This window comes from Hyla sarda, unplaced genomic scaffold (genome assembly GCF_029499605.1).
Source record: "Hyla sarda isolate aHylSar1 unplaced genomic scaffold, aHylSar1.hap1 scaffold_1943, whole genome shotgun sequence".
NCBI lineage: Eukaryota > Metazoa > Chordata > Amphibia > Anura > Hylidae > Hyla > Hyla sarda.
In genome coordinates, this window is record NW_026608599.1 from 1 (window position 1) to 61,417 (window position 61,417).

General features: G+C 47.1%; 1 protein-coding gene across 1 annotated transcript; it reads right to left on the reverse strand.

Annotated features, from left to right (window-relative positions):
• Positions 1-24,579: 24,579 nt before the first annotated feature.
• LOC130316630 (zinc finger protein ZFP2-like) lies at positions 24,580-54,467 on the reverse strand. Its single transcript, XM_056552800.1, has 9 exons — positions 54,365-54,467; positions 47,716-47,861; positions 47,295-47,474; positions 37,453-37,579; positions 37,267-37,358; positions 30,897-31,004; positions 30,476-30,655; positions 28,701-28,809; positions 24,580-26,965 (listed from the first exon to the last, which is right to left on the reverse strand). Exons 2-9 carry the CDS (start codon positions 47,791-47,793, stop codon positions 25,236-25,238), a joined length of 2,604 nt encoding a protein of 867 aa, XP_056408775.1. The 5' UTR covers positions 47,794-47,861; positions 54,365-54,467; the 3' UTR covers positions 24,580-25,235.
• Between the last annotated feature and the right edge of the window lie 6,950 nt (positions 54,468-61,417).

The following is a 61,417-nucleotide window of genomic DNA, read 5'->3' on the forward strand; positions in this document are numbered from 1 at the left end:
CCCAGTAGTGTCACCTCTCCAGTCATCACCAGACCCCTCCATTACTGTATAATGTCCCAGCAGTGTCACCTCTCCAGTCATCACCAGACCCCTCCATTACTGTATAATGTCCCAGCAGTGTCACCCTCTCCAGTCATCACCAGACCCCTCCATTACTGTATAATGTACCAGCAGTGTCACCTCTCCAGTCATCACCAGACCCCTCCATTACTGTATAATGTCCCAGCATCCCAGCAGTGTCACCTCTCCAGTCATCACCAGACCCCTCCATTACTGTATAATGTCCAGCTTCCCAGCAGTGTCACCTCTCCAGTCATCACCAGACCCCTCCATTACTGTATAATGTCCCAGCAGTGTCACCTCTCCAGTCATCACCAGACCCCTCCATTACTGTATAATGTCCAGCAGTGTCACCTCTCCAGTCATCACCAGACCCCTCCATTACTGTATAATGTCCCCCAGCAGTGTCACCTCTCCAGTCATCACCAGACCCCTCCATTACTGTATAATGTCCCAGCAGTGTCACCTCTCCAGTCATCACCAGACCCCTCCATTACTGTATAATGTCCCAGTCAGCAGTGTCACCTCTCCAGTCATCACCAGACCCCTCCATTACTGTATAATGTCCCAGCAGTGTCACCTCTCCAGTCATCACCAGACCCCTCCATTACTGTATAATGTCCTCAGCAGTGTCACCTCTCCAGTCATCACCAGACCCCTCCATTACTGTATAATGTCCCAGCAGTGTCACCTCTCCAGTCATCACCAGACCCCCTCCATTACTGTATAATGTCCCAGTATTCCAGCAGTGTCACCTCTCCAGTCATCACCAGACCCCCTCCATTACTGTATAATGTCCCAGCAGTGTCACCTCTCCAGACATCACCAGATCCCCTCCATTACTGTATAATGTCCCAGTATTCCCAGCAGTGTCACCTCTCCAGTCATCACCAGACCCCTCCATTACTGTATAATGTCCCAGCAGTGTCACCTCTCCAGTCATCACCAGACCCCTCCATTACTGTATAATGTCCCAGTATTCCCAGCAGTGTCACCTCTCCAGTCATCACCAGACCCCCTCCATTACTGTATAATGTCCCAGCAGTGTCACCTCTCCAGTCATCACCAGACCCCTCCACTACTGTATAATGTCCCAGCATTCCCAGCAGTGTCACCTCTCCAGTCATCACCAGACCCCTCCATTACTGTATAATATCCCAGTAGTGTCACCTCTCCAGTCATCACCAGACCCCTCCATTACTGTATAATGTCCCAGCAGTGTCACCTCTCCAGTCATCACCAGACCCCTCCATTACTGTATAATGTCCCAGCAGTGTCACCTCTCCAGTCATCACCAGACCCCTCCATTACTGTATAATGTCCCAGCATTTCCAGCAGTGTCACCTCTCCAGTCATCACCAGACCCCTCCATTATTGTATAATGTCCCAGCAGTGTCACCTCTCCAGTCATCACCAGACCCCCTCCATTACTGTATAATGTCCCAGCAGTGTCACCTCTCCAGTCATCACCAGACCCCTCCATTACTGTATAATGTCCCAGCAGTGTCACCTCTCCAGTCATCACCAGACCCCTCCATTACTGTATAATGTCCCAGTATTCCCAGCAGTGTCACCTCTCCAGTCATCACCAGACCCATCCATTACTGTATAATGTCCCAGTATTCCCAGCAGTGTCACCTCTCCAGTCATCACCAGACCCCTCCATTACTGTATAATGTCCCAGCAGTGTCACCTCTCCAGTCATCACCAGACCCCTCCACTACTGTATAATGTCCCAGCATTCCCAGCAGTGTCACCTCTCCAGTCATCACCAGACCCCTCCATTACTGTATAATATCCCAGTAGTGTCACCTCTCCAGTCATCACCAGACCCCTCCATTACTGTATAATGTCCCAGCAGTGTCACCCTCTCCAGTCATCACCAGACCCCTCCATTACTGTATAATGTCCCAGCAGTGTCACCTCTCCAGTCATCACCAGACCCCTCCATTACTGTATAATGTCCCAGCAGTGTCACCTCTCCAGTCATCACCAGACCCCCTCCATTACTGTATAATGTCCCAGCATTCCCAGCAGTGTCACCTCTCCAGTCATCACCAGACCCCTCCATTACTGTATAATGTCCCAGCATTCCCAGCAGTGTCACCTCTCCAGTCATCACCAGACCCCTCCATTACTGTATAATGTCCAAGCAGAGTCACCTCTCCAGTCATCACCAGACCCCTCCATTACTGTATAATGTCCCAGCAGTGTCACCTCTCCAGTCATCACCAGACCCCTCCATTACTGTATAATGTCCCAGCAGTGTCACCTCTCCAGTCATCACCAGACCCCTCCATTACTGTATAATGTCCCAGCAGTGTCACCTCTCCAGTCATCACCAGACCCCTCCATTACTGTATAATGTCCCAGCAGTGTCACCTCTCCAGTCATCACCAGACCCCTCCATTACTGTATAATGTCCCAGCATTTCCAGCAGTGTCACCTCTCCAGTCATCACCAGACCCCTCCATTACTGTATAATGTCCCAGCAGTGTCACCTCTCCAGTCATCACCAGACCCCTCCATTACTGTATAATGTCCCAGCAGTGTCACCTCTCCAGTCATCACCAGACCCCTCCATTACTGTATAATGTCCCAGCAGTGTCACCTCTCCAGTCATCACCAGACCCCTCCATTACTGTATAATGTCCCAGTATTCCCAGCAGTGTCACCTCTCCAGTCATCACCAGACCCCTCCATTACTGTATAATGTCCCAGTATTCCCAGCAGTGTCACCTCTCCAGTCATCACCAGACCCCTCCATTACTGTATAATGTCCCAGCAGTGTCACCTCTCCAGTCATCACCAGACCCCTCCACTACTGTATAATGTCCCAGCATTCCCAGCAGTGTCACCTCTCCAGTCATCACCAGACCCCTCCATTACTGTATAATATCCCAGTAGTGTCACCTCTCCAGTCATCACCAGACCCCTCCACTACTGTATAATGTCCAGCATTCCCAGCAGTGTCACCTCTCCAGTCATCACCAGACCCCCTCCATTACTGTATAATGTCCCAGCAGTGTCACCTCTCCAGTCATCACCAGACCCCTCCATTACTGTATAATGTCCCAGCAGTGTCACCTCTCCAGTCATCACCAGACCCCTCCATTACTGTATAATGTCCCAGCATTTCCAGCAGTGTCACCTCTCCAGTCATCACCAGACCCCTCCATTACTGTATAATGTCCCAGCAGTGTCACCTCTCCAGTCATCACCAGACCCCTCCATTACTGTATAATATCCCAGTAGTGTCACCTCTCCAGTCATCACCAGACCCCTCCATTACTGTATAATGTCCCAGCAGTGTCACCTCTCCAGTCATCACCAGACCCCTCCATTACTGTATAATGTCCCAGCAGTGTCACCTCTCCAGTCATCACCAGACCCCTCCATTACTGTATAATGTCCCAGCATTTCCAGCAGTGTCACCTCTCCAGTCATCACCAGACCCCTCCATTACTGTATAATGTCCCAGCAGTGTCACCTCTCCAGTCATCACCAGACCCCTCCATTACTGTATAATGTCCCAGCAGTGTCACCTCTCCAGTCATCACCAGACCCCTCCATTACTGTATAATGTCCCAGCAGTGTCACCTCTCCAGTCATCACCAGACCCCTCCATTACTGTATAATGTACCAGCAGTGTCACCTCTCCAGTCATCACCAGACCCCTCCATTACTGTATAATGTCCCAGCAGTGTCACCTCTCCAGTCATCACCAGACCCCTCCATTACTGTATAATGTCCCAGCATTTCCAGCAGTGTCACCTCTCCAGTCATCACCAGACCCCTCCACTACTGTATAATGTCCCAGCATTCCCAGCAGTGTCACCTCTCCACTCATCACCAGACCCCTCCATTACTGTATAATGTCCCAGCAGGGTCACCTCTCCAGTCATCACCAGACCCCTCCATTACTGTATAATGTCCCAGCATTCCCAGCAGTGTCACCTCTCCAGTCATCACCAGACCCCTCCAATACTGTATAATGTCCCAGCATTCCCAGCAGTGTCACCTCTCCAGTCATCACCAGACCCCTCCATTACTGTATAATGTCCCAGCAGTGTCACCTCTCCAGTCATCACCAGACCCCTCCATTACTGTATAATGTCCAGCAGTGTCACCTCTCCAGTCATCACCAGACCCCTCCATTACTGTATAATGTCCCAGCAGTGTCACCTCTCCAGTCATCACCAGACCCCTCCATTTCTGTATAATGTCCCAGCAGTGTCACCTCTCCAGTCATCACCAGACCCCTCCATTACTGTATAATGTCCCAGCAGTGTCACCTCTCCAGTCATCACAGACCCCTCCATTACTGTATAATGTCCCAGCAGAGTCACCTCTCCAGTCATCACCAGACCCCTCCATTACTGTATAATGTCCCAGCAGTGTCACCTCTCCAGTCATCACCAGACCCCTCCATTACTGTATAATGTCCCAGCAGTGTCACCTCTCCAGTCATCACCAGACCCCTCCATTACTGTATAATGTCCCAGCATTTCCAGCAGTGTCACCTCTCCAGTCATCACCAGACCCCTCCATGACTGTATAATGTCCCAGCAGTGTCACCTCTCCAGTCATCACCAGACCCCTCCATTACTGTATAATGTCCCAGCAGTGTCACCTCTCCAGTCATCACCAGACCCCTCCATTACTGTATAATCTCCCAGCAGTGTCACCTCTCCAGTCATCACCAGACCCCTCCATTACTGTATAATGTCCCAGCAGTGTCACCTCTCCAGTCATCACCAGACCCCTCCATTACTGTATAATGTCCCAGCATTCCCAGCAGTGTCACCTCTCCAGTCATCACCAGACCCCTCCATTACTGTATAATGTCCCAGTATTCCCAGCAGTGTCACCTCTCCAGTCATCACCAGACCCCTCCATTACTGTATAATGTCCCTGCAGTGTCACCTCTCCAGTCATCACCAGACCCCTCCATTACTGTATAATGTCCCAGCAGTGTCACCTCTCCAGTCATCACCAGACCCCTCCATTACTGTATAATGTCCCAGCAGTGTCACCTCTCCAGTCATCACCAGACCCCTCCATTACTGTATAATGTCCCAGCAGTGTCACCTCTCCAGTCATCACCAGACCCCTCCATTACTGTATAATGTCCCAGCAGTGTCACCTCTCCAGTCATCACCAGACCCCTCCATTACTGTATAATGTCCCAGCAGTGTCACCTCTCCAGTCATCACCAGACCCCTCCATTACTGTATAATGTCCCAGCAGTGTCACCTCTCCAGTCATCACCAGACCCCTCCATTACTGTATAATGTCCCAGCAGTGTCACCTCTCCAGTCATCACCAGACCCCTCCATTACTGTATAATGTCCCAGCAGTGTCACCTCTCCAGTCATCACCAGACCCCTCCATTACTGTATAATGTCCCAGCAGTGTCACCTCTCCAGTCATCACCAGACCCCTCCATTACTGTATAATGTCCCAGTATTCCCAGCAGTGTCACCTCTCCAGTCATCACCAGACCCCTCCATTACTGTATAATGTCCCAGCAGTGTCACCTCTCCAGTCATCACCAGACCCCTCCATTACTGTATAATGTCCCAGCAGTGTCACCTCTCCAGTCATCACCAGACCCCTCCATTACTGTATAATGTCCCAGCAGTGTCACCTCTCTCCAGTCATCACCAGATCCCTCCATTACTGTATATATGTCCCAGCAGTGTCACCTCTCCAGTCATCACCAGACCCCTCCATTACTGTATAATGTCCTAGCAGTGTCACCTCTCCAGTCATCACCAGACCCCTCCATTACTGTATAATGTCTCAGCAGTGTCACCTCTCCAGTCATCACCAGACCCCTCCATTACTGTATAATGTCCCAGCAGTGTCACCTCTCCAGTCATCACCAGACCCCTCCATTACTGTATAATGTCCCAGCATTCCCAGCAGTGTCAACCTCTCCAGTCATCACCAGACCCCTCCATTACTGTATAATGTCCCAGCAGTGTCACCTCTCCAGTCATCACCAGACCCCCTCCATTACTGTATAATGTCCCAGCAGTGTCACCTCTCCAGTCATCACCAGACCCCTCCATTACTGTATAATGTCCCAGCAGTGTCACCTCTCCAGTCATCACCAGACCCCTCCACTACTGTATAATGTCCCAGCATTCCCAGCAGTGTCACCTCTCCAGTCATCACCAGACCCCTCCATTACTGTATAATATCCCAGTAGTGTCACCTCTCCAGTCATCACCAGACCCCTCCACTACTGTATAATGTCCCAGCAGTGTCACCTCTCCAGTCATCACCTGACCCCATCCATTACTGTATAATGTCCCAGCAGTGTCACCTCTCCAGTCATCACCAGACCCCTCCATTACTGTATAATGTCCCAGCAGTGTCACCTCTCCAGTCATCACCAGACCCCCTCCATTACTGTATAATGTCCCAGCATTTCCAGCAGTGTCACCTCTCCAGTCATCACCAGACCCCTCCATTACTGTATAATGTCCCAGCAGTGTCACCTCTCCAGTCATCACCAGACCCCTCCATTACTGTATAATGTCCAGTATTCCCAGCAGTGTCACCTCTCCAGTCATCACCAGACCCCCTCACTACTGTATAATGTCCCAGCATTCCCAGCAGTGTCACCTCTCCAGTCATCACCAGACCCCTCCATTACTGTATAATATCCCAGTAGTGTCACCTCTCCAGTCATCACCAGACCCCTCCATTACTGTATAATGTCCCAGCAGTGTCACCTCTCCAGTCATCACCAGACCCCTCCATTACTGTATAATGTCCCAGCATTTCCAGCAGTGTCACCTCTCCAGTCATCACCAGACCCCTCCATTACTGTATAATGTCCCAGCAGTGTCACCTCTCCAGTCATCACCAGACCCCTCCATTACTGTATAATGTCCCAGCATTCCCAGCAGTGTCACCTCTCCAGTCATCACCAGACCCCTCCATTACTGTATAATGTCCCAGCAGTGTCACCTCTCCAGTCATCACCAGACCCCTCCATTACTGTATAATGTCCCAGCAGTGTCACCTCTCCAGTCATCACCAGACCCCTCCATTACTGTATAATGTCCCAGCAGTGTCACCTCTCCAGTCATCACCAGACCCCTCCATTACTGTATAATGTCCCCAGCATTTCCAGCAGTGTCACCTCTCCAGTCATCACCAGACCCCTCCATTACTGTATAATGTCCCAGCAGTGTCACCTCTCCAGTCATCACCAGACCCCTCCATTACTGTATAATGTCCCAGCAGTGTCACCTCTCCAGTCATCACCAGACCCCTCCATTACTGTATAATGTCCCCAGCAGTGTCACCTCTCCAGTCATCACCAGACCCCTCCATTACTGTATAATGTCCCAGTATTCCCAGCAGTGTCACCTCTCCAGTCATCACCAGACCCCCTCCATTACTGTATAATGTCCCAGCAGTGTCACCTCTCCAGTCATCACCAGACCCCTCCACTACTGTATAATGTCCCAGCATTCCCAGCAGTGTCACCTCTCCAGTCATCACCAGACCCCTCCATTACTGTATAATGTCCCAGCAGTGTCACCTCTCCAGTCATCACCAGACCCCTCCATTACTGTATAATGTCCCAGCAGTGTCACCTCTCCAGTCATCACCAGACCCCTCCATTACTGTATAATGTCCCAGCATTTCCAGCAGTGTCACCTCTCCAGTCACCACCAGACCCCTCCATTACTGTATAATGTCCCAGCAGTGTCACCTCTCCAGTCATCACCAGACCCCTCCATTACTGTATAATGTCCCAGCAGTGTCACCTCTCCAGTCATCACCAGACCCCTCCATTACTGTATAATGTCCCAGTATTCCCAGCAGTGTCACCTCTCCAGTCATCACCAGACCCCTCCATTACTGTATAATGTCCCAGCAGTGTCACCTCTCCAGTCATCACCAGACCCCCTCCATTACTGTATAATGTCCCAGCAGTGTCACCTCTCCAGTCATCACCAGACCCCTCCACTACTGTATAATGTCCCAGCATTCCCAGCAGTGTCACCTCTCCAGTCATCACCAGACCCCTCCATTACTGTATAATATCCCAGTAGTGTCACCTCTCCAGTCATCACCAGACCCCCTCCATTACTGTATAATGTCCCAGCAGTGTCACCTCTCCAGTCATCACCAGACCCCTCCATTACTGTATAATGTCCCAGCAGTGTCACCTCTCCAGTCATCACCAGACCCCTCCATTACTGTATAATGTCCCAGCAGTGTCACCTCTCCAGTCATCACCAGACCCCTCCATTACTGTATAATGTCCCAGCATTTCCAGCAGTGTCACCTCTCCAGTCATCACCAGACCCCTCCATTACTGTATAATGTCCCAGCAGTGTCACCTCTCCAGTCATCACCAGACCCCTCCATTACTGTATAATGTCCCAGCATTCCCAGCAGTGTCACCTCTCCAGTCATCACCAGACCCCTCCATTACTGTATAATGTCCCAGCATTCCCAGCAGTGTCACCTCTCCAGTCATCACCAGACCCCTCCATTACTGTATAATGTCCCAGCAGTGTCACCTCTCCAGTCATCACCAGACCCCTCCATTACTGTATAATGTCCCAGCAGTGTCACCTCTCCAGTCATCACCAGACCCCTCCATTACTGTATAATGTCCCAGCAGAGTCACCTCTCCAGTCATCACCAGACCCCCTCCATTACTGTATAATGTCCCAGCAGTGTCACCTCTCCAGTCATCACCAGACCCCTCCATTACTGTATAATGTCCCAGCAGTGTCACCTCTCCAGTCATCACCAGACCCCTCCATTACTGTATAATGTCCCAGCATTTCCAGCAGTGTCACCTCTCCAGTCATCACCAGACCCCTCCATGACTGTATAATGTCCCCAGCAGTGTCACCTCTCCAGTCATCACCAGACCCCTCCATTACTGTATAATGTCCCAGCAGTGTCACCTCTCCAGTCATCACCAGACCCCTCCATTACTGTATAATCTCCCAGCAGTGTCACCTCTCCAGTCATCACCAGACCCCTCCATTACTGTATAATGTCCCAGCAGTGTCACCTCTCCAGTCATCACCAGACCCCTCCATTACTGTATAATGTCCCAGCATTCCCAGCAGTGTCACCTCTCCAGTCATCACCAGACCCCTCCATTACTGTATAATGTCCCAGTATTCCCAGCAGTGTCACCTCTCCAGTCATCACCAGACCCCTCCATTACTGTATAATGTCCCTGCAGTGTCACCTCTCCAGTCATCACCAGACCCCTCCATTACTGTATAATGTCCCAGCAGTGTCACCTCTCCAGTCATCACCAGACCCCTCCATTACTGTATAATGTCCCAGCAGTGTCACCTCTCCAGTCATCACCAGACCCCTCCATTACTGTATAATGTCCCAGCAGTGTCCACCTCTCCAGTCATCACCAGGACCCCTCCATTACTGTATAATGTCCCAGCAGTGTCACCTCTCCAGTCATCACCAGACCCCCTCCATTACTGTATAATGTCCCAGCAGTGTCACCTCTCCAGTCATCACCAGACCCCTCCATTACTGTATAATGTCCCAGCAGTGTCACCTCTCCAGTCATCACCAGACCCCTCCATTACTGTATAATGTCCCAGCAGTGTCACCTCTCCAGTCATCACCAGACCCCTCCATTACTGTATAATGTCCCAGCAGTGTCACCTCTCCAGTCATCACCAGACCCCTCCATTACTGTATAATGTCCCAGCAGTGTCACCTCTCCAGTCATCACCAGACCCCTCCATTACTGTATAATGTCCAGCATTCCCAGCAGTGTCACCTCTCCAGTCATCACCAGACCCCTCCATTACTGTATAATGTCCCAGTATTCCCAGCAGTGTCACCTCTCCAGTCATCACCAGACCCCTCCATTACTGTATAATGTCCCAGCAGTGTCACCTCTCCAGTCATCACCAGACCCCTCCATTACTGTATAATGTCCCAGCATTCCCAGCAGTGTCACCTCTCCAGTCATCACCAGACCCTTCCATTACTGTATAATGTCCCAGCAGTGTCACCTCTCCAGTCATCACCAGACCCCTCCATTACTGTATAATGTCCCAGCAGTGTCACCTCTCCAGTCATCACCAGATCCCTCCATTACTGTATAATGTCCCAGCAGTGTCACCTCTCCAGTCATCACCAGACCCCTCCATTACTGTATAATGTCCTAGCAGTGTCACCTCTCCAGTCATCACCAGACCCCTCCATTACTGTATAATGTCTCAGCAGTGTCACCTCTCCAGTCATCACCAGACCCCTCCATTACTGTATAATGTCCCAGCAGGGTCACCTCTCCAGTCATCACCAGACCCCTCCATTACTGTATAATGTCCCAGCATTCCCTGCAGTGTCACCTCTCCAGTCATCACCAGACCCCTCCATTACTGTATAATGTCCCAGCATTGTCACCTCTCCAGTCATCACCAGACCCCTCCATTACTGTATTATGTCCCAGCAGTGTCACCTCTCCAGTCATCACCAGACCCCTCCATTACTGTATAATGTCCCAGCAGTGTCACCTCTCCAGTCATCACCAGACCCCTCCATTACTGTATAATGTCCCAGCAGTGTCACCTCTCCAGTCATCACCAGACCCCTCCGTTACTGTATAATGTCCCAGCAGTGTCACCTCTCCAGTCATCACCAGACCCCTCCATTACTGTATAATGTCCCAGCAGTGTCACCTCTCCAGTCATCACCAGACCCCTCCATTACTGTATAATGTCCCAGCAGTGTCACCTCTCCAGTCATCACCAGACCCCTCCATTACTGTATAATGTCCCAGCAGTGTCACCTCTCCAGTCATCACCAGACCCCTCCATTACTGTATAATGTCCCAGCAGTGTCACCTCTCCAGTCATCACCAGACCCCTCCATTACTGTATAATGTCCCAGCAGTGTCACCTCTCCAGTCATCACCAGACCCCTCCATTACTGTATAATGTCCCAGCATTCCCAGCAGTGTCACCTCTCCAGTCATCACCAGACCCCTCCATTACTGTATAATGTCCCAGTATTCCCAGCAGTGTCACCTCTCCAGTCATCACCAGACCCCTCCATTACTGTATAATGTCCCAGCAGTGTCACCTCTCCAGTCATCACCAGACCCCTCCATTACTGTATAATGTCCCAGCATTCCCAGCAGTGTCACCTCTCCAGTCATCACCAGACCCTTCCATTACTGTATAATGTCCCAGCAGTGTCACCTCTCCAGTCATCACCAGACCCCTCCATTACTGTATAATGTCCCAGCAGTGTCACCTCTCCAGTCATCACCAGACCCCTCCATTACTGTATAATGTCCCAGCATTCCCAGCAGTGTCACCTCTCCAGTCATCACCAGACCCCTCCATTACTGTATAATGTCCCAGTATTCCCAGCAGTGTCACCTCTCCAGTCATCACCAGACCCCTCCATTACTGTATAATGTCCCAGCAGTGTCACCTCTCCAGTCATCACCAGACCCCTCCATTACTGTATAATGTCCCAGCATTCCCAGCAGTGTCACCTCTCCAGTCATCACCAGACCCTTCCATTACTGTATAATGTCCCAGCAGTGTCACCTCTCCAGTCATCACCAGACCCCTCCATTACTGTATAATGTCCCAGCAGTGTCACCTCTCCAGTCATCACCAGACCCCTCCATTACTGTATAATGTCCCAGCAGTGTCACCTCTCCAGTCATCACCAGATCCCTCCATTACTGTATAATGTCCCAGCAGTGTCACCTCTCCAGTCATCACCAGACCCCTCCATTACTGTATAATGTCCTAGCAGTGTCACCTCTCCAGTCATCACCAGACCCCTCCATTACTGTATAATGTCTCAGCAGTGTCACCTCTCCAGTCATCACCAGACCCCTCCATTACTGTATAATGTCCCAGCAGGGTCACCTCTCCAGTCATCACCAGACCCCTCCATTACTGTATAATGTCCCAGCATTCCCTGCAGTGTCACCTCTCCAGTCATCACCAGACCCCTCCATTACTGTATAATGTCCCAGCAGTGTCACCTCTCCAGTCATCACCAGACCCCTCCATTACTGTATAATGTCCCAGCATTGTCACCTCTCCAGTCATCACCAGACCCCTCCATTACTGTATTATGTCCCAGCAGTGTCACCTCTCCAGTCATCACCAGACCCCTCCATTACTGTATAATGTCCCAGCAGTGTCACCTCTCCAGTCATCACCAGACCCCTCCATTACTGTATAATGTCCCAGCAGTGTCACCTCTCCTGTCATCACCAGACCCCTCCATTACTGTATAATGTCCCAGCAGTGTCACCTCTCCAGTCATCACCAGACCCCTCCATTACTGTATAATGTCCCAGCAGTGTCACCTCTCCAGTCATCACCAGACCCCTCCATTACTGTATAATGTCCCAGCAGTGTCACCTCTCCAGTCATCACCAGACCCCTCCATTACTGTATAATGTACCAGCAGTGTCACCTCTCCAGTCATCACCAGACCCCTCCATTACTGTATAATGTCCCAGCAGTGTCACCTCTCCAGTCATCACCAGACCCCTCCATTACTGTATAATGTCCCAGCATTCCCAGCAGTGTCACCTCTCCAGTCATCACCAGACCCCTCCATTACTGTATAATGTCCCAGCAGTGTCACCTCTCCAGTAAGTAGCAGAGATCTCCACACAGAAAACAACAGAAATCACTGCCCGACCAGGACCTGCTCTCTATCTGTTAGATGCAGGAGGTGTAGGACCTGTGATGATGTCACAGTCATGTGACCAGTACACGTGGGGGCGGAGATCAGAAGGATAGAACAGATTGTGGTGAAGGACCTGTAAGGATGATCATGTGACGGGAGTGGGCGGGGCTCAGCAGTAGTTGTCTCCTCTTGTCTCCTCCTCATAGATTGTAAGCTCTTGTGATCAGGATCCTCACTCCTCTTGTCTCCTCCTCATAGATTGTAAGCTCTTGTGATCAGGATCCTCACTCCTCTTGTCTCCTCCTCATAGATTGTAAGCTCTTGTGATCAGGATCCTCACTCCTCTTGTCTCCTCCTCCTCATAGATTGTAAGCTCTTGTGATCAGGATCCTCACTCCTCTTGTCTCCTCCTCCTCATAGATTGTAAGCTCTTGTGATCAGGATCCTCACTCCTCTTGTCTCCTCCTCATAGATTGTAAGCTCTTGTGATCAGGATCCTCACTCCTCTTGTCTCCTCCTCATAGATTGTAAGCTCTTGTGATCAGGATCCTCACTCCTCTTGTCTCCTCCTCATAGATTGTAAGCTCTTGTGATCAGGATCCTCACTCCTCTTGTCTCCTCCTCCTCATAGATTGTAAGCTCTTGTGATCAGGATCCTCACTCCTCTTGTCTCCTCCTCCTCATAGATTGTAAGCTCTTGTGATCAGGATCCTCACTCCTCTTGTCTCCTCCTCCTCATAGATTGTAAGCTCTTGTGATCAGGATCCTCACTCCTCTTGTCTCCTCCTCATAGATTGTAAGCTCTTGTGATCAGGATCCTCACTCCTCTTGTCTCCTCCTCCTCATAGATTGTAAGCTCTTGTGATCAGGGTCCTCACTCCTCTTGTCTCCTCATAGATTGTAAGCTCTTGTGATCAGGATCCTCACTCCTCTTGTCTCCTCCTCCTCATAGATTGTAAGCTCTTGGTATCAGGATCCTCACTCCTCTTGTCTCCTCCTCATAGATTGTAAGCTCTTGTGATCAGGATCCTCACTCCTCTTGTCTCCTCATAGATTGTAAGCTCTTGTGATCAGGATCCTCACTCCTCTTGTCTCCTCCTCCTCATAGATTGTAAGCTCTTGTGATCAGGATCCTCACTCCTCTTGTCTCCTCCTCCTCATAGATTGTAAGCTCTTGTGATCAGGATCCTCACTCCTCTTGTCTCTTCCTCCTCATAGATTGTAAGCTCTTGTGATCAGGATCCTCACTCCTCTTGTCTCCTCCTCCTCATAGATTGTAAGCTCTTGTGATCAGGATCCTCACTCCTCTTGTCTCCTCCTCATAGATTGTAAGCTCTTGTGATCAGGATCCTCACTCCTCTTGTCTCCTCCTCATAGATTGTAAGCTCTTGTGATCAGGATCCTCACTCCTCTTGTCTCCTCCTCCTCATAGATTGTAAGCTCTTGTGATCAGGATCCTCACTCCTCTTGTCTCCTCCTCCTCATAGATTGTAAGCTCTTGTGATCAGGATCCTCACTCCTCTTGTCTCCTCCTCCTCATAGATTGTAAGCTCTTGTGATCAGGATCCTCACTCCTCTTGTCTCCTCCTCATAGATTGTAAGCTCTTGTGATCAGGATCCTCACTCCTCTTGTCTCCTCCTCATAGATTGTAAGCTCTTGTGATCAGGATCCTCACTCCTCTTGTCTCCTCCTCATAGATTGTAAGCTCTTGTGATCAGGATCCTCACTCCTCTTGTCTCCTCCTCCTCATAGATTGTAAGCTCTTGTGATCAGGATCCTCACTCCTCTTGTCTCCTCCTCCTCATAGATTGTAAGCTCTTGTGATCAGGATCCTCACTCCTCTTGTCTCCTCCTCCTCATAGATTGTAAGCTCTTGTGATCAGGATCCTCACTCCTCTTGTCTCCTCCTCATAGATTGTAAGCTCTTGTGATCAGGATCCTCACTCCTCTTGTCTCCTCCTCCTCATAGATTGTAAGCTCTTGTGATCAGGGTCCTCACTCCTCTTGTCTCCTCATAGATTGTAAGCTCTTGTGATCAGGATCCTCACTCCTCTTGTCTCCTCCTCCTCATAGATTGTAAGCTCTTGTGATCAGGATCCTCACTCCTCTTGTCTCCTCCTCCTCATAGATTGTAAGCTCTTGTGATCAGGATCCTCACTCCTCTTGTCTCTTCCTCCTCATAGATTGTAAGCTCTTGTGATCAGGATCCTCTCTCCTCTTGTCTCCTCCTCATAGATTGTAAGCTCTTGTGATCAGGATCCTCACTCCTCTTGTCTCCTGTTTTCTCATATATTTTGAGCTCTAGTGAACAGGGTCCTTACAAACAGGGAACTTCTGTCCTGCCCCTGCCTAAAGAAGTTTGTCTGTGCATGAATATTTTCAGCCAGCACTAATCCAAAGTTTTTAGAAAAAAAATATCTGATTAGGAATTGTTGAACAGGATAGAGGAGAGAGCACCCCTGCAATGTCCCCTGGCAGTAAGAATGTTGGTAGCAGCACCAGTACAGGTAGCAGCAGTCAGACGCCTGGTGGTGGTAGTAGAAGCCGTGTCAGCAAGCAAAAGTTCTCCCTTGTAGACTGGTTCACTCATTTGATGTCTTCTCAGTAGGAGGAAAAAAAGAGTCTGACAATATAACGTTGAGCCAGCTTTCAGTGGATTCCTCCTCGTCTACAGTCGCATGGTGTGGTGGAAATGTTCATCTTAGATGGTCTGTTCCATCATCTCTTTCTTTGCTTCCCCTCTAGTGCTAGGTAGAAATATAGAATTAGCCATGGGGAGGAGTTGTGTCACATTCAACCTTTGGAGCGTGTTGCTGAGGTGGTGGAGGGGGAAGCTGTGGCTGATCATAGCACGTAGGACTAGTGATGGTAGATGTGGAAGGATATTGTTACGCCGAGCACTCCGGGTCCCTGCTCCTCCCCGGAGCGCTCGCGGCGTTCCTCTCTCTGCAGCGCCCCGGTAGCGCTGCACTGACATTGCCGGCGGGGATGCGATTCGCATAGCGGGACGCGCCCGCTCGCGAATCGCATCCCAAGTCACTCACCTGTCCCGGTCCCCGGCTGTCACGTCGCACGATACGGTCCGTTGCTCATCCCACCCCCACTCCTGTCCGCTCCCCCGCACGTAATGTATCTTGATGTACTTCTACAATAAAGCTTGAAGAGACTGCTCTACAGATCTGGTGGGTGCTTTGTTTCTGCTCTACATTGCAAGATTATGTGGGTTTATAGTTTGTCAATTCAGGGAATTGACAAATGGGCGGGACCTTAAATTTTATAAAAGTAAGTGAATATCAGGTAATGGGCGGGATTATAGTCAGGGGGTGGCATGTTTTACATCGAGGGGCCTGCATGCCTAATACCCCGAGTTTATAATCCCACCTATTTGCACCTAGACAAATCCACTGTCTCAGTCGGCAGCACGCCGCACCATTTTTGGTGTTTCTACAGACGGATCCACCCGTCTGCACAACAGAAATGTTGACAAATGTTGTCTTTATCTCCAAGTATCTTCTCAATCTCCACAAGGACTCACAGAGACAACGTCTTGGTTATAAGACCAGGTTCACACACCGGTTTTGCCTAAAATACTGACCAATATACACTGTGTGTGAACCCGGCCTAAGGTTTATTTGCAGTATTGCAGAACTTTAGTCTTCATAGGACAGAACTGACTTATGAGTAACAATCACTAATATTAATAACCATACAATAAACTTCACAAGTTAACATAAGGAGAAGCTAAAAACAACATAAAAGGGGTACTCCACTGGTATCAACCGGTGCCAGAAACTTAAACAGATTTTTAAATTACTTCTATTAATTTTTTTTTTATCCTTACAGTACTTATGAGCTGCTGTATGCTACAGAGGAAGTTCTTTTCTTTTTGAATTTCCTTTCTGTCTGACCACAGTGCTCTCTGCTGACACCTCTGTCCATTTTAGGAACTGTCCAGCGCAGGTGAGGTTAGGGCCGGGCGGTATGACTAAATGTGTGTATCACGGTATTTTTGTAACTTTTGGCGGTTCCACGGTATAGAACGGTATTTCCTCCTCCTCGCCTAACCACCCCACCAAATTCATTATCAGCCCAGCGCTGCCCCTATCAGGGTAAATACTCACATGTCACCCGCATGCACTACCCTCCTCATCCTGTTTGTTGCGGCCGCCGGCGCTGGCACTCTATACTGTGCAGTATCCCTATGCCCGGGCTGCAAAAGGTAAACAAAATAAACTAACGCACCTTCCTACGTCGGCCTTACGCTGGGGACGGGAACGTCGGAGAGCTGTGAGCCTATCACCGGCCTCAGCAATGTTCCACCTCGGCTGGTGAGAGGCTCAGCCCACTGTCATGTAAGGAGCTCTGGCCGGCTTCTTACATGACAGTGGGCTAAGCCTATCACCAGCCAAGGCGGAAAATTGCTGAGGCGGTGATAGGCTGACGGCTCTCCGACGTTCTTGTCCCCAAGAAGCAGATGAGGCCGGACCAACGGGAGGTGAGTTAAAGTTTATTTTGTTTATTTTTTGCAGCCTGGGCATAGGTATACCACACAGTATAGAGCAGTGGTCTTCAACCTGCGGACCTCCAGATGTTGCAAAACTACAACTCCCAGCATGCATGCTGAGAGTTGTAGTTTTGCAACATCTGGAGGTCCGCAGGTTGCAGACCACTGGTATAGAGTGTCAGCGCCAGTGGCCGCAACAAACAGGAGGATGAGGAGAGCAGCGCTTGCGGGTGACATATGTGAGTAGTACCCCGACAGGGACAGCGCTGGGCCACATACGATTAGTTCCCCGATGTGGGGACAGCGCAGCGCTGGGCTAATAATTCATTCCCGAGGGGGAGGGGCCAAACCGGTATTGCGGTATGGGTTAAAATTCATATGGTGCAGCACAAAAATTTCGGTATTCGGTATGAACCGGTATACTGTCCAGCCCTAGTTGAGGTTTGCTATAGGGATTTGCTCCTACTCTGGACAATTCCTAAAATGGATAGAGGTATCAGCAGAGAGCACTGTCGTCAGACTGAAAGGAAATTAAAAAAGAAAAAGAACTTCCTGTGGAGCATACAGCAGTTGATAAGTACTGGAAGGATTAAGATTTGTTAATAGAAGTAATTTATAAATCTGTATAACTTTCTGGCACCAGTTGATTTAAAAAAAAAAAAATTAAATTTCAGAGTACCCCTTAAACTCTTGGTCATCACAACCTAGGATCATGGGACCTTTATAGGAAATAATGGTAATAAAAAGTAATATGTCATGCTATGATGTATAATTGAGTACTGACGTAGCTCTATGCTACAGTATGATTGGATAATTTATATGTATTACATATCACAACACAGGAATGATTGACCAAATAATATCTATAACCTTTGTATTAACCCTCCTTAAGGACACACATCGTGAATGTAAGGTGCTGCAGCGAGAAACTTTGCACACAGCACCGTACGTTTATGGCATGTCTATGTTGCAAGTGCATGAGCAGCACTTGCTACATAGTGGGTAAAGCTCCAGCTGCTATCAGCTACATCTATCTATACATCTGATGACCTTATCGGACCCCCGCTGTGATATTGTGGGGGGCTGATGAGCACAAATGGCAGATGGAGGTCTTTTACCTCCCTATGCCGTGCAGGATCGCCGAGCTTCTAGTGCTGCCTGAAGAGCCAGGTTATACAAGAAGATCGCCGATAGCACTGAACTGTACATAGCGATCTTAAAAAGCGTAAAAATATATATATATAAATTGTTTTTTAAATATATATTCATATATATTGTGGTAAGGTGGCAAGGAAAGGGTGTATTTCCTTAGCTCACCCTGGAGAATCTCTCACCTGCTTCTTAATTGATGAGGCAGCAGGGAAGGGAGGTGTATATAAGAGGGATACTCAGTCTAATCTGGGCTCTCCCTTGGAAACAGTACGCTGCTGTTAGGGGGAGACACACGGGCCTTGTTGGAGGCACACAGCCAGAGCTGTGAGTGGCCCAAGTTCGGGTGTTAACTGTGAGTAAAACAGATCGCAGGAGGCACTGGTTTTAACTGGATGAGGGAAGCTCACCAGTTGGTAGACAGGGCATGCTGAGAGTTATAGTCAGCGACCAGACGGTCTAGGACTTTATTTTGTTCCTGTTTATGTTTTTACCTGCAACCTGTGTAAATAAAGCTGGCGAGGTGCTAGACTTATATCCCAAACTGTTGTCTGGCAAGTTATTGTGAGGAACGTGTCCCGTGGCAAGTGACCAAGACGATCCGAGAGCTAATCCCTGAGACGGTTCGTCACCACTTGGTGGAGGATGCCGACACACGTTGATAAGGATATCACGTTGACAAGGGCAACCCATTGCCAAGGGCATCCAACGGGCGAGTTGGAGAGGAGCCGTTGCTAGGAGCAACCCCCTGCAAGATTGCAAGACGGATGAGCCCAGCAGAGGAGTTCAAGCACAGGATGGTGTCTGTGGAGGAGCGTTGCTAGGGGCAACGGATCAAGGTTTTTTTTTTCTGGAAGAAGGACGACATTGGCAGGCCGTTGCTGTGGCAACTAACGTGGGCCACAACCGGTGGTTGCCAGGATGAAGTTGAGGTCCCGTAAGTTGTTGGTGGACGGAATCCCACTGTGGTTGGACTTGGATGGTTGAAAGACTGTGTCTCGGATAAGGCCGGCGGTAGTTGTGTGTGTGAAGTCCCGACCGGAGACTGGTAAGACAGTTCAAATTACATTTGGGACAGTGAACTATGTGTTGGAGGTCTGTGCGGAACTTACGGGGAAAATTGCTTTGGGCAGAGACTTTCCATACTTTTGGGAGTTGTGGGAGGCAGAGAGTGCGCCAGAAATTTTTACACCCAAGGATTCCGGAAGTAGTAAAGACTGAGGTGTTTTTGCGGGACTGTGTTAATAATCTCATATGTGGTGAACCCATGCAGGCTGATAATGTTTTTGTTGAAAAACTTATGCTAATGTGTTCAGATGTAAAGAGTTCTATTCCCACCTCTAGCAGGACAAAAGAAAACCTGTGTGAGCTGGAAATAGAAGGTAAAAATGTGATGGTTTTGTTAGACCCCAGATGTGTGTTAAGTCTGGTAAAGACCAGCTGCAGAAAGCCTGACCCCATTATGGTGTCTATACAGGCTGGTATTTGGGGTTATAAAACGGTTGATGTATGTATTACTTCTCCCTGTGGTACTGTAGTTCACAAGGTTGCAATAGATCCTTCCATGGAGTATGACGTAGTACTGGGGAAGGATTTTCCGTTGTTTAGACAGGAAGATAGTCAGGTGACTAGAGTAGGCACACCTGATAGGCTCACAACACTTAACTTGCACTATACAGCAGGGAAAGTAACTCAGCAGAGGCTGAGGATGGGGAGTGTCAGCAGACCCTAGGTATATCAGGTGGGAGTGTGCCAGACCACTAGGGGAGCTGAAGAGCACTCCACAAGTGAAGCTACGTAGAGGGCTATGGAAAAACCAAAACTCCGGAAGAGAGTACCGGTGGAGCTGGGGGCGGCGCTTACGGTCACAGACAGAGTCCTAAGTGAAGGAGATGTGGCGTCTGGACCAGAGAGAGAGGTTGTAACCAGAAAGGTCGAACCGCTGGACCAGATATTGTTGCAGACTCAGGAGCCCTAGTCGTTTTTGCCAGGCCGTGGAGAGACTGTGACAAGACAAAAGAAAAGTCTGCCAAGGAGCAGAGAGACAGTTCAGAGGAACTGTTCCGGAATCACCCGGATTCGCTGGTGCCAAGAGCCATTGAAGTTGTTGCTAGGGGCAACGAACTTACCGTCAAGGGATTGCCGGTCCGACGGGAGTGTTTAGCGAGAGTCTCCAGAGTTTCCAATGTGGTGGGAGAGGAAGAGTGCCAGGTGTCGGTGGCATCTGTTGTTGATAATGATGAGGCACAAGTGGCCGCAACCCTGGAAAAGGGGGAGCTAGAGATGGAGAAGAGCTGGGTCGAGTGTCTGACAGAGGACCAGAGGATGTCTCAAGGTTTAACAGCGAGAGTGAGGAGACCGCTGTGAGAAAAAAGTCTCGGAAACGACGGGCTGGCTTTAAGAAGAAACTGGAGCAGATCCAGAATCTAGAAGAAACCCTGCAGGTGGTTTCTGTGAACTTGATGGAAAAAGAAGAAGTGGTACAGCGATTGACAGAGGATAGGGACAAGGTGCTGGCGGACTTCCAGAATGAGCAGGAAGAGAAGAGTCAACTGGAGAAAGTCACGGAGCAGTACAAAAGTGACGTGGTAGCTCTCCAAGATGAATTGGCCCGCTCCCAGAATCTGGTGACCTGCCAGAAGAATAAAGTGGAGAGTCTGGCCAAGCAGGTTACCTTTCTGACGGAAGAAGTGGGTCTTCTGCATAGTGCATATCATACTCTATGGTGTGACTATAAGGCTAAGCTGGTTGCCATAGAGGATCTGAAAGTGCTGCTAGCGCACAACGTGCAGAGCCTGGAAGCGCAGAGCGAAACGCGCAGAAAGTCCCACGTAGCCTCCTTGGTTTTTCTGGGAGCGCAACTCTATGAGCAGGAGGCTCTGATGGCGGAAAATTAGCAGTTGAGGAAACAAATGCTGTCTTCGGAAGATACTGTCAGGGACTTGACAGAGTTACTTGACAGTGAGAGGATAAAGTCCGCTAAGCTCCAGTGTAAGCAGCGAAAATATGAAAAAAAAGGAAGGAGGAACGGGAAGTCCTAAAATAGAGCAGAGACCAAGCTATGGTGGAATTGGCTCAAGAAAGGCTTCTGGGGCAGAAGTTATGGGATACAGGGATGCTTTCTCTGAATGCCAAAAAGTCCTCTGAAGCTAAGGTTGAGGTGAAGCCCGGTAAAAAGTCCTTTAAAGCTAAGATTGAAGTGAAGCCCTGTAAGAAGTCCCCTGAAGCTAGGAATGAGTTGAAACCTGGTGGGAAATCCTCTGAAGTGGAGACTAAGGAGAAGTCAGGTAGAAAATCCTCTGAACCTGAGCAGACCAAAAATTCTGAAGGTAATGCTGAGACAGAGAAATCCACAGAAGCAGAAGCTAAACCAGTGTCAACCTCAGAAGCTATGAGTAAAGAGAATGGCACTACTGAAGCTGCAGGTGAAGAGAAGAGTAAGACTGTAAGCAGAAGCTGGTTCAACACAAGAGCCTGAAGGAGCCAAAGACTCTGAGGCCAAACCTGAGGAAGATGGTGCCCCTGAAGAGAAAGTTGGAAGGGATGAGGTGAAACCCGGTGGGGAATCCTCGGAAGCCGAGACATGTGCGTGGTGGCTAGTAAGAGTGAGAAAGGAAAATGTCATAGTCTTTGGTGTCTGTGGGACAAAAATTATCCAACAGGAAGGAAAGGCAGGTGATCTCTGCCTTTCAAACACATGTGCTCCTTCCTGGTGGTCTGAACAAAGGGGGAGGGGGGGGATATGTGGTAAGGTGGCAAGGAAAGGGTGTATTTCCTTAGCTCATCCTGGATAATCTCTCACCTGCTGCTTAATTAATAAAGTTGCAGGGAAGGGAGGTGTATATAAGAGGGAGACTCAGTATAATCTGGGCTCTCCCTTAGAAACAGTATGCTGCTGTTAGGGGGAGACACACAGCCAAAGCTGTGAGTGGCCCAAGTTCGGGTGTGAACTGTGAGTAAAACAGGTTGCAGGAGGCACGGGTTTTAACTGGATGAGGGAAGCTCACCAGTTGGAGACAGGGCATGCTGAGAGTTATAGTCAGCGACCAGACGTTCTAGGACTTTATTTTGTTCCTGTTTATGTTTTTACCTGCAACCTGTGTAAATAAAGCTGGCGAGGTGCCAGACTTATATCCTGAACTGTTGTCTGGCAAGTTATTGAGAGGACTGGTCCCGTGGCAAGTGACCAGGACGATCCGAGAGCTAATCCCTTAGACGGTTCGTCACAATATTTTATATATATATATATATATATATATATATATATATATATATATATATATATACAAAAATATAGAAGCAGCACACCACAGGTAGAGTTCAAAAGAACGGTGAATTTATTCCATGATGTGAGAGACTACGTTTCTCCAGCCTCACGCTGGCTTTCTCAAGTGCACTTGAGAAAGCCAGCGTGAGGCTGGAGAAACGTAGTCTCTCACATCATGGAATAAATTCACCGTTCTTTTGAACTCTACCTGTGGTGTGCTGCTTCTATATTTTTGTATGCATTGAGGAACCAGTGGACCGAGGTTCAGAATATGCGAGCACCCCAATTTCTTTCTTTTTTTCTTGACATTTCCGGAGGTGCTGTTCTTATTGGATATTTATATATATATATATATATATATACAACCCTTCCCCACTCTAATAAAAATATAAATTATCCCATTTTTCCATTAAAAAAAAAATGTAGTAAAAATATAAAGCACTACATATCTGGTAGTGTCGCATGCGTAAATGTCCGATAAGCAGTATAATAGAAAAATATATAATTATGGGTATCATTTTAATTGTACTGACCCGCAGAATAAAGAAAACATGTCATTTTTACTGTAAAGTGTACAGCGTGAAAACGAAACCCTCCAAAATTTGCAATATTTCAGTGTTCTTTTTAATTTCCTCAGACAAATTATGCTAAAATGAGTGATGTCATTACAAAGTACAATTGGTCATGCAAAAAAACAAACACATGGTTCTGTGGATGGAAATATAAAATAGTTATGGCTCTCAGAAGGAGAGGAGAAAAAAAAGAAAAATGCAAAAATCTACTTGACCTGGTTTATTAAGGCCCAAATGGGCTGTGTCCTTAACCCCCTTCACTTTCGTTTTTTTTAATCCTCACCTTCTAAAATTCATAACACTTTCAGTTTTCCACATACAGACCCATATTAGGGCTTGTTTTTTGTTTAAAAAAAAATAAAATAATAAATTATCCCATTTTCCCATGAAAAATAAAAATTTTGTGTCGCATGCGTAAATGTCCTTCCTATTAAAACACGGCGAACGGCATAAAAGGTCAAAATTAGTGATTTTTAGCTACATAACATTGTAATGGATGTATATATGTGTGTATATATATTAATGTATGTGTATACATAAAATGGCCACTTTAGGATGGGGCCTCCATTCTCTTCATGCTAATCTGCTCCTTGCTCACCCCCTCCCATCGAGTAGAGTTCCTGGGCAAAGACTTCATAGCCCACCAAACATTTGAGGAAAAGCATACCTTATATGGTATGCCACAGCTATACTTATCCCCCTTGTGAGGGTGGGAAGTTATGCTAAATACAGAGGTTTTATAACCAGGTGGACAGCCTAATAAAGCTAGAAGTATTTTATCACTGACCATGTGTGTGTCTGTGTGATTTACTTAAATGGGTACTCCGGTGCTTAGACATCTTATCCACTATCCAAAGGATAGTGGATAAGATGCCTGATCGCGGGAGTCCCACCGCTGGGGACCCCCAGGATCATGCATGCGGCACCCCATTTGTTATCAGTCCCCGGAGCGTGTTCGCTCCGGGACTGATTACCGGCGACTACAGGACGGGCGGCGTGTGACGTCACGCCCCCGTGTGATGTCACGCTCTGCCCCTCAATGCAAGCCTACGGGAGGGGGCGTGATAGCTGTCACACCCCCTCCCGTAGGCTAGCATTGAGGGGTGGAGCGTGACATCACACGGGGGCGGAGGCGTGACGTCACACGCCGCCTGCCCTGTAGTCGCCGGTAATCAGTCCCGGAGTGAACACGCTCTGGGGACTGATTACAAACGGGGTGCCGTGTGCATGATCCCGGGGGTCCTCAGCGGTGGGACTCCCGCGATCAGGCATCTTATCCCCTATCCTTTGGATAGGGGATAAGATGTCTAAGCACCGGAGTACCCCTTTAAGGTGCATGCACTTGATCTGATCAAAGAATATAAATGGATTCGGACGGGAGTAGGATATTTACTAGGCTATCTGATAAAATCCATATCAACATGTAAGATAAAAATGATAAAAAAAAAACAATCAAAAAGATCCATTAAAACAAAAATGGCATCGGTAAAAACTACAGATCACGGCGCAAAAATGATCTTCATACAGCTGCGTATATGGAAAAATTTGCTCTAGAAGGTCAGAGTAGGGCAATCTTAAACTGATTTTTTTTAAAGTTTGTTTTTTAGAAAGTAATAAAATAATAAAAAAGCGTGTAAATATGGGTAACATTTTAATCATATATACCCTAGTGACCATAAAGTGCATACAAAAACAAGCTTCATATGGGTCTGTATGTGGAAAAAAAAGTTGTCTGTGTCCTTAAGGGGTTAATCAAAACAGAACATTAACATTTGCTATGTTACCCGAGTTGTCCATATTATATTTTCGATTTATTATTTTGCCTGTCATTCTCCTGTGTGAATTCTCTCCTGTCCAGAAATGTGTGGTTTATTTATAGAACATTTCCCACATTCTAAACATGAAAAAGGCTTTTCTCCTGTGTGACTTCACTAATATGTAACGATTTGATTTATGCGTAAAGCTTTTTCCACATTCTGAACATTAATATGGCTTCTCTCTTATGTGAATCCGCTCGTGTCTATTAAGATGTGAACTAGTTGTAAAACATTTCCCACATTCTGAACATGAATACTGCTTCTCCCCTCTGTGAGTTCTCACATGTATAACAAGTTGCGGTCGCTTTATAAAACATTCCCCACATTCTAAACATGAATATGGCTTCTCTCCTGTGTGAATTTGCTCATGTCTATTAAAATTGGATTTAGTTTTAAAACATTTTCCACATTCTGAACATGAATATGGCTTCTCTCCTGTGTGACTTCTCACATGTATAACAAGACTTGACTTACATGGAAAGCATTTCCCACATTCTGAACATGAATACGCCTTCTCTCCTGTGTGAATTCTCTCATGTGCAATAAGATTTGCTTTACTTGTTAAACATTTCCCACATTCAATACATGAATATGACTTCTTTCCTATGTGAATTTTTACATGCATAACAAGATGATTCTTATTTATAAAGCATTTCCCGCATTCTGTACACGAATATGGCTTCTCTCCTGTGTGAATTCTCTCATGAATAACAAGATCTCTCTTATTTATAAAGCCTTTCCCACATTCTGGACATGAATATGGCTTCTCTCCTGTGTGAATTCTCTCATGCATAACAAGATATCTCTTATTTATAAAGCCTTTCCCACATTCTGAACATGAATATGGCTTCTCTCCTGTGTGAATTCTCTCATGTATAACAAGATATTTCTTATTTATAAAGCCTTTCCCACATTCTGAACATGAATATGGCTTCTCTCCTGTGTGAATTCTCTCATGCATAACAAGATCTATCTTATTTATAAAGCCTTTCCCACATTCTGGACATGAATATGGCTTCTCTCCTGTGTGACTTTTCTCATGCATAAGAAGATTATATTTTTTTGGAAAACATTTCCCGCACTCTAAACATGTATATGGCTTCTCTCCTGTGTGAGTTCTCTCGTGTCTAACAAGAAGTGATTTATACATGAAACATTTCTCACATTCTGAACATGAATAGGGCTTCTCTCCGGTGTGACATAGCTCATGTTTAACAAGACGTGATTTACTCATGAAACATTTCTCACATTCTGAACAAGAATAGGGTTTTTCTCCTGTGTGAATTTTCTCATGCATAACAAGATTTGCTTTAGCTGTAAAGCATTTCCCACATTCTGAACATGAATAGGGCTTTTCTCCTGTGTGATTTCTCTCATGTATAACAAGATTTGCTTTAGCTGTAAAGCATTTCCCACATTCTGAACATGAATATGGCTTTTGTCCTGTGTGCATTCTCTCATGTGTAATAAATTCTGATTTATAGGAAAAACATTTCTCACATTCTGAACATGAATATGGCTTCTCTCCTGTGTGACTTCTCTCATGTATGACAAGCTGTGATTGCGTTATAAAACATTTCCCACATACTGAACACACACAGAGCTTCTTTCTTGTGTGACTTTTCCTGTGAGCAACAAGAGACGATCTTTTTGTAAAATCTTTTCCACATTCCTCACAATAGAAACTTTTACCATTTTTTCTGTCTGTCCTTGTGGTAACAACCTGTGATTGGTCGGGAGAAGGTTCCCCATGATCAGGAGGATTATTATAGGATAGATCTGGATGGACATTAGGAGTGAGGAGGTCGTCTCCTGAGGAGCGCTCCATCATATCTTCATCTTCCACTTTATTATTCAGCGATAACATGAAGTTTCCCTCAGAATTCTTGGGATTTGCTGTTGGGGTAAAAACTACCTTTTTTAAGTCTGTAAACACATTCAATTATTTGTAGCGTTTTTAGTCTAAATTAGTCGCATAAATAGTCGTTGCCCATTGTTCGTGCAGCATTTCATTTAGACTGCTTTCCAAAAGTTTTTGCAGTTGTTAGTGATTTATCAAGTGAGACCTTGTTGCACCTCTCATTTTTTTGGACGTCTTTTACACGCTAAATTAGACTTAAAGGGCTACTCCACTGGCCAGCATTCAAAACATTGAGTTCCAAATGCTGCATGCGCGCTGCGGGGGTTGTGATGTCACGTCACGCCGCTTCAAAGCAAGTCTATGGGAGGGGGCATGGCAGCTGCCACACCCCCTCCCATAGACTTGCATTGAGGGGGTGACTTTCATCCGACTTTTCCTTTTTTTGTTGTGTAGCTATGCCGTAGCCTGGTTAACTTTTCACAGTGGTCATGAATTTATCATGTGTGATTTGTCGTGAAAATTATTTCCACGAATCGCTCAATTTGTTGCAAATGTACACTGGCACTGACCTGGTTTACCAGCTTTGGGGCAGTATTTGTAAAAAGCCACGCACTTTTAGCGCAACGGGTTAAAGGGGTACTCCGGCGCTAAGACATCTTATCCCCTATCCAAAGGATAGGGGATAAGATGCCTGATCATGGGGGTCCCACCGCTGGGGACCCCCGTGATCTTTCACACAGCACCCCGTTACCATCAGCCCCCAGAGCATGTTCGCTCCGGGTCTGATGACTGCCGATCACGGGGCCGGAGTATTGTGACATCATGGCTCCGCCCCCGTGTGACATCACGCTCTGCCCCCTCAATGCAAGCCTATGGGAGGGGACGTGACACTTTACAAATTTAGTCTATTTTTATGGGAGGGGGCGTGACAATTTAGTAAATTTTTTTGTCCTTTTGTTTTAAAGAGGTATTCCGGGCAAAAACATTTTATAGGGGATAAGATGTCTGATCACGGGGGGCCCGCCGCTGGACCCCCCCTCCCTGCAGCACCTGCATTCTATATGGGGCTGTGTTTTCAGTTTCGGTAACCTCCGGGTTTCCGGGACTGGAGATGTGACGTAAGGCCATGTCCCTCCATTCATGTTATGGAAGGGGACATAACAGCAGTCACGCCACCTCCCATAGACAAGAATGGAGGGGGCGTGACATGACCTCACGAGAGGGCTACCCCCCCAGCGGCGGGACCCCCGCTATCAGGCATCTTATCCCCTATCCTTTGGATAGGGGATAAGAGGTCTTAGCGCCGGAGTACCCCTTTAAATAAAAATGTGTTTGTAAGAGTCAGTGCATAGGACCGTGTATCACTGGTCTGAACGAGGTTGAACCAACCACACATCTCCGGGCAAAACCAGGAAGCTGCAACCAGTCTGCCACAGGACGGACAAGGTAAAGAGGCAGCTGAGAAAACCCCTTTAAATGGGATGGATGGCACATATTGTAGAAAATAAAAAATGGATTAGATATTTTTGTTAACTTCACTATTATATACCAATATATATATCTAATGGAGCCCTAGGAATATGTTAGATACAGCAACTATAATACTTTAACAAATATATAAAGAGCCCAAATCATGGGGCTCCGATATTATGTGGTCCTGCACTCGTGTGTATGTGCTGCACATGACAGTATTAAGGCTCCAATATGGCTGCCAGTGACTGTGTGACCATAACAAAACATATTATACATAAAGTACAAGTCTCTTCCTACCTGGTGATGTGAGGGGCTGCTGATCCTTGTACTGATCCTTGTGTCCTTCTACATACTCCCACTCCTCCATGGAGAAATAGACCGCCACGTCCTGACACCTTATAGGAACCTGACACACAATGATACAGTCATCACCCCGACCCCTCCAGTGGTGTTACTGTATAATGTCCCAGCATTCCCAGCAGTGTCACCTCTCCAGTCATCACCAGACCCCTCCATTACTGTATAATGTCCCAGCATTCCCAGCAGTGTCACCTCTCCAGTCATTACCAGACCCCTCCATTACTGTATAATGTCCCAGCAGTGTCACCTCTCCAGTCATCACCAGACCCCTCCATTACTGTATAATGTCCCAGCAGTGTCACCTCTCCAGTCATCACCAGACCCCTCCATTACTGTATAATGTCCCAGCATTCCCAGCAGTGTCACCTCTCCAGTCATCACCAGACCCCTCCATTACTGTATAATGTCCCAGCAGTGTCACCTCTCCAGTCATCACCAGACCCCTCCATTACAGTATAATGTCCCAGCATTCCCAGCAGTGTCACCTCTCCAGTCATCACCAGACCCCTCCATTACTGTATAATGTCCCAGCAGTGTCATCTCTCCAGTCATCACCAGACCCCTCCATTACTGTATAATGTCCCAGCATTCCCAGCAGTGTCATCTCTCCAGTCATCACCAGACCCCTCCATTACTGTATAATGTCCCAGCAGTGTCACCTCTCCAGTCATCACCAGACCCCTCCATTACTGTATAATGTCCCAGCAGTGTCACCTCTCCAGTCATCACCAGACCCCTCCATTACTGTATAATGTCCCAGCAGTGTCACCTCTCCAGTCATCACCAGACCCCTCCATTACTGTATAATGTCCCAGCAGTGTCACCTCTCCAGTCATCACCAGACCCCTCCATTACTGTATAATGTCCCAGCAGTGTCACCTCTCCAGTCATCACCAGACTCCTCCATTACTGTATAATGTCCCAGCAGTGTCACCTCTCCAGTCATCACCAGACCCCTCCATTACTGTATAATGTCCCAGCATTCCCAGCAGTGTCACCTCTCCAGTCATCACCAGACCCCTCCATTACTGTATAATGTCCCAGCATTCCCAGCAGTGTCACCTCTCCAGTCATCACCAGACCCCTCCATTACTGTATAATGTCCCAGCATTCCCAGCAGTGTCACCTCTCCAGTCATCACCAGACCCCTCCATTACTGTATAATGTCCCAGCATTCCCAGCAGTGTCACCTCTCCAGTCATCAGCAGACCCCTCCATTACTGTATAATGTCCCAGCATTCCCAGCAGTGTCACCTCTCCAGTCATCACCAGATCCCTCCATTACTGTATAATGTCCCAGCAGGGTCACCTCTCCAGTCATCAGCAGACCCCTCCATTACTGTATAATGTCCCAGCATTCCCAGCAGTGTCACCTCTCCAGTCATCACCAGACCCCTCCATTACTGTATAATGTCCCAGCATTCCCAGCAGTGTCACCTCTCCAGTCATCACCAGACCCCTCCATTACTGTATAATGTCCCAGCAGTGTCACCTCTCCAGTCATCACCAGATCCCTCCATTACTGTATAATGTCCCAGCAGTGTCACCTCTCCAGTCATCACCAGACCCCTCCATTACTGTATAATGTCCCAGCAGTGTCACCTCTCCAGTCATCACCAGACCCCTCCATTACTGTATAATGTCCCAGCAGTGTCACCTCTCCAGTCATCACCAGACCCCTCCATTACTGTATAATGTCCCAGCAGGGTCACCTCTCTAGTCAGCAGTTCAGTGATCCTGTGGATAAGTTCTAGGATGTTCTGATCATGTATTGGTGAGTGAGGTGGAGGTTCTTTGATGGGGCCCCGGGTCCTGCTCCGTCCTCCTGACTCCTGTAGATGGCTTCTGGGGACCACACACTCCCCCGATGTCTTCTTCACTATGGTGTAATCCTGTGTATGGAGAGAGACAATGAGGGGACTGACCCCAGTATTCCTCCCTCACTACAAAGAGGAGATGGCGCCCCCTGTATAGAGCTCTAGTGACCACATCTGGAATACTGGGGGCAGTTCTGGGGTCTTGAAGATCTTATGCAGGACCCTGGATTCTTCCTATTCTGGATTTTCCCTTCTGTATCTCTGACTTGTTCCATAATACAATAAAGATGATAGAAATGTAGATGGGTCACCTCACCTCTCCGGTCAGCAGGTGGAGGATCTCCAAGGTGAGGTGGAATATTCTCTTAGTCATCTCATTCCTGTCCTTGTCCATCCTTGGGGGGTCATTCAGGAGAAGAAGTGTCTGGAAGAGAAGATGTGAGAACTGGATTAGTTGGAAGGTTCTAGTCCTGCCAGGGCCTTTATAAGAGAAGGAGGGGCCCTAAATCATACAGTGGCCACATCACATGTCACATACACAACGTCACTTATTGGGCATTGAGAAAAATAGCTTCTTGGGGTGGAGCTAGCCAAAGATGGATGCACTACACCAATCTGAACTGAAAGGACAAGGGGTTCTGTAGACTCCCAATGCCATCAGGAGCATTTAGATATGACCCCGATGCCTGGGACCCCAAAGCCGCCTATCCTGCTGCAAGAAGCATAACCTGAGGGATCCGGCACCATCTTGCCTCCACTACTGGGTGCTGTGCAGAAGAACTTGCAAGAGGAGTCCCCGCAGCTCTTGTCCGCCAGGCAGTCCCCCGCTTCAGACAGCCCACACAAGATAAAAATTGTCTGCCTCTACTGTTTGCTGGGCTCCACAGAATAGCATTCGTATAAAAGGACAGCGCTGAAGTGGTTCCACTATGGCCAGAAGAAGAACCGCTTGCATTACTGAGACTTTTAGTTGCCCTTCGCTCCTTGCAGCATACACAGGACCCATAAGATTGCTCCTAAGCTCTCTCATACACCTGTGCTCTCACTTGCATCAGAGGCGTGTGACCCTCCCATCGGAGCTCAGTCAGCCCTTTCCGCTGCTCCTCTCTACCCCATGTGGGGATTATGTGGAGGTGCCCAAATCTCATCATGTGCGGGACTCCCTCAAGTTGTCCTCTCCGTCTCAGCTGTTGACTGAGATTAAAGAGATGATGCAGGCCCTACCCACTAAAGCAGATCTGGATGCTCACACCCAGGAAATTACTGCCCTGAATGGCACCATTCCCTCAGTTGCTGAATCGGTTACATGGCTCATTTAGCTATCCCATCTTGGATGCAGCCCAGACTGCCCTGGCTTCCATCTTGTCCTTCTTAAGGATGGGGCATATGGTCCATATGATTAAAATGATCCCCTACTTTTATAGGTTTGATTTTGTCATCCTTCTGGAAAAAAATATAACTACATGCACGAAAATTAATACATTTAAAATTGTCCTCTTCTGACCCCTATAACTTTATTTTTTCGCGTACTGGGCTGTATGAGGGCTCCTATTTTGCACCGTGATCTGAAGTTTTTATCGGTACCATTTTTGTTTTGATCAGACTTTTTGATAGCATTTAATACTTTTTTATGGTATAAAAAGTGACAAAGAAATACGATACTTTGGAATTATTTTGTGCGTACGCCATTGACCGTGCGGTTTATTTAATGATATATTTTTATAGTTTGGACATTTACGCACGCAGCGATACCACATATGTTTATTTTTATTATGTTTATATATTTTTTATATGGAATTTGAGGAAAGGGGGGTGATTTAAACTTTTAATATGAAAGGAGTTAATGTGTGTGTTTTAAACTTTTTTTTTTTTACACTGTTATTCCCTTTAGGGAACTTTTAGGAGGTATCATTTGATTCCTCATACAGATCAATGTGGTACGATAAAACCACATTGATCTGTGTGCTCTGCGCTCGATTGATAAAGCCTGGTCCTGCCAGGCTTTATCATACTCGGCACAGGATCTGCCGTGGAAGGAGAGGTAAGCCCTCAGGCTACCTCAGCAGTGGATCGCCTCCCCCCCACAATTGTGCTGTGGGGGGGGGGGGGGAGGGGGCATCCACCCCACTGGACCACCATGGACGGAATAAAGGCACCTTTAGATGCCGCTGTCAGAGGCGATCTAAAGGGTTAATAGCCAGCCACGGCGATCGCAGCATGTCGGCTATTAACGCCGGCCTTTAGCTACAGGAATCAGCTGTGGGCCGGCCAGTATGATGTGGGCTCAAGTCGGGAGCCCGTGCCATATCCGGTTAACAGCACATGGACGAGTATACACGTCCATGGTCGTTAACCGGTTAAACAACAAAATGTAACTCCAAGTCAAATCACACTTCTGTGAAATCTCACTGTCCACTCAGGAAGAACACTGATTGACAATCAATTTCACATGATGTTGTGCAAATAGAACAGACAACAGGTGGAAATTATAGGCAATTAGCAAGACACCCCCAATAAAGGAGTGGTTCTGCAGGTGGTGACCACAGACCACTTCTCAGTTCCTATACTTCCTGGCTGATATTTTGGTCACTTTAGAATGCTGGTGGTGCTTTCACTCTAGTGGTAGCATGAGACGGGGTCTACAACCCACACAAGTGGTTCAGGTAGTGCAGCTCATCCAGGATGGCACATCAATGCGAGCTATGGCAAGAAGGTTTGCTGTGTCTGTCAGCGTAGTGTCCAGAGCATGGAGGCGCTACCAGGAGACAGGCCAGTACATCAGGAGACGTGGAGGAGGCCATAGGAGGGCAACAACGCAGCAGAAGGACCACTACCTCCGCCTTTGTGTAAAGAGGAGCAGGAGGAGCACTGCCAGAGCCCTGCATAATGACCTCCAGCAGGCCACAAATGTGCATGTGTCCACTCAAACAGTCAGAAACAGACTCCAGGAGGGTGGTATGAGGGCCCAACATCCACAGGTGGGGGTTGTGCTTACAGCCCAACACCAAGCAGGACGTTTGGCATTTGCCAAAGAACACCAAGATTGGCAAATTAGTTACCCTATGCTCTTCACAGATGAAAGCAGGTTCACACTGTGCACATGTGACAGACGTGACAGAGTCTGGAGACACCGTGGATAACGTTCTGTTGCCTGCTACATCCTCCGCATGACCGGTTTGGTGGTGGGTCAGTAATGGTGTGGGGGTGGCATTTCTTTGGGGGGGCTGCACAGCCCTCCATGTGCTTGGCAGAGGTAGCCTAACTGCCATTTGGTAACGAGATGAGATCCTCAGACCCCTTGTGAGACCATATGCTGGTGCGGTTGGCCCTCAGTTCCTCCTAATACAAGACAATGCTAGACTGGAGTGTGGCTGGAGTGTGTCAGCAGTTCCTGCAAGAGGAAGGCATTGATGCTATGGACTGGCCACCCCGTTCCCCAGACCTGAATCCGATTGAGCACATCTGGGACATTACGTCTCGCTCCATCCACCACAGACTGTCCAGGAGTTGGCAGATTCTTTAGTCCAGGTCTGGGAGGACATCCCTCAGGAGACCATCCTCCACCTCATCAGGAGCATGCCCAGGCATTGTATGGAGGTCATACGGGCACGTGGAGGCCACACACACTACTGAGCCTCATTTTGACTTGTTTTAAGGACATTACATAAAGTTGGATCAGCCTGTAGTGGGGTTTTCTACTTTCATTAGGAGTGCGACTCCATATCCAGACCTCCATGGGTTGATAAATTAGTGTTCCATTTATTTTTTTGAGTAGTGTATATTCGTGGTTGGCTCCGGCGCTGCGCCCCCTCTGTCTCATCCTATCCTCTCTAATACTCTGAAACTTTGTGATAGATTTTTTGGAGAAGGCACCCTTGCTTCTTTGCCGTCCCCGATGTATCCTATCCTCCAGAATCCTTGATTCACCTCCTGCCTCACAGAACCGGAAATTTGCCGTGTGACTGACCCTGGAAAGCTGAGAGTGATGAACTACATGCATAATGGTTCCTGGTTATTTAGGAGAATTTAAGTTAACAGGGGGTGTCAGGTTTCTGGCAGGCTCAACAGCTTCGCCATTTTCTTTCTTCATCTCCCTTGGTTTCCCTTTTTACCAGAGTGAGGCTCCCTTTAAGTTGCTCTGTTGCAGGTTTGGTGTGACTCTCCACACACTCTCTGAGGTCTAGGTCATGTTTATTTTTTAGTTTTTTTGTTAAGTATTTATTTAGTTTCGCATTTTAATAAACAGACATTACCAACAAGATAAACAAAAACAATAGCCTCCGTAGGTCCAGAGACCGACTCCACCATAATGACAGGAAGCAATACATATAGAATCATCCATCAGCTGTAAGGAAGGGTACATCTGAGACCCACCCAGAGAAAGCCCCGCACAACAAACAAACACACACTCACACATGCACACTCCCCCCCCCCCCCCCCCCCAAGGTCCCCTCCCTGAGAGAACAGTAGCACACTGTAGGAGACCTACTGGGACAATCTAGCCGGGGGGGGGGGGGGTCAGCCAGCTGACACATCTAGGAGAAGCCAGGGGGTCCACATCCTGTCAAATTTCCTAGGGCACTTGCGACCCACATACAACGCCTGGTACAACGGGCCATATCGGTTTACCAGATTCAGCCAACTAGATAGAGGGGAAGGAGAGGTATCCTTCCAGGACATCACTACCACTTTATGGGAACAGAATAGAAGAAAGTGAATCAGAAGGCGTCTATGTGAACCAGAGACCACTTCATTGACAACTCCTAAAAAGGCACACCGCAGGCGTGAGTAGAAAGGGGAAGTCCAAATTGTCTTCCAGAAACCCCATCACTTCCCTCCAAAAGGAGGCAATGCCAGGACACTATCAAACAGCATGCAAAAAGGTACCAACCTCTGAAGAACAACGGAAACACAGATCAGACTGGGAAACACCTATACGCTTCAGTTTAGCAGGAGTATAATACAACCTCAAGATATATCTAGATTGGATCATCATATCTCTGCTAATAACTACAGTTGAGTAATAGGAACCTTCAACCTCCTTCCGCTGGCATTCCGCCAAATCTGGGACATCAGCCACCCATTTATGAAAGGCCTGTGGAAAAGGGCTAGGCCCCAGCGACTGGAGAAGAGCATAAGACTGAGTAAGGGATTTAGAAAGATCCGTGGTGCCCAGGAGAAGCTGCACTTCAGAAAAAGCAGGGGTAAATGTCAGGGAGCCAAACTGCGCCTGAACCGCTTCCCGAAGCTGAAGATACCTATAAAAGGCATTCCCCGGGATGCTGGTCTATGTCATGTTTGGGTCACCACCGGGTTCTCCTACTCTGGGATATTTTGCAGCATGGGAACAGGACCTACTCTCATTTTCAGAGCCCCAACAGAATGCCTTGTTCGGCTGGGCCCACGCCTCCATCTCTAGCAGGTACCAGGAGTCGGTTTTCAAATTTTGATAGTACCGTGTATCTGACCTCTCTGTTAGATGGGTTGTGGACAGTCTGGGTCACTCCTTCATGTGTTCTGGGAGTGCCTGTTGCTTTTTTAGTTCTGGAAGGAAGTTTGGAAACTGGCCTCATCTTTTATGGACCATGTCCTGCCTTTTTCTTCCACTTTTCAGACATTTTGATCTCAGCCTACCGTTTCTCTGTTATAAGTAAACTGGTCATTGCCACAAGAGCTTCTTTCCCGACTCTATGGAAGAGTCCGGAACCCGCCTCCCTGAGACTGTGGATCCAGAAAATACAGTGCACGGGAAGCTTACCACTCACCTTCATCGGTGCACAAATCGCTACTCTAAAACCTGGTTTTATTGGTCGTCTTTTCAGCAGATGCCAGAATATCGTGCCCAGCTGTCGACTGAACCCCCGTTCTCAAGCTGTTGGAGACCCCTTATCTTTCCTCCCCTCCCTATCTCTTTGGTATCCCCTTATCTATGGTTTATGGCCTGAGTGCTCATCTTGTCCTTTGTTCCCCAATTCCCCATGTATTCCCCCTTCCCTCTAGCCTTTCTTCTTCCTCTAACCTGCTCCTTCATTTCCCCTCTGTTGTACCTTTGGCACGTCCACTATGTAATTTTTTTGACAGCCTATCTGGCGCAAGTTACCCTACTCTTCCTTCTGGATTTCAGCAGCTTTTCAGAGTCTCACCACATGGTGTAAAGGGGTATTCCAACCCCTATCAGTCAGATACCCCTGAGTCACCTCAAGCAACACAATGAAACATAACCTTCTCATGTAATCTCCTTACTACCGGGATCACACACTGAAAACACACTGTAACAAATCTCCTCCTCTTGTAATCTCCTTACTACTGGGGTCACACACTGATAACACACTGTAACAAACCTCCTCCTCATGTAATCTCCTTACTACCGGGATCACACACTGTTAACACACTGTAACAAACCTCCTCCTCATGTAATCTCCTTACTACTGGGATCACACACTGATAACACACTGTAACAAACCTCCTCCTCATGTAATCTCCTTACTACCGGGATCACACACTGATAACACAATGTAACAAACCTCCTCCTCATGTAATCTCCTTACTACCGGGATCACACACTGATAACACACTGTAACAAACCTCCTCCTCATGTAATCTCCTTACTACTGGGATCACACAATCACCCTATGTACACAAAGCTCCCCCCTATAGAGATGTGGGATAGGATCAGCCTCATCTACCTGATGGTTATCTGGGACATTTCCCTCTGGACAGTCCTGGGAATACAGAGGACGGGGACACCTCTCGGGTGGATTTCTATACATGACTCCATCTGTAGAGAACACAAAGGGAATGAAAACATCACCTGCTGGATAGATTTCTATGTTACTAGGTGGTAACAGTGATATATATATGTCTCTTCTTACCTGGTGATGTGAGGCGCTGCTGATCCCCCATCATGACCTGATCCTTGTACTGATCCTTGTGTCCTTCTACATACTCCCACTCCTCCATGGAGAAATAGACCGCCACGTCCTGACACCTTATAGGAACCTGACACATAATGATACAGTCATCACCCCGACCCCTCCAGTGGTGTTACTGTATAATGTCCCAGCATTCCCAGCAGTGTCACCTCTCCAGTCATCACCAGACCCCTCCATTACTGTATAATGTCCCAGCATTCCCAGCAGTGTCACCTCTCCAGTCATCACCAGACCCCTCCATTACTGTATAATGTCCCAGCAGTGTCACCTCTCCAGTCATCACCAGACCCCTCCATTACTGTATAATGTCCCAGCAGTGTCACCTCTCCAGTCATCACCAGACCCCTCCATTACTGTATAATGTCCCAGCAGTGTCACCTCTCCAGTCATCACCAGACCCCTCCATTACTGTATAATGTCCCAGCATTCCCAGCAGTGTCACCTCTCCAGTCATCACCAGACCCCTCCATGACGGTATAATGTCCCAGCATTCCCAGCAGTGTCACCTCTCCAGTCATCACCAGACCCCTCCATTACTGTATAATGTCCCAGCAGGGTCACCTCTCCAGTCATCACCAGACCCCTCCATTACTGTATAATGTCCCAGCAGTGTCACCTCTCCAGTCATCACCAGACCCCTCCATTACTGTATAATGTCCCAGTGTCATCTCTCCAGTCATCACCAGATCCCTCCATAATGTCCCACCAGATCCCTCCATAATGTCCCAGCATTCCCAGCAGTGTCACCTCTCCAGTCATCACCAGACCCCTACATTACTGTATAATGTCCCAGCATTCCCAGCAGTGTCACCTCTCCAGTCATCACCAGACCCCTCCATTACTGTATAATGTCCCAGCAGTGTCACCTCTCCAGTCATAACCAGACCCCTCCATTACTGTATAATGTCCCAGCAGTGTCACCTCTCTAGTCATCCCCAGACCCCTCCATTACTGTATAATATCCCAGCATTCCCAGCAGTGTCACCTCTCCAGTCATCACCAGACCCCTCCATTACTGTATAATGTCCCAGCAGTGTCACCTCTCCAGTCATCACCAGACCCCTCCATTACTGTATAATGTCCCAGCAGTGTCACCTCTCCAGTCATCACCAGACCCCTCCATGACTGTATAATGTCCCAGGATTCCCAGCAGTGTCACCTCTCCAGTCATCACCAGACCCCTCCATTACTGTATAATGTCCCAGCAGTGTCACCTCTCCAGTCATCACCAGACCCCTCCATTACTGTATAATGTCCCAGCATTCCCAGCAGTGTCACCTCTCCAGTCATCACCAGACCCCTCCATTACTGTATAATGTCCCAGCAGTGTCACCTCTCCAGTCATCACCAGACCCCTCCATTACTGTAAAATGTCCCAGCATTTCCAGCAGTGTCACCTCTCCAGTCATCACCAGACCCCTCCATTACTGTATAATGTCCCAGCAGTGTCACCTCTCCAGTCATCACCAGACCCCTCCATTACTGTATAATGTCCCAGCAGTGTCATCTCTCCAGTCATCACCAGACCCCTCCATTACTGTATAATGTCCCAGCATTCCCAGCAGTGTCACCTCTCCAGTGATCACCAGACCCCTCCATTACTGTATAATGTCCCAGCATTCCCAGCAGCGTCACCTCTCCAGTCATCACCAGACCCCTCCATTACTGTATAATGTCCCAGCATTCCCAGCAGGGTCACCTCTCCAGTCATCACCAGAACCCTCCATTACTGTATAATGTCCCAGCATTCCCAGCAGTGTCACCTCTCCAGTCATCACCAGACCTCTCCATTACTGTATAATGTCCCAGCAGTGTCACCTCTCCAGTCATCACCAGACCCCTCCATTACTGTATAATGTCCCAGCAGTGTCACCTCTCCAGTCATCACCAGACCCCTCCATTACTGTATAATGTCCCAGCATTCCCAGCAGTGTCACCTCTCCAGTCATCACCAGACCCCTCCATTACTGTATAATGTCCCAGCATTCCCAGCAGTGTCACCTCTCCAGTCATCACCAGACCCCTCCTTGACTGTATAATGTCCCAGCATTCCCAGCAGTGTCACCTCTCCAGTCATCACCAGACCCCTCCATTACTGTATAATGTCCCAGCAGTGTCACCTCTCCAGTCATCACCAGACCCCTCCATTACTGTATAATGTCCCAGCATTCCCAGCAGTGTCACCTCTCCAGTCATCACCAGACCCCTCCATTACTGTATAATGTCCCAGCAGTGTCACCTCTCCAGTCATCACCAGACCCCTCCATTACTGTATAATGTCCCAGCAGTGTCACCTCTCCAGTCATCACCAGACCCCTCCATTACTGTATAATGTCCCAGCATTCCCAGCAGTGTCACCTCTCCAGTCATCACCAGACCCCTCCTTGACTGTATAATGTCCCAGCATTCCCACCTCTCCAGTCATCACCAGACCCCTCCATTACTGTATAATGTCCCAGCAGTGTCACCTCTCCAGTCATCACCAGACCCCTCCATTACTGTATAATGTCCCAGCAGTGTCACCTCTCCAGTCATCACCAGACCCCTCCATTACTGTATAATGTCCCAGCAGTGTCACCTCTCCAGTCATCACCAGACCCCTCCATTACTGTATAATGTCCCAGCATTCCCAGCAGTGTCACCTCTTCAGTCATCATCATCACCAGACCCCTCCATTACTGTATAATGTCCCAGCAGTGTCACCTCTCCAGTCATCACCAGACCCCTCCATTACTGTATAATGTCCCAGCAGTGTCACCTCTCCAGTCATCACCAGACCCCTCCATTACTGTATAATGTCCCAGCATTCCCAGCAGTTTCACCTCTCCAGTCATCACCCCGACCCCTCCAGTGGTGTTACTGTATAATGTCCCAGCATTCCCAGCAGTGTCACCTCTCCAGTCATCACCAGACCCCTCCATTACTGTATAATGTCCCAGCAGTGTCACCTCTCCAGTCATCACCAGACCCCTCCATTACTGTATAATGTCCCAGCATTCCCAGCAGTGTCACCTCTCCAGTCATCACCAGACCCCTCCATGACTGTATAATGTCCCAGCATTCCCAGCAGTGTCACCTCTCCAGTCATCACCAGACCCCTCCATTACTGTATAATGTCCCAGCATTCCCAGCAGTGTCACCTCTCCAGTCATCACCAGACCCCTCCATTACTGTATAATGTCCCAGCATTCCCAGCAGTGTCACCTCTCCAGTCATCACCAGACCCCCCCATTACTGTATAATGTCCCAGCAGTGTCACCTCTCCAGTCATCACCAGACCCCTCCATTACTGTATAATGTCCCAGCAGTGTCACCTCTCCAGTCATCACCAGACCCCTTGTCACGATTCGGCTGGCAGGAGGTGGATCCTCTGTGCCAGAGAGGGATTGGCGTGGACCGTGCTGGTGGACCGGTTCTAAGTTGCTACTGGTATTCACCAGAGCCCGCCGCAAAGCGGGATGGTCTTGCAGCGGCGGTAGCAACCAGGTTGTATCCACCAGCAACGGCTCAACCTCTCTGACTGCTGAAGATAGGCGCGGTACAAGGGAGTAGACAAGAGCAAGGTCGGACGTAGCAGAAGGTCGGGGCAGGCAGCAAGGATCGTAGTCAGGGGCAACGGCAGGAGGTCTGGAACACAGGCTAGGAACACACAAGGAAACACTTTTACTGGCACAATGGCAACAAGATCTGGCGAGGGAGTGCAGGGGAAGTGAGGTATAAATAGGGAGTGCACAGGTGAACACACTAATTAAGCCAACTGCGCCAATCAGTGGCGCAGTGGCCCTTTAAATCGCAGAGACCCGGCGCGCGCGCGCCCTAAGGAGCGGGGCCGCGCGCGCCGGGACAGGACCGACTGAGAGCGAGTCAGGTACGGGAGCCGGGGTGCGCATCGCGAGCGGGCGCCACCCGCATCGCGAATCGCATCCCGGCTGGGAGAGGTATCGCAGCGCACCCGGTCAGCAGGTTTAACCGGGGCGCTGCAATTGCGAGGATGTTGCGAGCGCTCCGGGGAGGAGCGGGGACCCGGAGCGCTCGGCGTAACAGTACCCCCCCCCCTTGGGTCTCCCCCTCTTCTTGGAGCCTGAGAACCTGAGGACCAGACTTTTGTCTAGGATGTTGTCCTCAGGTTCCCAGGATCTCTCTTCAGGACCACAGCCTTCCCAATCCACCAAAAAAAATCTTTTTCCTCTGACCGTCTTGGAGGCCAGTATCTCCTTCACGGAGAAGATGTCAGAAGAACCGGAAACAGGAGTGGGAGAAACAAGTTTGGGAGAGAAACGGTTGATGATGAGTGGTTTAAGGAGAGAGACATGGAAGGCATTGGGAATACGAAGAGAAGGAGGAAGAAGGAGTTTGTAAGAGACAGGATTAATCTGGCACAAGACTTTGAAAGGACCAAGATAGCGTGGTCCCAGTTTGCAACTGGGGACACGAAAGCGGACATATTTAGCGGAGAGCCATACCTTGTCTCCGGGAGCAAAAATGGGGGGAGTTCTTCTTTTCTTATCGGCAAACCTTTTCATGCGGGATGAAGCCTGTAAAAGAGAATTTTGGGTCTCTTTCCATATGGTGGAAAGATCACGAGTCACAAACCAGAGGGCAAGGGAGTAGGGAGGGGGGGAAGAGGGTGACTGCTGTACACCACGAAAAATGGGGACTTAGCAGAAGATTCAGAGACTCTGAAGTTGTATGAGAATTCGGCCCATGGTAGAAGATCTGCCCAGTCATCCTGGCGGGAGGAAACAAAATGCCGTAAATAGTCCCCCAGGACCTGGTTAATTCTTTCTACTTGCCCATTGGATTGGGGATGATAAGAAGAAGAGAAGTTTAATTTAATCTTGAGCTGTTTACAGAGGGCCCTCCAGAATTTAGACACGAATTGGACGCCTCTATCCGAGACGATCTGCGTGGGCAAACCGTGAAGACGAAAAATGTGTACAAAAAATTGTTTTGCCAACTGAGGCGCTGAAGGAAGACCAGGAAGAGGAATAAAATGTGCCATCTTGGAAAATCGATCAACGACCACCCAAACAACAGTGTTGCCACGGGATGGGGGTAAGTCTGTAATAAAGTCCATACCAATCAGTGACCAAGGCTGTTCGGGGACAGGCAGAGGATGAAGGAGACCAGCAGGCTTCTGGCGAGGAGTCTTATCCCGGGCACAGACAGTACAGGCCCGCACAAAATCAACAACATCCGTCTCCAGAGTCGGCCACCAATAGAAACGAGAGATGAGTTGCAAGGACTTTTTGATGCCCGCATGGCCTGCGAGGTGGGAGGAGTGACCCCATCTGAGAATCCCGAGACGTTGGCGTGGAGAAACGAAGGTCTTCCCTGGAGGAGTTTGCCTGATGGAAGCCTGGCGAGGGTTCAGCCGTTGGGCAGACTGGAGATAGGAGAGATTCTTGTGATCGGTGTAAATGATAACTGGAAATTTTGATCCCTCCAGCAGATGCCTCCATTCCTCAAGTGCCAATTTAATGGCCAGTAGTTCTCGATCCCTGATGGAGTAGTTTCTCTCCGCCGGAGAGAAGGTCCTAGAAAAAAAACCACAAGTAACAGCATGCCCGGAAGAATTTTTTTGTAGAAGGACCGCTCCAGCTCCCACTGAGGAGGCATCTACCTCCAATAGGAAGGGTTTAGATGGGTCAGGTCTGGAGAGCACGGGAGCAGAAGAAAAGGCAGACTTGAGATGTTTAAATGCGTCTTCCGCTTGGGGAGACCAGGACTTGGGATTGGCATTTTTCTTGGTTAAAGCCACGATAGGAGCCACAATAGTGGAAAAGTGTGGAATAAATTGTCTGTAATAATTGGCGAACCCCAAAAAACGTTGGATAGCACGGAGTCCGGAGGGGCGTGGCCAATCTAAGACGGCAGAGAGTTTATCCGGGTCCATTTGTAATCCCTGGCCAGAGACCAAGTATCCTAGGAAAGGAAGAGATTGACATTCAAACATACATTTCTCCATTTTGGCATAAAGTTGATTGTCTCGAAGTCTCTGAAGAACCATGCGGACATGCTGGCGGTGTTCTTCTAAGTTGGCAGAAAAAATCAGAATATCGTCCAGATACACAACAACACAGGAATATAAGAGATCACGAAAAATTTCATTAACAAAGTCTTGGAAGACGGCAGGGGCGTTGCACAGGCCAAAGGGCATGACCAGATACTCAAAGTGTCCATCTCTGGTGTTAAATGCAGTCTTCCATTCGTCCCCCTCCCTGATGCGGATGAGATTATAAGCACCTCTTAAGTCCAGTTTGGTAAAGATGTGGGCACCTTGAAGGCGATCAAAGAGTTCTGAGATAAGAGGTAGGGGGTAGCGGTTCTTTACCGTGATTTTATTAAGTCCGCGGTAATCAATGCAAGGACGTAGGGAGCCATCTTTTTTGGACACAAAAAAAAATCCAGCTCCGGCAGGAGAGGAGGATTTGCGGATAAACCCCTTTTTTAAATTTTCCTGGATGTATTCAGACATAGCAAGAGTCTCTGGAGCGGACAGAGGATAAATTCTGCCCCGGGGTGGAGTAGTGCCCGGGAGGAGGTCAATAGGACAGTCATAAGGCCTGTAAGGAGGTAAAGTCTCAGCTTGCTTTTTGCAAAACACGCCAGCATAGTCCATATAAGCCTTAGGGAGACTGGTTACAGGGGGAACCACAGGGTCACGGCAGGGAGTACTGGGAACCGGTTTAAGACAGTCCTTGAAACAAGAAGTACCCCAGCTCTTGATCTCTCCTGTGGACCAATCAAGGGTTGGGGAATGGCGTTGAAGCCACGGTAATCCAAGGAGAATTTCGGAAGTGCAATTGGAGAGGACCAAAAACTCAATTTTTTCGTGATGAGGTCCGATGCACATTAGGAGGGGTTCCGTGCGGTAACGCATGGTATAGTCCAATCTTTCATTGTTAACACAATTGATGTAGAGGGGTCTGGCGAGACTGGTCACCGGGATGTTGAACCTGTTGATGAGAGAGGCCAAAATAAAATTTCCTGCAGATCCGGAATCCAAGAAGGCCATAGTAGAGAAGGAGAAGGTAGAGGAAGATATCCGCACAGGCACAGTAAGGCGTGGAGAAGCAGAGTTGACATCAAGGACTGTCTCACCTTTGTGCGGAGTCAGCGTACGTCTTTCCAGGCGGGGAGGACGGATAGGACAATCCTTCAGGAAGTGTTCGGTACCGGCACAGTACAGGCACAGATTCTCCATGCGGCGTCGTGTCCTCTCTTGAGGTGTCAAGCGAGACCGGTCAACTTGCATAGCCTCCACGGCGGGAGGCACAGGAACGGATTGCAGAGGACCAGAGGAGAGAGGAGCCGGGGAGAAAAAACGCCTCGTGCGAACAAAGTCCATATCCTGGCGGAGCTCCTGACGCCTTTCGGAAAAACGCATGTCAATGCGGGTGGCCAGATGAATAAGTTCATGCAGGTTAGCAGGAATTTCTCGTGCGGCCAGAACATCTTTAATGTTGATGGATAGGCCTTTTTTAAAGGTCGCGCAGAGGGCCTCATTATTCCAGGATAATTCGGAGGCAAGAGTACGGAATTGGATGGCGTACTCGCCAACAGAAGAATTACCCTGGACCAGGTTCAGCAGGGCAGTCTCAGCAGAAGAGGCTCGGGCAGGTTCCTCAAAGACACTTCGAATCTCCGAGAAGAAGGAGTGTACAGAGGCAGTGACGGGGTCATTGCGGTCCCAGAGCGGTGTGGCCCATGACAGAGCTTTCCCAGACAGAAGGCTGACTACGAAAGCCACCTTAGACCTTTCAGTAGGAAACTGGTCCGACATCATCTCCAAGTGCAGGGAACATTGTGAAAGAAAGCCACGGCAAAACTTAGAGTCCCCATCAAATTTATCCGGCAAGGATAGTCGTAGGCCGGAAGCGGCTACTCACTGCGGAGGAGGTGCAGGAGCTGGCGGAGGAGATGATTGCTGAAGCTGTGGTAGTAGCTGCTGTAGCATCACGGTCAGTTGAGACAGCTGGTGGCCTTGTTGCGCTATCTGTTGCGACTGCTGGGCGACCACCGTGGTGAGGTCGGCGACAACTGGCAGTGGAACTTCAGCGGGATCCATGGCCGGATCTACTGTCACGATTCGGCTGGCAGGAGGTGGATCCTCTGTGCCAGAGAGGGATTGGCGTGGACCGTGCTGGTGGACCGGTTCTAAGTTGCTACTGAGCCCGCCGCCAAGCGGGATGGTCTTGCAGCGGCGGTAGCAACCAGGTCGTATCCACCAGCAACGGCTCAACCTCTCTGACTGCTGAAAATAGGCGCGGTACAAGGGAGTAGACAAGAGCAAGGTCGGACGTAGCAGAAGGTCAGGGCAGGCAGAAAGGATCGTAGTCAGGGGCAACGGCAGGAGGTCTGGAACACAGGCTAGGAACACACAAGGAAACGCTTTCACTGGCACAATGGCAACAAGATCCGGCGAGGGAGTGCAGGGGAAGTGAGGTATAAATAGGGAGTGCACAGGTGAACACACTAATTAAGCCAACTGCGCCAATCAGTGGCGCAGTGGCCCTTTAAATCGCAGAGACCAGGCGCGCGCGCGCCCTGAGGAGCGGGGCCGCGCGCGCCGGGACAGGACCGACGGAGAGCGAGTCAGGTACGGGAGTCGGGGTGCGCATCGCGAGCGGGCGCCACTCGCATCGCGAATCGCATCCCGGCTGGGAGAGGTATCGCAGCGCACCCGGTCAGCAGGTTTGACCGGGGCGCTGCAATTGCGAGGATGTTGCGAGCGCTCCGGGGAGGAGCGGGGACCCGGAGCGCTCGGCGTAACACCCCTCCATTACTGTATAATGTCCCAGCAGTGTCACCTCTCCAGTCATCACCAGACCCCTCCATTACTGTGTAATGTCCCAGCAGTGTCACCTCTCCAGTCATCACCAGACCCCTCCATTACTGTATAATGTCCCAGCATTCCCAGCAGTGTCACCTCTCCAGTCATCACCAGACCCCTCCATTACTGTATAATGTCCCAGCAGTGTCACCTCTCTAGTCAGCCCCAGACCCCTCCATTACTGTATAATGTCCCAGCATTCCCAGCAGTGTCACCTCTCCAGTCATCACCAGACCCCTCCATTACTGTATAATGTCCCAGCAGTGTCACCTCTCCAGTCATCACCAGACCCCTCCATTACTGTATAATGTCCCAGCATTCCCAGCAGTGTCACCTCTCCAGTCATCACCAGACCCCTCCATTACTGTATAATGTCCCAGCAGTGTCTCCTCTCCAGTCACCACCAGACCCTCCATTACTGTATAATGTCCCAGCAGTGTCACCTCTCCAGTAATCACCAGACCCCTCCATTACTGTATAATGTCCCAGCAGTGTCACCTCTCCAGTCATCACCAGACCCCTCCATTACTGTATAATGTCCCAGCAGTGTCACCTCTCCAGTCATCACCAGACCCCTCCATTACTGTATAATGTCCCAGCAGGGTCACCTCTCCAGTCATCACCAGACCCCTCCATTACTGTATAATGTCCAAGCAGTGTCACCTCTCCAGTCATCACCAGACCCCTCCATTACTGTATAATGTCCCAGCATTCCCAGCAGTGTCACCTGTCCAGTCATCACCAGATCCCTCCATTACTGTATAATGTCCCAGCAGTGTCACCTCTCCAGTCATCACCAGACCCCTCCATTACTGTATAATGTCCCAGCAGTGTCACCTCTCCAGTCATCACCAGACCCTCCATTACTGTATAATGTCCCAGCAGTGTCACCTCTCCAGTCATCACCAGACCCCTCCATTACTGTATAATGTCCCAGCAGTGTCACCTCTCTAGTCAACAGTTCAGTGATCCTGTGGATAAGTTCTAGTATCTTCTGATCATGTATCGGTGAGTGAGGTGGAGGCTCCATGATGGGGCCCCGGGCCCTGCTCCGTCCTCCTGACTCCTGGAGATGGCTGCTGGGGGCCACACACTCCCCCGATGTCTTCTTCACTATGGTGTAATCCTGTGTATGGAGAGAGACAATGAGGGGACTGACCCCAGTATTCCTCCCTCACTACAAAGAGGAGATGGCGCCCCCTGTATAGAGCTCTAGTGACCACATCTGGAATACTGGGGGCAGTTCTGGGGTCTTGAAGATCTTATACAGGACCCTGGATTCTTTCTATTCTGGATTTTCCCTTCTGTATCTCTGACTTGTTCCATAATACAATAAAGATGATAGAAATGTAGATGGGTCACCTCACCTCTCCGGTCAGCAGGTGGAGGATCTCCAAGGTGAGGTGGAATATTCTCTTAGTCATCTCATTCCTGTCCTTGTCCATCCTTGGGGGTCATTCAGGAGAAGAGGAGACAATGGGGTCACCTGGAGGGGGATAGTCCTGACGGGGCCCTAAATTATACAGGGGCCACATCATATGTCACATACACATCCTCACTTATTATATATATCATACAGGGGCCACATCATATGTCACATACACATCCTCACTTATTATATATATCTCACAGGGGCCACATCATATGTCACATACACATCCTCACTTATTATATATATCATACAGGGGCCACATCATATGTCACATACACATCCTCACTTATTATATATCATACAGGGGCCACATCATATGTCACATACACATCCTCACATATTATATATATCATACAGGGGCCACATCATATGTCACATACACATCCTCACTTATTATATATATATAATACAGGGGTCACATCATATGTCACATACACATCCTCACTTATTATATATCATACAGGGGTCACATCATATGTCACATACACATCCTCACTTATTATATATCATACAGGGGCCACATCATATGTCACATACACATCCTCACTTCTTATATATATCATACAGGGGCCACATCATATATCACATACACATCCTCACTTCTTATATATATTATACAGGGGCCACATCATATGTCACATACACATCCTCACTTATTATATATATCATACAGGGGTCACATCATATGTCACATACACATCCTCACTTATTATATATATCATACAGGCGCCACATCATATATCACATACACATCCTCACTTATTATATATATCATACAGGGGTCACATCATATGTCACATACACATCCTCACTTATTATATATATCATACAGGGGTCACATCATATGTCACATACACATCCTCACTTATTATATATATCATACAGGCGCCACATCATATATCACATACACATCCTCACTTATTATATATATCATACAGGCGCCACATCATATATCACATACACATCCTCACTTATTATATATATCATACAGGGGCCACATCATATGTCACATACACATCCTCACTTATTATATATATATCATTCAGGGGCCACATCATATGTCACATACACATCCTCACTTATTATATATATATATCATACAGGCGCCACATCATATGTCACATACACATCCTCACTTATTATATATATCATACAGGGGTCACATCATATGTCACATACACATCCTCACTTATTATATATATCATACAGGCGCCACATCATATATCACATGCACATCCTCACTTATTATATATATCATACAGGGGCCACATCATATGTCACATACACATCCTCACTTATTATATATATCATACAGGGGCCACATCATATGTCACATACACATCCTCACTTATTATATATATCATACAGGGGCCACATCATATGTCACATACACATCCTCACTTATTATATATATCATACAGGGGTCACATCATATGTCACATACACATCCTCACTTATTATATATATCATACAGGGGTCACATCATATATCACATACACATCCTCACTTATTATATATATCATACAGGGGCCACATCATATGTCACATACACATCCTCACTTATATATATATATATCATACAGGGGCCACATCATATGTCACATACACATCCTCACTTATATATATATATATCATACAGGGGCCACATCATATGTCACATACACCATACACATCATCACTTATTATATATATCATACAGGGGTCACATCATATGTCACATACACATCCTCACTTATTATATATATCATACAGGGGTCACATCATATATCACATACACATCCTCACTTATTATATATATCATACAGGGGTCACATCATATGTCACATACACATCCTCACTTATTATATATCATACAGGGGTCACATCATATGTCACATACACATCCTCACTTATTATATATCATACAGGGGTCACATCATATGTCACATACACATCCTCACTTATTATATATCATACAGGGACCACATCATATGTCACATACACATCCTCACTTATTATATATATCATACAGGGGCCACATCATATATCACATACACATCCTCACTTATTATATATATCATACAGGGGCCACATAATATGTCACATACACATCTTCACATATTATATATATCATACAGGGGCCACATCATATGTCACATACACATCCTCACTTATTATATATATCATACAGGGGTCACATTATATGTCACATACACATCCTCACTTATTATATATATATATATATCATACAGGGGTCACATCATATGTCACATACACATCCTCACTTATTATATATATATCATACAGGGGTCACATCATATGTCACATACACATCCTCACTTATTATATATATCATACAGGGGCCACATCATATGTCACATACACATCCTCACTTATTATATATATCATACAGGGGTCACATCATATGTCACATACACATCCTCACTTATTATATATATATCATACAGGGGTCACATCATATGTCACATACACATCCTCACTTATTATATATATCATACAGGGTTCACATCATATGTCACATACACATCCTCCCTTATTATATATATATCATACAGGGGCCACATCATATGTCACATACACATCCTCACTTATTATATATCATACAGGGACCACATCATATGTCACATACACATCCTTACTTATTATATATTATACAGGGGTCACATCATATATCACATACACATCCTCACTTATTATATATATATCATACAGGGGTCACATCATATGTCACATACACATCCTCACTTATACATATATATATATATATATATATCATACAGGGACCACATCATATGTCACATACACATCCTCACTTATTATATATATATATCATACAGGGGTCACATCATATGTCACATACACATCCTCACTTATTATATATATCATACAGGGGCCACATCATATGTCACATACACATCCTTACTTATTATATATCATACAAGGGTCACATCATATGTCACATACACATCCTCACTTATTATATATCATACAGGGGCCACATCATATATCACATACACATCCTCACTTATTATATATATATCATATAGGGGCCACATCATATGTCACATACACATCCTCACTTATTATATATATCATACAGGGGCCACATCATATGTCACATACACATCCTCACTTATTATATATATCATACAGGGGCCACATCATATGTCACATACACATCCTCACTTATTATATATATATCATACAGGAACCACATCATATGTCACATACACATCCTCACTTATTATATATCATACAGGGGCCACATCATATGTCACATACACATCCTCACTTATTATATATATATCATTCAGGGGCCATATCATATGTCACATACACATCCTCACTTATTATATATATCATACAGGGGTCACATCATATGTCACATACACATCCTCACTTATTATATATATCATACAGGCGCCACATCATATATCACATACACATCCTCACTTATTATATATATCATACAGGGGCCACATCATATGTCACATACACATCCTCACTTATTATATATATCATACAGGGGCCACATCATATGTCACATACACATCCTCACTTATTATATATCATACAGGGGTCACATCATATGTCACATACACATCCTCACTTATTATATATATCATACAGGGGTCACATCATATATCACATACACATCCTCACTTATTATATATATCATACAGGGGCCACATCATATGTCACATACACATCCTCACTTATTATATATATATCATACAGGGGCCACATCATATGTCACATACACATCCTCACTTATTATATATCATACAGGGGCCACATCATATGTCACATACACATCCTCACTTATTATATATATCATACAGGGGTCACATCATATATCACATACACATCCTCACTTATTATATATATCATACAGGGGTCACATCATATGTCACATACACATCCTCACTTATTATATATATCATACAGGGGCCACATCATATGTCACATACACATCCTCACTTATTATATATATCATACAGGGGCCACATCATATGTCACATACACATCCTCACTTATTATATATCATACAGGGGCCACATCATATGTCACATACACATCCTCACTTATATATATATCATACAGGAGCCACATCATATGTCACATACACATCCTCACTTATTATATATATCATACAGGGGCCACATCATATGTCACATACACATCCTCACTTATTATATATATCATACAGGGGCCACATCATATGTCACATACACATCCTCACTTATATATATATATCATACAGGGGCCACATCATATGTCACATACACATCCTCACTTATTATATATATCATACAGGGGTCACATCATATGTCACATACACATCCTCACTTATTATATATCATACAGGGGCCACATCATATGTCACATACACATCCTCACTTATTATATATCATACAGGGGCCACATCATATGTCACATACACATCCTCACTTATTATATATATCATACAGGGGCCACATCATATATCACATACACATCCTCACTTATTATATATATCATACAGGGACCACATCATATGTCACATACACATCCTCACTTATTATATATATATCATACAGGGGCCACATCATATGTCACATACACATCCTCACTTATTATATATATCATACAGGGGTCACATCATATGTCACATACATATCCTCACTTATATATATATATATATAATACAGGGGCCACATCATATATCACATACACATCCTCACTTATTATATATATATCATACAGGGGCCACATCATATGTCACATACACATCCTCACTTATTATATTTATCATACAGGAGCCACATCATATATCACATACACATCCTCACTTATTATATATATATCATACAGGGGCCACATCATATGTCACATACACATCCTCACTTATTATATACATCATACAGGGGCCACATCATATGTCACATACACATCCTCACTTATATATATCATACAGGGGTCACATCATATGTCACATACACATCCTCACTTATTATATATATCATACAGGGGCCACATCATATGTCACATACACATCCTCACTTATTATATATATCATACAGGGGAAGGGGACATATCATATGTCACATACACATCCTCACTTATTATATATATCATACAGGGATCACATCATATGTCACATACACATCCTCACTTATTATATATATCATACAGGGACCACATCATATGTCACATACACATCCTCACTTATTATATATATCATACAGGGGTCACATCATATATCACATACACATCCTCACTTATTATATATATCATACAGGGGTCACATCATATATCACATACACATCCTCACTTATTATATATATCATACAGGGGTCACATCATATGTCACATACACATCCTCACTTATTATATATATCATACAGGGGTCACATCATATGTCACATACACATCCTCACTTATTATATATATCATACAGGGATCACATCATATGTCACATACACATCCTCACTTATTATATATATATCATACAGGGGTCACATCATATGTCACATACACATCCTCACTTATTATATATATTATACAGGGGCCACATCATATGTCACATACACATCCTCACTTATTATATACATCATACAGGGGCCACATCATATATCACATACATATCCTCACTTATTATATATATCATACAGGGACCACATCATATGTCACATACACATCCTCACTTATTATATATATCATACAGGGGGTCACATCATATGTCACATACACATCCTCACTTATATATATATATATATATATATCATACAGGGGCCACATCATATGTCACATACACATCCTCACTTATTATATATATCATACAGGGGTCACATCATATATCACATACATATCCTCACTTATTATATATATCATACAGGGGCCACATGATATATCACATACACATCCTCACTTATTATATATATCATACAGGGGTCACATCATATGTCACACACACATCCTCACTTATATATATCATACAGGGGCCACATCATATGTCACATACACATCCTCACTTATTATATATATCATACAGGGACCACATCATATGTCACATACACATCCTCACTTATTATATATATCATACAGGGGTCACATCATATATCACATACACATCCTCACTTATATATATATCATACAGGGACCACATCATATGTCACATACACATCCTCACTTATTATATATATCATACAGGGGTCACATCATATGTCACATACACATCCTCACTTATTATATATATATCATACAGGGGTCACATCATATGTCACATACACATCCTCACTTATTATATATATTAATACAGGGGCCACATCATATGTCACATACACATCCTCACTTATTATATATATCATACAGGGGCCACATCATATGTCACATACACATCCTCACTTATTATATATATCATACAGGGGTCACATACTGATAACACAGTGATTGTAATTTATTGTATGACTTGTAATGACTGAACGAACAATAAAGCTCTTTCAATCACACAAAGCATGACAGAACAATACACAGCAAAGGTTCCCTAAGCTATACACCGTACCACATGCTACTCTAACATACTGATAACACAGTGTACAAACCTCTTCCACATGTGACTTTGGAGGCCTAGGTCCTGTGAAGATTTCACAATCATTTGAATAGAACTTTTGGAGGGGAAGTTCAGCCGTATTTATTGGATTGAGGCTGAAGGACCTGAGAGGAAGATCATGTGACATGAGTGGGCGGAGCTTAAAATTAAATAGAGTTTTCGGTTTATGGTGTCTCCTCTTCCTCCTAGATTGTAAGCTCTTGTGATCAGGATCCTCACTCCTCTTGTCTCCTCCTCCTCATAGATTGTAAGCTCTTGTGATCAGAATCCTCACTCCTCTTGTCTCCTCCTCATAGATTGTAAGCTCTTGTGATCAGGATCCTCACTCCTCTTGTCTCCTCCTCCTCATAGATTGTAAGCTCTTGTGATCAGGATCCTCACTCCTCTTGTCTCCTCCTCCTCATAGATTGTAAGCTCTTGTGATCAGGATCCTCACTCCTCTTGTCTCCTCCTCCTCATAGATTGTAAGCTCTTGTGATCAGGATCCTCACTCCTCTTGTCTCCTCCTCCTCATAGATTGTAAGCTCTTGTGATCAGGATCCTCACTCCTCTTGTCTCCTCCTCCTCATAGATTGTAAGCTCTGTGATCAGGATCCTCACTCCTCTTGTCTCCTCCTCCTCATAGATTGTAAGCTCTTGTGATCAGGATCCTCACTCCTCTTGTCTCCTCATAGATTGTAAGCTCTTGTGATCAGGATCCTCACTCCTCTTGTCTCTTCCTCCTCATAGATTGTAAGCTCTTGTGATCAGGATCCTCACTCCTCTTGTCTCCTCCTCCTCATAGATTGTAAGCTCTTGTGATCAGGATCCTCACTCCTCTTATCTCCTCCTCATAGATTGTAAGCTCTTGTGATCAGGATCCTCACTCCTCTTGTCTCTTCCTCCTCATAGATTGTAAGCTCTTGTGATCAGGATCCTCACTCCTCTTGTCTCCTCATAGATTGTAAGCTCTTGTGATCAGGATCCTCACTCCTCTTGTCTCCTCCTCATAGATTGTAAGCTCTTGTGATCAGGATCCTCACTCCTCTTGTCTCCTCCTCCTCATAGATTGTAAGCTCTTGTGATCAGGATCCTCACTCCTCTTGTCTCCTCCTCCTCATAGATTGTAAGCTCTTGTGATCAGGATCCTCACTCCTCTTGTCTCCTCCTCATAGATTGTAAGCTCTTGTGATCAGGATCCTCACTCCTCTTGTCTCCTCATAGATTGTAAGCTCTTGTGATCAGGATCCTCACTCCTCTTGTCTCCTCCTCCTCATAGATTGTAAGCTCTTGTGATCAGGATCCTCACTCCTCTTGTCTCCTCATAGATTGTAAGCTCTTGTGATCAGGATCCTCACTCCTCTTGTCTCCTCCTCCTCATAGATTGTAAGCTCTTGTGATCAGGATCCTCACTCCTCTTGTTTCCTCCTCCTCATAGATTGTAAGCTCTTGTGATCAGGATCCTCACTCCTCTTGTGTCTCCTCCTCCTCATAGATGGTAAGCTCTTGTGATCAGGATCCTCACTCCTCTTGTCTCCTCCTCCTCATAGATTGTAAGCTCTTGTGATCAGGATCCTCACTCCTCTTGTCTCCTCCTCCTCATAGATTGTAAGCTCTTGTGATCAGGATCCTCACTCCTCTTGTCTCCTCCTCCTCATAGATTGTAAGCTCTTGTGATCAGGATCCTCACTCCTCTTGTCTCCTCCTCCTCATAGATTGTAAGCTCTTGTGATCAGGATCCTCACTCCTCTTGTCTCCTCCTCATAGATTGTAAGCTCTTGTGATCAGGATCCTCACTCCTCTTGTCTCCTCCTCATAGATTGTAAGCTCTTGTGATCAGGATCCTCACTCCTCTTGTCTCCTCCTCATAGATTGTAAGCTCTTGTGATCAGGATCCTCACTCCTCTTGTCTCCTCCTCCTCATAGATTGTAAGCTCTTGTGATCAGGATCCTCACTCCTATTGTCTCCTCCTCATAGATTGTAAGCTCTTGTGATCAGGATCCTCAATCCTCTTCTCTCCTCCTCATAGATTGTAAGCTCTTGTGATCAGGGTCCTCACTCCTCTTGTCTCCTCATAGATTGTAAGCTCTTGTGATCAGGATCCTCACTCCTCTTGTCTCTTCCTCCTCATAGATTGTAAGCTCTTGTGATCAGGATCCTCACTCCTCTTGTCTCCTCCTCCTCATAGATTGTAAGCTCTTGTGATCAGGATCCTCACTCCTCTTGTCTCCTCCTCATAGATTGTAAGCTCTTGTGATCAGGATCCTCACTCCTCTTGTCTCCTCCTCCTCATAGATTGTAAGCTCTTGTGATCAGGATCCTCACTCCTCTTGTCTCTTCCTCCTCATAGATTGTAAGCTCTTGTGATCAGGATCCTCACTCCTCTTGTCTCCTCCTCATAGATTGTAAGCTCTTGTGATCAGGGTCCTCACTCCTCTTGTCTCTTCCTCCTCCTCATAGATTGTAAGCTCTTGTGATCAGGGTCCTCACTCCTCTTGTCTCCTCCTCCTCATAGATTGTAAGCTCTTGTGATCAGGATCCTCACTCCTCTTGTCTCCTCCTCCTCATAGATTGTAAGCTCTTGTGATCAGGATCCTCACTCCTCTTGTCTCCTCCTCCTCATAGATTGTAAGCTCTTGTGATCAGGATCCTCACTCCTCTTGTCTCCTCCTCCTCATAGATTGTAAGCTCTTGTGATCAGGATCCTCACTCCTCTTGTCTCCTCCTCCTCATAGATTGTAAGCTCTTGTGATCAGGATCCTCACACTCCTCTTGTCTCCTCCTCATAGATTGTAAGCTCTTGTGATCGGGATCCTCACTCCTCTTGTCTCCTCCTCCTCATAGATTGTAAGCTCTTGTGATCAGGATCCTCACTCCTCTTGTCTCCTCCTCATAGATTGTAAGCTCTTGTGATTATTACATTACTATTATTATTACCTGGGGTAGCACCTCCTGGAATTATTACACACCTGGGGTAACACCTCCTGGAATTATTACATACCTGGGGTAACACCTCCTGGAATTATTACATACCTGGGTAACACCTCCTGGAATTATTACATACCCTGGGGTAACACCTCCTGGAATTATTACATACCTGAGGTAACACCTCCTGGAATTTCCTCCTTCACTTCCCTCATACACGGGTGATGGCCCCTCATCCTCTCTTCTTCATCCTCCACTTTATTATTAGTCAGATCTCCCCCCTGATGTGACATATAGAACAATTCACTACAATCAGCAGACAGGAGGAGCAACAGAGACCCCCAAAATCTACCCCCACATCTATGACTGCAGGACCCCCCTAGAGATGTGGGGGTAGGATCAGCCTCATCTACCTGATGCTTCTCTGGGACATTTCCCTCTGGACAGTCCTGGGAATACAGAGGACGGGGACACCTCTCGGGTGGATTTCTATCCATGACTCCATCTGTAGGGAACACACAGGGAATAGATTATTTACATGTGATGATCAGATGATGGGTGGAGGATCTAGGGGACCCTCAAAACAGATTGTACAACCAATAAAAGTCTCCCCCTCCTTACAATGCTGATCCGTCTCCTCTTCTGATTCATCTTTGACCTCAACCTTAATATTGATCAGATCTTCACCCTAAACAGATAAAAAAACAGATGTAAGTTGATCGCGGGTTCTGTCACTTATTGACAAACTTATGAATTTAAGCGCCATCTACCTGATGGTTCTCTAGGACATTTCTCTCTGGACAGTCCTGGGAATACTGAAGACGGGGACACCTCTCGGGTGGATAGCTATCCATGATTCCATCTGTAGGGAACACACAGGGAATGAATACAGCACCTGCTGGATAGATTTCTATGTTACTAGATGGTGACAGTGATATATATATATATGTCTCTTCTTACCTGGTGATGTGAGGGGCTGCTGATCCTCCATCATGACCTGATCCTTGTACTGATCCTTGTGTCCTACTACATACTCCAACTCCTCCATGGAGAAATAGACCGCCACGTCCTGACACCTTATAGGAACCTGACAAACAATAATATAGTCATCACCCCGACCCCTCCAGTGGTGTTACTGTATAATGTCCCAGCATTCCCAGCAGTGTCACCTCTCAAGTCATCACCAGACCCCTCCATTACTGTATAATGTCCCAGCATTCCCAGCAGTGTCACCTCTCCAGTCATCACCAGACCCCTCCATTACTGTATAATGTCCCAGCAGTGTCACCTCTCCAGTCATCACCAGACCCCTCCATTACTGTATAATGTCCCAGCAGTGTCACCTCTCCAGTCATCACCAGACCCCTCCATTACTGTATAATGTCCCAGCAGTGTCACCTCTCCAGTCATCACCAGACCCCCTCCATTACTGTATAATGTCCCAGCAGTGTCACCTCTCCAGTCATCACCAGACCCCTCCATTACTGTATAATGTCCCAGCAGTGTCACCTCTCCAGTCATCACCAGACCCCTCCATTACTGTATAATGTCCCAGCAGTGTCACCTCTCCAGTCATCACCAGACCCCTCCATTACTGTATAATATCCCAGCAGTGTCACCTCTCCAGTCATCACCAGACCCCCCCATTACTGTATAATGTCCCAGCAGTGTCACCTCTCCAGTCATCACCAGACCCCTCCATTACTGTATAATGTCCCAGCATTCCCAGCAGTGTCACCTCTCCAGTCATCACCAGACCCCTCCATTACTGTATAATATCCCAGCAGTGTCACCTCTCCAGTCATCACCAGACCCCTCCATTACTGTTTAATGTCCCAGCAGTGTCACCTCTCCAGTCATCACCAGACCCCTCCATGACTGTATAATGTCCCAGCAGTGTCACCTCTCCAGTCATCACCAGACCCCTCCATTACTGTAAAATGTCCCAGCATTCCCAGCAGTGTCACCTCTCCAGTCATCACCAGACCCCTCCATTACTGTATAATGTCCCAGCATTCCCAGCAGTGTCACCTCTCCAGTCATCACCAGACCCCTCCATTACTGTATAATGTCCCAGCAGTGTCACCTCTCTAGTCATCACCAGACCCCTCCATTACTGTATAATGTCCCAGCATTCCCAGCAGTGTCACCTCTCCAGTCATCACCAGACCCCTCCATTACTGTATAATGTCCCAGCAGTGTCACCTCTCCAGTCATCACCAGACCCCTCCATTACTGTATAATGTCCCAGCAGTGTCACCTCTCTAGTCATCACCAGACCCCTCCATTACTGTATAATGTCCCAGCATTCCAGCAGTGTCACCTCTCCAGTCATCACTAGACCCCTCCATTACTGTATAATGTCCCAGCAGTGTCACCTCCTCCAGTCATCACCAGACCCCTCCATTACTGTATAATGTCCCAGCAGTGTCACCTCTCCGGTCATCACCAGAACCCTCCATTACTGTATAATATCCCAGCAGTGTCACCTCTCCAGTCATCACCAGACCCCTCCATTACTGTATAATGTCCCAAAAGTGTCACCTCTCCAGTCATCACCAGACCCCTCCATTACTGTATAATGTCCCAGCAGTGTCACCTCTCCAGTCATCACCAGACCCCTCCATTACTGTATAATGTCCCAGCAGTGTCACCTCTCCAGTCATCACCAGACCCCTCCATTACTGTATAATGCCCCAGCAGTGTCACCTCTCCAGTCATCACCAGACCCCTCCATTACTGTATAATGTCCCAGCAGTGTCACCTCTCCAGTCATCACCAGACCCCTCCATTACTGTATAATGTCCCAGCAGTGTCACCTCTCCAGTCATCACCAGACCCCTCCATTACTGTATAATGTCCCAGCAGTGTCACCTCTCCAGTCATCACCAGACCCCTCCATTACTGTATAATGTCCCAGCAGTGTCACCTCTCCAGTCATCACCAGACCCCTCCATTACTGTATAATGTCCCAGCAGTGTCACCTCTCCAGTCATCACCAGACCCCCATTACTGTATAATGTCCCAGCAGTGTCACCTCTCTAGTCATCACCAGACCCCTCCATTACTGTATAATGTCCCAGCATTCCCAGCAGTGTCACCTCTCCAGTCATCACCAGACCCCTCCATTACTGTATAATGTCCCAGCAGTGTCACCTCTCCAGTCATCACCAGACCCCTCCATTACTGTATAATGTCCCAGCAGTGTCACCTCTCTAGTCATCACCAGACCCCTCCATTACTGTATAATGTCCCAGCATTCCCAGCAGTGTCACCTCTCCAGTCATCACTAGGCCCCTCCATTACTGTATAATGTCCCAGCAGTGTCACCTCTCCAGTCATCACCAGACCCCTCCAATTACTGTATAATGTCCCAGCAGTGTCACCTCTCCGGTCATCACCAGAACCCTCCATTACTGTATAATATCCCAGCAGTGTCACCTCTCCAGTCATCACCAGACCCCTCCATTACTGTATAATGTCCCAAAAGTGTCACCTCTCCAGTCATCACCAGACCCCTCCATTACTGTATAATGTCCCAGCAGTGTCACCTCTCCAGTCATCACCAGACCCCTCCATTACTGTATAATGTCCCAGCAGTGTCACCTCTCCAGTCATCACCAGACCCCTCCATTACTGTATAATGTCCCAGCAGTGTCACCTCTCCAGTCATCACCAGACCCCTCCATTACTGTATAATGTCCCAGCAGTGTCACCTCTCCAGTCATCACCAGACCCCTCCATTACTGTATAATGTCCCAGCAGTGTCACCTCTCCAGTCATCACCAGACCCCTCCATTACTGTATAATGTCCCAGCAGTGTCACCTCTCCAGTCATCACCAGACCCCTCCATTACTGTATAATGTCCCAGCAGTGTCACCTCTCCAGTCATCACCAGACCCCTCCATTACTGTATAATGTCCCCAGCAGTGTCACCTCTCCAGTCATCACCAGACCCCTCCATTACTGTATAATGCCCCAGCAGTGTCACCTCTCCAGTCATCACCAGACCCCTCCATTACTGTATAATGTCCCAGCAGTGTCACCTCTCCAGTCATCACCAGACCCCTCCATTACTGTATAATGTCCCCAGCAGTGTCACCTCTCCAGTCATCACTAGACCCCTCCATTACTGTATA

Bases quoted from the DNA above. Each gene is read 5' to 3' on its own strand.
- LOC130316630 (XM_056552800.1), bottom strand. From the start codon at position 47,793: ATGGACAAGGACAGGAATGAGATGACTAAGAGAATATTCCACCTCACC. The intron at 30,656-30,896 runs GTGAGGTGACCC...CTCCATACACAG, and splicing joins TCCACCTGCTGACCGGAGAG to GATTACACCATAGTGAAGAA. The intron at 28,810-30,475 runs GTGACCCTGCTG...ATTGTGTGTCAG, and splicing joins CTGAACTGCTGACTAGAGAG to GTTCCTATAAGGTGTCAGGA.